This window comes from Coregonus lavaretus (assembly GCF_964263955.1).
Source record: "Coregonus lavaretus genome assembly, chromosome: 23".
Lineage (NCBI taxonomy): Eukaryota > Metazoa > Chordata > Actinopteri > Salmoniformes > Salmonidae > Coregonus > Coregonus lavaretus.
This window is the reverse complement of record NC_140010.1, coordinates 41156610-41228698: the sequence shown is the minus strand read 5'-3', so window position 1 is coordinate 41228698 and position 72089 is coordinate 41156610. Positions and strand designations below refer to the sequence as shown.

The window sequence follows — 72089 nt, the reverse complement described above, 5'->3', positions numbered from 1 at the left end:
ATTGCACTGATAATTCCGGCTGTGAAAATAGCAAAAATGTTTCTGATACACCCCTGGACCTATAGCGCCACCGCCAGCTATTGCACTGATAATTCCGGCTGTGAAAATAGCAAAAATATTTCTGACACACCCCTGGACCTATAGCGCTACCGCCAACGCTTAGATTTACCATTGCGTAAGGTTTGAAAAAATAGAGCCCTCAGTTTAGTTATGTTAACACACAAAAAACATTTCCATTAGGGAAAAGCTAGCTGGATGTGTTTTTTGTATGTATATTTCAAGCTTTACAGATAATGAGAAAAGTAAAACTAAATATTAGTACAATTAACTCAGCGTGAAACTCTCACATGTACAATATTTTACTATAGCTTGGTGAAACAATGATACCCTATTTCCTACATAGAACACTACATTTGACCAGAACCTCAGGTCAAAAATAGTGCACTATGTAGGGAATAGGATGCCATTTGGGATTGTTTTCTGCAAACGAGGAGCCCCTCTCACAAATAATATAAAAAAGGTTATCATAAACATGAAGTGGTCCTTTTTACTTAATGAGCTTCTAGTACATTTTATGAATAATGCATAAAGCACCACTTTCTATTTCTCTTTCTCGCCGAAGGACCCATAGATAATTTAATTACTTTTTGAAGAGACCGGACCCAAATAATGCAATTACAATTCCTAAAGCACCCTGAATACTAAGACTGTCACAGACCCGTAATGCGTCCGCCGATCCAATCTGTAATACCAGGGTCTGTGCTTTGAGTGAATGGTTCAGAGTGTACAGATAGTGAAACACAGCGTAGAGAGTTCCGAAGCTGACCGCGATATTAACGGAATTACAAATAGCCAAATGAGCCCATGTCACCTTATTTTCTATTTATTCCACTACTTTAGTCCTGGACTCAGCCCAGGGGTACCATAATGCCCTCTTAATAGGTTTAAACTGGAAAATTATTATGATTTAACAGCATGCCAAAAAACATGGCCTACTCACCACGGGGGCATGGTTGCTTTAGATTCAAACCTCTCAAACAGCCTACTATTAATTCATAATCTTAGAGTAGGTTTTAACCCCAAGAATGGGATTTCTGCTGCGTACTTGGTAAACATAACATTCTCATTGACTAAAGCAAATGGAACCTTGGCATTGTGTTGTGCCCCTGGGTGACTGTTGCTGTGTGAGTGACCTCTCACCAGTGTCCTACTGTAGGCCTATCTCTACAGTAGCTGAAGGCACAGTTTGTTATATGTACTCACCGCAAATAACAGTGAGTCACATCCGTCTTTGGACTAGCGTATATTTTATCAACGGGCTGTCACCTTAAAGTGACCGTTGTTCGGAATCTATCTTTATCAATGTGTTGTCTGTGTCCCAAATGGCACCCTATTCCATATGCAGTGCACTACTTTTAACCAGAGCCCTAATATGCTGCCATTTGGGACACAGATGCTGTGACAGCCAGGAATAGAGCTGCTCTTACTCCCAACGTGAGGTCATCCTGTGAGTTTTTTTTATTTAATTTTTTTTATTAATAAAGTAGCTTAATATTGCAGATAGATTGTAACTTCCATCAATATAATTGTCTGCATCACTTCCAATCCCCCATGTATGTATGTATGTATATATGTGTGTGTATATATATATATACACACACATATATACATACATACATACATGGGGGATTGGAAGTGATGCAGACAATTATATTGATGGAATATGTATATATGTGTGTATATATATATATATATATATATATATATATATATATATATATATATATATTACACACACACAGTGGGGGAAAAAAGTATTTAGTCAGCCACCAATTGTGCAAGTTCTCCCACTTAAAAAGATGAGAGGCCTGTAATTTTCATCATAGGTACACGTCAACTATGACAGACAAATTGAGATTTTTTTTTCAAGAAAATCACATTGTAGGATTTTTTATGAATTTATTTGCAAATTATGGTGGAAAATAAGTATTTGGTCACCTACAAACAAGCAAGATTTCTGGCTCTCACTGACCTGTAACTTCTTCTTTAAGAGGCTCCTCTGTCCTCCACTCGTTACCTGTATTAATGGCACCTGTTTGAACTTGTTATCAGTATAAAAGACACCTGTCCACAACCTCAAACAGTCACACTCCAAACTTCACTATGGCCAGGACCAAAGAGCTGTCAAAGGACACCGGAAACAAAATTGTAGACCTGCACCAGGCTGGGAAGACTGAATTTGCAATAGGTAAGCAGCTTGGTTTGAAGAAATCAACTGTGGGAGCAATTATTAGGAAATGGAAGACATACAAGACCACTGATAATCTCCCTCGATCTGGGGCTCCACGCAAGATCTCACCCCGTGGGGTCAAAATGATCATAAGAACGGTGAGCAAAAATCCCAGAACCACACGGGGGGACCTAGTAAATGACCTGCAGAGAGCTGGGACCAAAGTAACAAAGCCTACCATCAGTAACACACTACGCCGCCAGGGACTCAAATCCTGCAGTGCCAGACGTGTCCCCCTGCTTAAGCCAGTACATGTCCAGGCCCGTCTGAAGTTTGCTAGAGTGCATTTGGATGATCCAGAAGAGGATTGGGAGAATGTCATATGGTCAGATGAAACCAAAATATAACTTTTTGGTAAAAACTCAACTCGTCGTGTTTGGAGGACAAAGAATGCTGAGTTGCATCCAAAGAACACCATACCTACTGTGAAGCATGGGGGTGGAAACATCATGCTTTGGGGCTGTTTTTCTGCAAAGGGACCAGGACGACTGATCCGTGTAAAGGAAAGAATGAATGGGGCCATGTATCGTGAGATTTTGAGTGAAAACCTCCTTCCATCAGCAAGGGCATTGAAGATGAAACGTGGCTGGGTATTTCAGCATGACAATGATCCCAAACACACCGCCCGGGCAACGAAGGAGTGGCTTCGTAAGAAGCATTTCAAGGTCCTGGAGTGGCCTAGCCAGTCTCCAGATCTCAACCCCATAGAAAATCTTTGAAGGGAGTTGAAAGTCCGTGTTGCCCAGCGACAGCCCCAAAACATCACTGCTCTAGAGGAGATCTGCATGGAGGAATGGGCCAAAATAGCAGCAACAGTGTGTGAAAACCTTGTGAAGACTAGGGTATATAACCAAGTATTGAGAAACTTTTGTTATTGACCAAATACTTATTTTCCACCATAATTTGCAAATAAATTCATAAAAAATCCTACAATGTGATTTTCTTGAAAAAAAAATCTCAATTTGTCTGTCATAGTTGACGTGTACCTATGATTAAAATTACAGGCCTCTCTCATCTTATTAAGTGGGAGAACTTGCACAATTGGTGGCTGACTAAATACTTTTTTCCCCCACTGTATATGCCAATTATATGATGGTCCGATCGCATTCTGTCCCCTATCAACACTTTTTAAACTTTTGGTGCCAACGAGAATGAGATAAGAAAGAAGTCAAGACAGCTAGCTTGATTGAGTCTCCGCCATATATATCTCACTAGATCAGAATATTTAAGCTTCCATATACAGTGGGGAGAACAAGTATTTGATACACTGCCGATTTTGCAGGTTTTCCTACTTACAAAGCATGTAGAGGTCTGTAATTTTTATCATAAGTACACTTCTTCTGTGAGAGACGGAATCTAAAATCACATTTTATGATTTTTAAGTAATTAATTAGAATTTTATTGCATGACATAATTATTTGATCACCTACCAACCAGTAAGAATTCTGGCTCTCACAGACCTGTTAGTTTTTCTTTAAGAAGCCCTCCTGTTCTCCACTCATTACCTGTATTAACTGCACCTGTTTGAACTCATTACCTGTATAAAAGACACCTGTCCACACACTCAATCAAACAGACTCCAACCTCTCCACAATGGCCAAGACCAGAGAGCTGTGTAAGGACATCAGGGATAAAATTGTAGACCTGCACAAGGCTGGGATGGGCTACAGGACAATAGGCAAGCAGCTTGGTGAGAAGGCAACAACTGTTGGTGCAATTATTAGAAAATGGAAGAAGTTCAAGATGACGGTCAATCACCCTCGGTCTGGGGCTCCATGCAAGATCTCACCTCGTGGGGCATCAATGATCATGAGAAAGGTGAGGGATCAGCCCAGAACTACAAGGCAGGACCTGGTCAATGACCTGAAGAGAGCTGGGACCACAGTCTCAAAGAAAACCATTAGTAACACACTACGCCGTCATGGATTAAAATCCTGCAGCGCACGCAAGGTCCCCCTGCTCAAGCCAGCGCATGTCCAGGCCCATCTGAAGTTTGCCAATGACCATCTGGATGATCCAGAGGAGGAACGGGAGAAGGTAATGTGGTCTGATGAGACAAAAATATAGCTTTTTGGTCTAAACTCTACTCGCCGTGTTTGGAGGAAGAAGAAGGATGAGTACAACCCCAAGAACACCATCCCAACCGTGAAGCATGGAGGTGGAAACATCATTCTTTGGGGATGCTTTTCTGCAAAGGGGACAGGACGACTGCACCATATTGAGGGGAGGATGGATGGGGCCATATATCGCAAGATCTTGGCCAACAACCTCCTTCCCTCAGTAAGAGCATTGAAGATGGGTCGTGGCTGGTTCTTCCAGCATGACAACGACCCGAAACACACAGCCAGGGCAACTAAGGAGTGGCTCCATAAGAAGCATCTCAAGAACCTGGAGTGGCCTAGCCAGTCTCCAGACCTGAATCCAATAGAAAATCTTTGGAGGGAGCTGAAAGTCTGTATTGCCCAGCGACAGCCCCAAAACCTGAAGGATCTGGAGAAGGTCTGTATGGAGGAGTGGGCCAAAATCCCTGCTGCAGTGTGTGCAAACCTGGTCAAGACCTATAGGAAACGTATGATCTCTGTAATTGCAAACAAAGGTTTCTGTACCAAATATTAAGTTCTGCTTTTCTGATGTATCAAATACTTATGTCATGCAATAAAATGCAAATTCATTACTTAAAAATCATACAATGTGATTTTCTGGATTTTTGTTTTAGATTCCGTCTCTCACAGTTGAAGTGTACCTATGATAAAAATTACAGACCTCTACATTATTTGTAAGTAGGACAAAATCGGCAGTGTATCAAATACTTGTTCACCCCACTGTAACTACTAGTTCTAATGTATCCATGACATTCACGATTTCCTTAAGAGCATGTGGGTGATTGTTTGTAGTGTGATTTCCTTTACGGTCCATTGAGCTATTTAAAACAGTATTATAATCCTTCACCATAATAATATTGTCTTGAATTGCTTGCAGGGTTGATAATTTCGATCATCATTTTTTGGTCCGTAAAGGTTAATGAGCCATATGTTTATGGTCCAATAACATATTTTAAAATAATCCATCTATCTTGCGTATCTGTTTGGAAAATTTGCACATTCGGATCGAAATTACTATTAATTAATATGATCACCCCTTTTGAGTTTCTTTGCCCATGGGAGAAGTATATTTTAACCCCCATTCCTTTTTCCACGCAACTTCATTTAGAATTGTTGAATGAGTTTCCTGTAAACAATAGATATTATATGCTTTCTCTTTGAGCTATATGAATATTGTTCCCCTTTTGTTATTATCAGCTAAGCCATTACAATTATAACTGGCTATACTTATTTCACCATACACCATAATGAGATACAAGTTTCAAGTCTATTTATCATTATATATGTTTGTAAATTTACCAATAAAAAATACCTTAATGAGTGTCCATATAGCTGTACCGGGATATTTGCATTGCTACTAAGAAACCCTCCAATTGTTCTCCACTAATTCCCCCGCTAAAGCACCTCCCCATCCCAAGTTGAGCCGTCATCCCAGTGATCGGCATCCCACCCACGTCCCTCCGGATCTCTAGGGCCCCGAGAGGCCAGGACCCATCCATCGAAAACAGCACATAGTGCCAACCACAAAACAGAAGCAGATTAACCGCCAAAAGCATTTCCAATGCTGTCACCTCTATATATATATATATATATATATATATATATATATATATACATATATATATATATATATATATATTCAAATATTTTGTATATTTTATTTTACATCATTATCAATTAATATGCGTAATGTCGGCAGTTCATGCGTAGGATTTTAACATATAAACCGGATTGCCATTGTATTACATTTAATTTATTGACAAGCAATTATTATCCTAGCAAACAATTACCGCGGTCCATCCCATACTCCCCCCAACATCCCCACCCCCCCACAACAGATGCGAGACAAACACACATGCACATACTCACATACTCCAACACACTCCACCCCTTTCCTCCACAATCAACCATAAAATCAGATGCTCAACGGTTGTTACATCCCAGAGCCCAACTCAAGAAACGATCTGATTTACGAATGCACATACAGTTACAGCTGATTGAGAAAGCATGCAAGATTGAGTAGAAATTGACAACAATGTGAGATTTGATTAATCTATTTAATCTATGTCAAGTCCTAGGTGATGGAGATCAGAGCCACCCTCTTCACCTGAGACACAAACACTCTGGTCCCCCGTTGTAACCATTTTTTCCCAAGCATCTCCGTGCAGTCAGACCTTGGATTATTTTGTGCCACCTGGGCCACAATGATAAACCCCCTCTCTGATTGTCTGAGTGTGACCCCCTCCCCATGGGTTACTGCAGCCAGTGTTGCCAGCACTGCCACTACCTGGGTGGGGGTACCCCACCGGAATCCTACTATGGATTGTTACCTTTAACAAGGACTGGCAGTAGAAAATCTACATTTTTGGCAAGCAATTATTATTAATTTTATATTACAGCTTATGTTTCCATCCTATACTGTCCTTAACATCATTATCCCATAGCAACGGATGTGGGATGCATACACGCACACACACAGCCACCCACACAAACACCTCTACCGGACCATCAGATAATAGGCATATACATTACTCTTACTGAATTTCAACGTGGGCGAGGATATTGGAAATGTAATCAAAGCCTATTGGATGATAACTTGTTTTTAACTAGGACTGAGGATTTATAACTGAATTTTCCCGACATAACATAGGTACAGCAAATCCCCTTATTGTATGGGACACTTTTAAATGTGCCTTTAGATGCCATGCAATTCAGTACTCATCTCGAAAACAAAAGCAATTTAGGTCAAAAGAGACCATACTAACAAAGGAAATAAAAGGTCTAACAGAACAGATAGATAGCAATAAAAACTGTACCATAGAGGCTCAGAATAAGTTAGAGGAAAAACAAAAATAAATGGAGGAACTTATTCAAGAAAGTTCAAGTGTAATATATTATAAAAAATAAAGCAAACTGGATGGAATATGGGGGAAAATGCACCAAATTCTTTTTTAATCTTCAACATAGAAATGCTACCAAAAATAATTTACTGAAACTGGTTACAAATGACAGTCACCCATGATTCACCAAATTATATTTTGAAGGAGGAAGCAAAGTACTTTAAGCATGTGTTTCATTTCCGTCTCCTCCATCTCCTCTAACTGAAGCTAATTGTATGGATTTTCTTTGTATTGATAATGTAAAATTAACAGCCGTACAGAAAGACTCATGTAAAGGCGAAATTACAGAGGAGGAACTTCCTGATGCAATTAAAGCCTTTAAGTCCGGGAAAACTCCAGGGCTGGATGTCATACCAGTTGAGGTATACCAAACCTTTTTTGATATACTCAGAGGACCGTTATTAACATGTTTAACCACTCCTATGTAAATTGTAGATTATCAGACACTCAACAAGAAGGTCTGATTTCATTATAATATATAATATAATATGCCATTTAGCAGACGCTTTTATCCAAAGCGACTTACAGCCATGTGCGCATACATTTTTACGTATGGGTGGTCCCGGGGATCGAACCAACTACCGTGGCGTTACAAGCGCCATGCTCTACCAATTGAGCTACAGAGGACCACAATTATTACTGAAACAGAATACAAGTGGAAAATATAAAGATCCAGTCCATTAAAAAAATTGGAGGCCTCTTACACTTCAGTGTTGTGATAAAAGAATTCTAGCAAAATGTATAGAGCATCAAATTAAAAAGGTATTGTCTGACATTATTCATCCTAATCAGAGAGGTTTTTTACATGGACAATACATTGGAGATAATATAAGGCAAGTACTGGAAACAATAGAACACTATGAAACATCTGGGAAACCAGGCCTGCTATTCATAGCTGACTTTGAAAAGGCTTTTGATAAAGTACGACTGGAGTTTATATATAAATGCCTGGAACATTTCAATTTTGGAGAATCTCTTATAAAATGGGTTAAAATCATGTATAGTAACCCTAGGTGTAAAATAGTAAATAATGTCTATTTCTCAGAAAGCTTGAAACTGTCAAGAGTAAAACAACGTTGCCACTATTTATTTGGAACGGCAAGCCAGACAAAATTGAACGGGCCTATTTGTATAATGAATATGAATTCAGAGGGCAGAAATTATTAAATATTAAAGCATTAGACCTCACACTAAAGGCTTCAGTCATACAAAAGTTATACTTAAATCCAAACTGGTTTTCTAGCAAATTAGTAAGAATGTATCACCCTATTTTCAAGAATGGCCTTTTCCCCCGTTATTCAGATTACAACCTCACTTTCAGTTATTTGAAAAGGAAATGATCTCCCAAATATCACTATTTCTAAAACAAGCCATAGAAAGTTGGTTGCAATTTCAATTTCATCCACCAGAAATGACAGAACAAATAATACAACAAATATTGTGGTTAAACTCAAATATACAAATTAATAAAAAATATGTTATTTTTTGAATAAAAAAAAAAAGGTATATAATCTTCATGAATGATATCATAGGTAGGACTGGTTGAGTTTTGTCGCACATGCAGCTAACAAAACATATGGAAATGTCTGCTCTACCCAAAATTACAACCAACTGATTGCACCATTACCACAAAAATGGAAGAGAAAAGTGGAAGGGGGAAAAGGAAGGAACTTGTCTGTCGGCCCTGCATTAAAGACCATAATTGGTTAAAGAAAACTGTGATAAATAAAAAAGTATACCAGTTTCATTTAAGGAACAAAAAAAATGACAGCCGTGCCATATAGATTACCAAATAGTTGGGAAGAGATTTTTGATGTACCGATTCCGTGGCACATGGTTTATGAACTGATACACAAAACGACACCGGATTCAAAACTTAGAATTTTTCAATTTAAATTATTATACAAAATTCTTGCAACAAATAGAATGTTATTTACAGTGGGGAAAAAAAGTATTTAGTCAGCCACCGATTGTGCAAGTTCTCCCACTTAAAAAGATGAGAGGCCTGTAATTTTCATCATAGGTACACGTCAACAATGACAGACAAATTGAGAAAAAAAAATCCTGAAAATCACATTGTAGGATTTTTTATGCATTTATTTGCAAATTATGGTGGAAAATAAGTATTTGGTCACCTACAAACAAGCAAGATTTCTGGCTCTCACATACCTGTAACTTCTTCTTTAAGAGGCTCCTCTGTCCTCCACTCGTTACCTGTATTAATGGCACCTGTTTGAACTTGTTATCAGTATAAAAGACACCTGTCCACAACCTCAAACAGTCACACTCCAAACTCTACTATGGCCAAGACCAAAGAGCTGTCAAAGGACACCAGAAACAAAATTGTAGACCTGCACCAGGCTGGGAAGACTGAATCTGCAATAGGTAAGCAGCTTGGTTTGAAGAAATCAACTGTGGGAGCAATTATTAGGAAATGGAAGACATACAAGACCACTGATAATCTCCCTCGATCTGGGGCTCCACGCAAGATCTCACCCCGTGGGGTCAAAATGATCACAAGAACGTTGAGCAAAAATCCCAGAACCACACGGGGGGACCTAGTGAATGACCTGCAGAGAGCTGGGACCAAAGTTACAAAGCCTACCATCAGTAACACACTACGCCGCCAGGGACTCAAATCCTGCAGTGCCAGACGTGTCCCCCTGCTTAAGCCAGTACATGTCCAGGCCCGTCTGAAGTTTGCTAGAGTGCATTTGGATGATCCAGAAGACGATTGGGAGAATGTCATATGGTCAGATGAAACCAAAATAGAACCTTTTGGTAAAAACTCAACTCGTCGTGTTTGGAGGACAAAGAATGCTGAGTTGCATCCAAAGAACACCATACCTACTGTGAAGCATGGGGGTGGAAACATCTTGCTTTGGGGCTGTTTTTCTGCAAAGGGACCAGGACGACTGATCCGTGTAAAGGAAAGAATGAATGGGGCCATGTATTGTGAGATTTTGAGTGAAAACCTCCTTCCATCAGCAAGGGCATTGAAGATGAAACATGGCTGGGTCTTTCAGCATGACAATGATCCCAAACACACCGCCCGGGCAACGAAGGAGTGGCTTCGTAAGAAGCATTTCAAGGTCCTGGAGTGGCCTAGCCAGTCTCCAGATCTCAACCCCATAGAAAATCTTTGGAGGGAGTTGAAAGTCCGTGTTGCCCAGTGACAGCCCCAAAACATCACTGCTCTAGAGGAGATCTGCATGGAGGAATGGGCCAAAATAGCAGCAACAGTGTGTGAAAACCTTGTGAAGACTTACAGAAAATGTTTGACCTGTGTCATTGCCAACAAAGGGTATATAACAAAGTATTGAGAAACTTTTGTTATTGACCAAATAATTATTTTCCACCATAATTTGCAAATAAATTCATTAAAAATCCTACAATGTGATTTTCTGGATTTTTTTTCTTCTCATTTTGTCTGTCATAGTTGACATGTACCTATGATGAAAAATACAGGCCTCTCTCATCTTTTTAAGTGGGAGAACTTGCACAATTGGTGGCTGACTAAATATTTTTTTCCCCCACTGTATATGGGGGATACAACCACCCCAGGTCTGCAGATTTTGCTGTGAAGAGACAATAATCATTAGATCATTTGTTTTGGTACTGTCCATATGTAGCTAGTTTTTGGTCACAGGTCAAGGAATGGCTGAAGAATTGCAATATTTACATGGAGCTAACCCTGCAGATAGCACTACTGGGTGATCTGAAAAGTCATAGTCAATCGATCAATAATATAATAATACTTTTAGCAAAAATGTTTATTTTCAATTTACAATCTGCAGAAACAATGAGAATAGAAAGGTTCAGAACTTTTGTGAAACATCACAGCAGAGTTAAAAAATACAGTGGGGAAAAAAGTATTTAGTCAGCCACCAATTGTGCAAGTTCTCCCACTTAAAAAGATGAGAGAGGCCTATAATATTCATCATAGGTACACGTCAACTATGACAGACAAATTGAGAAAAAATAATCCAGAAAATCACATTGTAGGATTTTTAATGAATTTATTTGCAAATGATGGTGGAAAATAAGTACTTTTGTGAAAGAGCACAGTTTGAAATATATCACAAATAGAAATCAAACCGGATGGACATCAGAAATAGATGGGAGAGGTTGAGGGTAGAGGAAGGACAGGGGTAAAGGCAAAGAAAATATAAATATTGTAAAATATATATATAGTATGCATAAGCTGGAAGTAGAGGCTTAAGCGTTGTTGTTCACTAGTTTTCACGAATTAGGGGAAGGGTGGTAGGATTAGAAAGTAATAAAGGAAAATTGATTTAAAAATAGGAAAATGTATCCGTATGCATGTATGTATGTATGTATGTATGTATTTTTGTTTGTATGTATGTCTGTATGTACAGTTTAGAGAACAAGTATTTGATACTCTGCCGATTTTACAGGTTTTCCTACTTACAAAGCATGTAGAGGTCTGTAATTTTTATCATAGGTACACTTCAACTGTGAGAGACGGAATCTAAAACAAAAATCCAGAAAATCACATTGTATGATTTTTAAGTAATTAATTTGCATTTTATTCCATGACATAAGTATTTGATACATCAGATAAGCAGAACTTAATATTTGGTACAGAAACCTTTGTTTGCAATTACAGAGATCATACGTTTCCTGTAGGTCTTGACCAGGTTTGCACACACTGCAGCAGGGATTTTGGCCCACTCCTCCATACAGACCTTCTCCAGATCCTTCAGGTTTCGGAGCTGTCGCTGGGCAATACGGACTTTCAGCTCCCTCCAAAGATTTTCTATTGGGTTCAGGTCTGGAGACTGGCTAGGCCACTCCAGGTTCTTGAGATGCTTCTTACGGAGCCACTCCTTAGTTGCCCTGGCTGTGTGTTTCGGGTTGTTGTCATGCTGGAAGACCCAGCCACGACCCATCTTCAATGCTCTTACTGAGGGAAGGAGGTTGTTGGCCAAGATCTCGCGATACATGGCCCCATCCATCCTCCCCTCAATACGGTGCAGTCGTCCTGTCCCCTTTGCAGAAAAGCATCCCCAAAGAATGATGTTTCCACCTCCATGCTTCACGGTTGGGATGGTGTTCTTGGGGTTGTACTCATCCTTCTTCTTCCTCCAAACACGTCGAGTAGAGTTTAGACCAAAAAGCTATATTTTTGTCTCATCAGACCACATTACCTTCTCCCATTCCTCCTCTGGATCATCCAGATGGTCATTGGCAAACTTCAGACGGGCCTGGACATGCGCTGGCTTGAGCAGGGGGACCTTGCGTGCGCTGCAGGATTTTAATCCATGACGGCGTAGTGTGTTACTAATGGTTTTCTTTGAGACTGTGGTCCCAGCTCTCTTCAGGTCATTGACCAGGTCCTGCCATGTAGTTCTGGGCTGATCCCTCACCTTCGTCATGATCATTGATGCCCCACGAGCTGAGATCTTGCATGGAGCCCCAGACCGAGTGTGATTGACCGTCATCTTGAACTTCTTCCATTTTCTAATAAATCGCACCAACAGTTGTTGCCTTCTCACCTAGCTGCTTGCCTATTGTCCTGTAGCCCATCCCAGCCTTGTGCAGGTCTACAATTTTATCCCTGATGTCCTTACACAGCTCTCTGGTCTTGGCCATTGTGGAGAGGTTGGAGTCTGTTTGAGTGTGTGGACAGGTGTCTTTTATACAGGTAACGAGTTCAAACAGGTGCAGTTAATACAGGTAATGAGTGGAGAACAGGAGGGCTTCTTAAAGAAAAACTAACAGGTCTGTGAGAGCCGGAATTCTTACTGGTTGGTAGGTGATCAAATACTTATGTCATGCAATAAAATGCAGATTAATTATTTAAAAATCATACAATGTGATTTTCTGGATTTTTGTTTTAGATTCTGTCTCTCACAGTTGAAGTGTACCTATGATAAAAATTACAGACCTCTACATGCTTTGTAAGTAGGAAAACCTGCAAAATTGGCAGTGTATCAAATACTTGTTCTCCCCACTGTATGTATTTATATGTGTATGTATATGTGTGTATGTATGTATATGTACAGTACCAGTCAAAAGTTTGCCTTCATAAAAGTTAATTTGTGGAATTTATTTCTGAATGTGTTTGAGCCAATCAGTTGTGTTGTGACAAAGTAGAGGGGGGTATACAGAAGATTGCCCTATTTGGTAAAAGACCAAGTCCATATTATGGCAAAAACACCTCAAATAAGCAAAGAGAAACGACAGTCAATCATTACTTTAAGACATGAAGGTCAGTCAATACGGAACATTTCAAGAACTTTTAACGTTTCTTCAAGTGCAGTTGCAAAAACCATCAAGCGCTATGATGAAACTTGCTCTCATGAGGACCGCCACAGGAATGGAAGTCCCAGAGTTACCTCTGCTGCAGAGGATACGTTCATTAGAGTTACCAGCCTCCGAAATTGCAGCCCAAAAAAATGCTTCACACAGTTCAAGTAACAGACACATCTCAACATCAACTGTTCAGAGGAGACTGTGTGAATCAGGCCTTCATGGTCGAATTGCTACTAAGAAACCACTACTAAAGGAGACCAATAAGAAGAAGAGACTTGCTTGGGCCAAGAAACACAAGCAATGGACATTAGACCGGTGGAAATGTGTCCTTTGGTCTGGAGTCCAAATTTGAGATTTTTGGTTCCAACTACAGTGTCTTTGTGAGACGCGGTGTGGGTGAACGGATGATCTCCGCATGTGTATTCCCCACCATAAAGCTTGGAGGAGGAGGTGTTATGGTGTTGGGGTGCTTTGCTGGTGATACTGTCTGTGATTTATTTAGAATTCAAGGCACACTTAACCAGCATGGCTACCACAGCATTATGCAGCGATATGCCATCCCATCTGGTTTGGGCTTAGTGGGACTATCTTTTGTTTTTCAACAGGACAATGACCCATCACACATCCAGCATGTGTAAGGGCTATTTTACCAAGAAGGAGAGTGATGGAGTGCTGCATCAGATGACCTGGCCTCCACAATCCCCCGACCTCAACCAAATTGAGATTGTTTGGGATGAATCTGACTGCAGAGTGAAGGAAAAGCAGCAAACAGGTGCTCAGCATATGTGGAAACTCCTTCAAGACTGTTGGAAAAGCATTCCAGGTGAAGCTGGTTGAGAGAATGCCAAGAGTGTGCAAAACTGTCATCAAGGCAAAAGGGGGCTATTTGAAGAATCTCAAATATAAAATATATTTTGATTTGTTTAACTTTTTTGATTACTATATGGTTCCATATGTGTTATTTCATAGTTTTGATGTCTTCACTATTATTCTACAATGTAGAAAATAGTAAGAATTAAGAAAAAACGTTGAATGAGTAGGTGTTCTAAAACCTTTGACCGGTAGTGTATATATAAGAAAATAACTCTCTCCCCTTCCATCCATAGTCTGACCTCACACCCACAGACACACACGCACACACACATACATACACATACGCACACATGAAAATATGCACACATACACACTCACACCCAACCACCAGCAGTTGTTCCTCAGTTGTTCTATCCCCGAGCCCAACTCAAGAGTAAACTTGATATGTGAATATGCAAACCGTTGTAGCTGTTTGAGAAGGCATGCCAAATTGAGCAGGAATGGGAAGATTTGATTAACCAATGTCTAGTCCTTTCTGATGAGCTCGGAAACCACCCCTCCCCCAACATACGTTTTAGTTTCTTTCTCCAGTGTCGCTGCTTTCTTGTCACTCATCTCAAGGCTAGCCTTCAACTCTTGTATATCTGCATGGACTAATTCAAGTACACCCAATTTGTCATTTATCGATTTTAGCAGTTCGGTTTACACGCTTACCGTATCGGGAGCTGAAAAGCATAGGTAAGCTGTATATGTCGAGGAGTCTCGTAGTTTTCTTTTGGAGTTTGGTTCTCCATGCTTTCTGTGGTTACTCTCCGACATGTTTTGGCTTTGACTGTGTTGGTAGTATTTGTCTATAAATGTTTCTAGCCTTATAAGTTGTTTTGTGTTGTTATCCAGCTTGGATGCTATTGCCCACGAGTGAGCGGGTCAGCGTTGGAGAAAAGTACTGCTATTTAATTGGTTTTAGCGACATTGATTCAAACGTTTTTTTCACAAGGCATTCAGCGCAGCCATCTTCGGTCCGCAATCTTACCTAGTTCAGTGTTGTCATTGTGGGTGGGGAGTACTTAGTAGGGTCTGTAGAATCTATATATGGTGTTATGTCATGGGGGACAGAGGTCTATATACCCAGCAACACTTTATACTCCACCCATTCCATTGGTCCAATGCAATACACTGTAGATCTATACATTTCATATTGGCTTATATAGAAAGAAACTATTCAATGTGCAGAGGTAAATGTGTGGTTGGGAGTATTCAGTTTGGTCTGTAGAAACCCCCTTCAAATGACGCAGTGCTAACCATGGTCCTGAAGTCAATGGCTATATCCACAATAAACTATCAACACTCAAAAAACAAACACATAAGGCAAACTTTTTAGTCAAAATGAAAATCTCATTTATTTACAATTTAAACTTAATGAATATAAACCATGCTATAGGTACACAATCACTACAGTCTCCAATTTGATAAAATGTCTGTTAGAATTCATGGTCAAACACACTCTAGGATACATTCATTCATTTCAGTCCCCCATTTAATAAAATGTTTTGGCTAAAAATTAATGGTTAAACACACTTTATGATACATTCATTCGTTGGAATCCCTCATCGAATAAATCCATAAAATTAGTGATTGGCACCGATATGGAAAATCTATATCGATATCAGTTGCATTTGTCAATTCAATATTGACGGTTCGTAGACAATACATTGCAACTTCGTGAATTTTCACTTTTCTGTGAGGTCCAGACAACTGCTAGGTAACCTAACCAGTTTTATTAGAATGGGAAGACTCCCGAGTGGCGCAGTGGTCTAAGGCACTGCATCGCAGTGCTAGCTGTGCCACTAGAGATCCTATTTTGAATCCAGGCTCTGTCGTAGCCGGCCGCGACCGGGAGACCCATGGGGCGGTGCACAATTGGCCCAGGGTAGTGGAGGGAATGGCCGGCAGGGATGTAGCTCAGTTGGTAGAGCATGGTGTTTGCAATGCCAGGGTTGTGGGTTTGATTCCCACTGGGGGCCAGTATGATTTTTTTAAAATAATAATAATAATAAGTAATGTATGCACTCACTAACTGTAAGTCGCTCTGGATAAGAGCGTCTGCTAAATGACTAAAATGTAAATGTAAGACCATCCAAAATTGATGTATGCCTGCAATTAAGTATGCCTGTTTTAGTATTAATTTTTAAAAGTATGCTAAGCAGCCTGTTAGAATGTCTGTGAGAGGGCTTTGTGCATACAGGAACAGTCAAGTATGTTTTTTTCAGAATAGTGTATGTTAACAAGAAGAATAAACCAATATCACAATATGCCTTGCTCATATCGATATCATATAACATTTTCGATATTGGTGCCCACCACTATATGAAATAAACAACACATTTATACTTAAATATAATTTAATTATTAAGAATATAGCTTAATTTCATCAGTCTGCTGTATCATTCAAGTTTAAAATCGTAACGTCTTTCAACTAAGTAATTTCCTCTCCGATAACTAATGTAAAACATAGTCTTGCATTGCCATTGTGAAAAAGTTTATTCACATTGCCCTCTCATAAGACTGCTTTAGAGAACAAGCACACAAACACCACAACTGCTACTGTTTTTTAAAAGGCAGAGGCTGCGGAGCCGACTTTTCTGGACCCCGCTTCTCGGCGGTGTAAATAGGCCTTCCCACATTTTGCATATTAAGTTGGCAGTCTGAGGGTCTTCCCTGAGCAGTTGACGTTCCCTTTTTTAAACTCTCCACAGGTAATAGGTTTTGTACCTGAGCCCCATTTTACATTCTCTGTTAGTGCCCTTTTGTTTAATTTCACCTTGTTGTCACTAGCAATAGAATGTATAAATGTTACCTCTATTCTTGTCCCACATATTCCTACGATTTTTTGACACTACGTTTAGTGACATGATTGGGATATCCATTGCAGTGTGCAATGCAGTGTAGCCTAGGTTCATTTACACCATCCCTGCAGCGGAAAAACTCGGGAAGGAAGTTAATGTAAAACTTTCCTTTTGATTCTATTCCCCCCCATATAAAGTCTGTTATGACCGAGTATACTTTTTTAAAGAATGTCTTCAGTGGTGTAATTGGTATTACCAAAAATAAATACAAAAACTTTGGGAGCCATGCCATTCTAAAGAGGTTTATTCTGCCTGGAAGATTTAAGGGAAGATAATTCCATTTAATTAGATCTGCTTTCATATAGTTGATTAATGGAATAAAGTTATTTATATATTTGTTGTTTGTTGTCACTTATTAAGCATCCTAAGTATTTAATATTTTTTTGTGGACCACTTAAAGGATTGCTGTAGATTGGGAGTTATTCTTTTTATTTTTCCTATTTCCATTATTTAGTTTTTTCCCACGTTCTTTTTATATCCTGATATCTTTTAGTATTCTGAAAATATTTGTATCAAAAGGGGCATTGAGTTTTCATTATTAGTCAGGTACAGTGGGGAAAAAAAGTATTTAGTCAGCCACCAATTGTGCAAGTTCTCCCACTTAAAAAGATGAGAGAGGCCTGTGATTTTCATCATAGGTACACGTCAACTATGACAGACAAATTGAGAAAGAAAATTCCAGAAAATCACATTGTAGGATTTTTTATTAATTTATTTGCAAATTATGGTGGAAAATAAGTATTTGGTCAATAACAAAAGTTTCTCAATACTTTGTTATATACCCTTTGTTGGCAATGACACAGGTCAAACATTTTCTGTAAGTCTTCACAAGGTTTTCACACACTGTTGCTGCTATTTTGGCCCATTCCTCCATGCAGATCTCCTCTAGAGCAGTGGTGTTTTGGGGCTGTCGCTGGGCAACACAGACTTTCAACTCCCTCCAAAGATTTTCTATGGGGTTGAGATCTGGAGACTGGCTAGGCCACTCCAGGACCTTGAAATGCTTCTTACGAAGCCACTCCTTCGTTGCCCGGGCAGTGTGTTTGGGATCATTGTCATGCTGAAAGACCCAGCCACGTTTCATCTTCAATGCCCTTGCTGATGGAAGGAGGTTTTCACTTAAAATCTCACGATACATGGCCCCATTCATTCTTTCCTTTACACGGATCAGTCGTCCTGGTCCCTTTACAGAAAAACAGCCAAAAAGCATGATGTTTCCACCCCCATGCTTCACAGTAGGTATGGTGTTCTTTGGATGCAACTCAGCATTCTTTGTCCTCCAAACACGACGAGTTGAGTTTTTACCAAAAAGTTATATTTTGGTTTCATCTGACCATATGACATTCTCCCAATCCTCTTCTGGATCATCCAAATGCACTCTAGCAAACTTCAGACGGGCCTGGACATGTACTGGCTTAAGCAGGGGGACACGTCTGGCACTGCAGGATTTGAGTTCCTGGCGGCGTAGTGTGTTACTGATGGTAGGCTTTGTTACTTTGGTCCCAGCTCTCTGCAGGTCATTCACTAAGTCCCCCCGTGTGGTTCTGGGATTTTTGCTCACCGTTCTTGTGATCATTTTGACCCCACGGGGTGAGATCTTGCGTGGAGCCCCAGATCGAGGGAGATTATCAGTGGTCTTGTATGTATTCCATTTCCTAATAATTGCTCCCACAGTTGATTTCTTCAAACCAAGCTGCTTACCTATTGCAGATTCAGTCTTCCCAGCCTGGTGCAGGTCTACAATTTTGTTTCTGGTGTCCTTTGATAGCTCTTTGGTCTTGGCCATAGTGGAGTTTGGAGTGTGACTGTTTGAGGTTGTGGACAGGTGTCTTTTATACTGATAACAAGTTCAAACAGGTGCTATTAATACAGGTAACGAGTGGAGGACAGATGAGCCTTTTAAATAAGAAGTTACAGGTCTGTGAGAGCCAGAAATCTTGCTTGTTTGTAGGTGACCAAATACTTATTTTCCACCATAATTTGCAAATAAATTCATTAAAAATCCTACAATGTGATTTTCTGGATTTTCTTTTCTCAATTTGTCTGTCATAGTTGACGTGTACCTATGATGAAAATTACAGGCCTCTCTCATCTTTTTAAGTGGGAGAACTTGCACAATTGGTGGCTGACTAAATACTTTTTTTCCCCACTGTATATCAGGAGATCATCTGCGAATAAGTTTAGTTTATATTCATGTTTACTAATACTGATACCTGTTACGTTTGGGTCCTATCTAATTATTTCTGCAAGCGGTGAGAGGGGACATCCCTGTCTTGTGCCCCTTTCTAAAGCAATTTCATCAGATAAAGTATTATTTGTGTATATTTTTTGCTTTAGAACATGTATGCAACATTTTTTATTACATTTATTATTTCAGTTGGAAAGTTAAAAGCTTCCAAAGTTTTGAATGGAAAAGGCCATTCAAGACGGACTAAAGCCTTTTCGGCATCAATAGCCATTATTGATACATCTATATCTGTTTTTTGGTGAATTGTATTAAACTGAAACATGTTCTTGTATTTGTTTGTAAGTGTCTATTTTTAATAAACCCTGTTTGATTGATATGTATCAAGTCTGGTAAGACTTATGCCATTCTGTTGCTTATAATCTTTGTTATTATTTTATTGTACAATATATTAAACTTATGGGTCTATAATCAGCAGGGGACTCCAGATTTTCCTGGTTTTAATATAACCGAAACAACTGTTTGATACATGGAACTAGGAAGTAATGAATTGAGTGATGTGTGTTGAAATGTTTGAAAATAGGGGGGCTACTTTGTCCCAAAAAGTTGACTAGAATTCTATGGGAAAGCCATCCATTCCTGGTGCTTTTCTCTGTGTGAATGTTTTAACAGTATCTAATATTTATCCTTGGGTGATCTTAGTGTGTATTTTTTGTCTGCTGATAATTGCTTCAGTTGTTGAGTCTAAGAAGGCTATAGGATCTGTCCAACTGTTGTTTAATTCTGATTTATATAAACGTTAATAGAAGCGTTGTTGTTTCTAATTACCGCTTTTCTATCTTAATCTTTTAAAATTATGACTGGTTTAGCATGTATTCATTTTGTGAGAGCTACGATATATTTACCAGATTTATTTGCCATTAAGTATTATGCTTTATTTGAGTTTAACCTGTAGTTGTTGGCTCTCTTCAAAAGTAAAAGATCGTATTCCTGCTTAAGTTCCGACATTTCATTTTATTCTTTGACATTTTTCTTTTTCTAAGATAGTGATTATTTTTTCTTGAATTTTAATTTCTAAATCAGCTGTAACTTTTGACGAGTATGAGATTATCATCGGCCAAGTAAAGCCCCCCCGGCCAAACCCTCCCCTAACCAGGACGACGCTGGGCCAATTGTGGGCGTCCTATGGGACTCCCGGCCACGACCAGTTGTGACACAGCCCAGGAATGAACCCGGGTCTGTAGTAATGGCTCTAGCACTGCGATGTAGTGCCTTACTGTGATGTAGTGCCTTAGACCGCTGCACCACTCGGGAGGCCTTTACAGCTGTCAATCTTATCGAAAGTATAATTTAGGTCAACTGCTAAAATAATAGTTCCTGTCTGGATTTGATCTAATATAGCTTGAATTCTAGATAAAAACACAGGATTTGCCCCTGGTGCGATATACAATGAAATCAATGTGTATTTTTCACGATGTAAGGTACAATTCAACATTAGAAAATGGCCTTCTTGGTCCATGTGCTGGGATATAAGGGAAAATTGTGTATTCTTATTTATCAGGATGCCTACATCTCTGCTGTTACTACAGTGGGTAGCAGCATAGGCCTTTCCAACCAAGCTCCTCTTTAAATGTTCAATTACTAATTTTGTTTAAATATACAGAGCATTCAGAAAGTATTCAGACCCCTTGACTTTTTCCACATTTTGTTACATTACAGCCTTATTCTAAAATTGATTAAATTGTTTCCCCACCCCTCATCAATATGCATACAATAGCCCATAATGACAAAGCAAAAACAGGTTTTTAGAATTTTTTGCAAGTGTATTAAAAATAAAAAACGGAAACAACACATTTACATAAGTATTCTGACCCTTTACTCAGTACTTGGTTGAAGCATCCTTGAGTCTTTTGCGGTACCTGTTTCCTCCAGCATCTTCACAAGGTCCTTTGCTGTTGTTGAAGGTAGGCCTTGAAATACATCCACAGGTACACCTCCAATTGACTTAAATGATGTCAATTAGCCTATCAGAAGCTTCTAAAGCCATGACATCATTTTCTGGAATTTTCCAAGCTGTTTAAAGGCACAGTCAACTTAGTGTATGTAAACGTCTGACATACTGGAATTGTGATACAGTGAATTATAAGTGAAATAATCTGTCTGTAAACAATTGTTGGAAAAATTACTTGTGTCATACACAAAGTAGATGTCCTAACCGACTTGCCAAAACTATAGTTTGTTAACAAGAAATTTGTGGAGGGGTTGAAAAACTAGTTTTAATGTCCAGGTCCTGAGGCAGTAAAGCATCCCCAAACCATCACACCACCACCACCATGCTTGACCTTTGGTATGATGTTCTTACTGTGGAATGCAGTGTTTGGTTTTAGCCAGGCATAATGGGACCCATCTCGTCCAAAAAGTTGACTCAAGTTTGCCAAAAAGCACCTGGATGATCATCAAGACTCTTGGAAGAACGCTCTATGGACAGATGATTCAAAAGTATAACTTTTTGGACAACATGGTTCCAGTAATGCCTGGCGAACACCAAACTCTGCATTCCACAGTAAGAACATCATACCAAAGGTCAAGCATGGTGGTGGTGGTGTGATGGTTTGGGGATGCTTTACTGCCTCAGGACCTGGACGACTTGCCTTAATAGAAGGAACCATGAATTCTGCTCTGTATCAGAGAATTCTACAGGAGAATGTCAGACCATCCGTCTGTGAGCTGAAACTGAAGCGCAGCTGGGTCATGCAGCAAGACAATGATCCAAAACACACAATCAAGTCTACATGAAAATTGCTAAAAAGCAACAAATTGGAAGTTTTGGAATGGCCTAGTCAAAGTCCAGACCTAATCCCAATTGAGATGTTGTGACAGGACTTGAAACGAGCAGTTCATGCTTGAAAACCCATACGTCACTGAGTTAAAGCAGTTCTGCATGGAAGAGTGGGCCAAAATTCCTCCACAACGACGTGAGAGGCTGATCAACAACTACAGGAAGCATTTGGTTGGAATCATTGCAGCTAAAGGTGGTACAACCATTTTATTGAGTGTAAGGGGGCAATTACTTTTTCACACAGGGGAATTGGGTGTTGCATAACTTTGTTTATGAAATAAATACGTAATTGTTGTGTTATTTTTTCACTTATGTTCCCTTTATCTAATATTAGGTTTTGTTTGAAGATCTGATAACATTCAGTATCACAAATATGCAAAAGTAGAGAAAATTAGAAAGGGGGCAAATACTTTTTCATAGCACTGTGTGTATATATATATATATATATATATATATATGGTAGTATAATTCAGTCCTTCCTTCTCTCACTCCCAAACCAAATCCATCCCTCTCCACCACCCCCTCCCTGTTCTCCCCCAAGCCAAGCTTATCCCCACCTCCCTTCCTTACTCCTCCTTGTCCCTACAAGCCAAGCTTATCACCACCTCCCCTCCTTGCCCTCCCTTACCCACCCAGGCCAAGTTTATCCCAACCTCCATCTCCCCCCCCTCCCTTCTTCTCAAACACATTTACACCCCTCTAAACATGTACTTACTCATCCATTCTCCTTCATTCACACACAACATACATTGAGTGTACAAAGCATTAGGAACACCTGCTCTTTCCATTACATACTGTAGACTGACCAGGTTAAATCCACTTCAATCAGTGTAGATGAAGGGGAGGAGACAGGTTAAAGAAGGATTTTTAAGCCTTGAGACAATTGAGACATGGATTGTGTATGTGTGCCAATCAGAGTGTGAATGGGCAAGACAAAATATTTAAGTGCCTTTGAACAGGGTATGGTAGTAGGTGCCAGGTGCATCGGTTTGAGTGTGTCAAGAACTGCAATGCTGCTGGGTTTTTCAGGCTCAACAGTTTCCCATGTGTATCAAGAATGATCCACCACCCAAAGGACATCCAGCCAACTTGTCACAACTGTGGGAAGCATTGGAGTCAACATGGGCCAGCATCCTTGTGGAACGCTTTCGACTCCTTGTAGAGTCCATGCCCTGACGAAATTGAGGCTGTTCTGAGGGAAAAAGTGTATGTAGCCAGCTAACTAGCTAGCAACTTATTTATTATTGTATAAAATAGTTATAAGTTAGATCGACGTGTTGATTGTCTCCTATGAACTAATAGCTCCAGCACCTTACTCTGTTAGCTACCAGACTAACAAGCTAGCTAGCAAGTTGTGTGGTCATTTAGCTAGTTAGCTGCAGTGCAACAAAACTAAAGCCATTTACAACAAGCATAAAGTTGTGTGTATTTGTCAACATTTTAAGGGATGAGTAGATGGACATAATCTTCAGAAATCATTCTGGTCGAACACAATAAAATACCTTTTTTCTGCCACACAGTGTGTGTGTGAGAGAGAGAGAGAGAGAGAGAGGGAGAAGGACCCCTTTGGCCTTTACAGTCTTTGAGTTTTTCCTTGGTGAGACAATCTTTAGAAATACTGCTGGTTGTCATTTCTGCCAGTGTGCATCTCATCAGGGTATCAGGAGATAGGAAGCCCACCTGCCTGCTCTGCCCCTCCAGCACTGTAACACCATATTTTCTTTAACAGTAAAGCTGTTACTTGACTCAATACTGTCAAAGCTGCTAGCCATCGGTATAGGCAGCCAATGTCGAATGGAAATTGAGAGGCATAATAGCCGATATCAGTGCTTAATTATTTAATTGATTTGTCATGCCAATGCCATAGCAACCAGTCTGCACAATTAACAAATTAATTTATTAGTGACCTGTGATAGAGACAGTGTCCTACAGATAACACAGTTATTCTTGTCCTTAGAATCATTGGTGTTCAAGAAACATGTTACAATTTACACAGTGTTCAACTAGGTTTCCTTGATAATGGTTTTCAACATACGATTGGCTGAACTTCACTGAAAAGCAATAACATTTTTTGTATTGTAATTCTATTTGTAGAATACCTTATTAAACATGTGTCTAGTTTCTGGTAACTGTCACTAGACGGCTACCACCCGGTACCATACCCTGCACCTTAGAGACTGCTGCCATATGTACATAGTCATTAAACACTGTTCACTTTAATCATGTTTATATACTGTTTTACACACTTCATATGTATAGTATATAGCCACGGAATTAGCTGCTAGCTTATTAGCTAACGTTAGCTTGCAGCACCTTGCCCAATCTGTCTCCCCTTATCCCACGATGTGCTTGCACGTGTTGACTGGTCGTAACAACAGTAACTATGGGGCGCGATGGTCAGTCAAATTCAGTAGGAAGTCAGATCTGGCACTGACAACGGGACACTAATGTTGCTAGCATGACGATAATGCTAACAGCTGAGAACTGCTAGCTAACTGACAAGACAGACCCCTAGAAATCGGCTGATCGCCCTCTAGTGGCAAAAGTAAGAACTGCCGAAAATGCACAGCCAATGAGGAGAATAGTTATTCTGTCAAGGATTTTTATTTGTATTTTTTTTTATGCCGGCATGCTAAGACAAAAGAAACATGACACAGTGTGTAAAGGATAACACATTGGTGCAGGACATGAAGAAATGTATTAAAATGCAGGAAATTAATGCTGGGATTAAACAATTAACTATGCAAATGACCAAAGGGAAGACCTAAAAAGAGAGAGGAGGGGAAGATGGAAAGTAAAATAAGGAGGGTAGAGAGAAGGAGAGGCAGTGATAGGAGAGGTAGCAAGGGACAAGGGGAGTGGGGTATGAGAAAACACACAAGATAAAAAAAAATATCTGAAAGTAGTAGTATCTTTGGGATCCCCAATTAGCCCCTGCCAAGGCAGCAGCTATTCTTCCTGGGCCCAAACAGGAGAAGAAAAAACACAATAAATAAAATACATACATAATATAATAACATAATATACATAACACTACATAATACTACATAATCTCCTGCCTCTGCCTCATGCTTCAGAAACAGGAGATGGCTCCTGCCCTTTGAGCCGTTCCGGCTCACACAAGTCCATGATTCGTGCAAGGCCACCCACCTACATAATACAATACATAACACAGTGCAAATTACAATACAAAATATATAAAAATTGCTGTGTCTCTTCACAGTCCCCGTTGTGCAGTTATTTTATCTGTGTTTATTGCTAGCTTGAGTTACCTGGGGTGGCAGAGAGTTCCATGTAGTCGTGGCTCTATTTAATACTGTGTGTTTCCCAGCCTCTGTTCTGGACCTGGGGACTGTGAAGAGACCTCTGATTGCATGTCTTGAGTTGTACCAATGAACAGACAGTTCGGTACTGTGAAAGAGGGAGGGAGAGACAGCATGGACATAAGATAACAAATAAGAGAACAGGTCTGAAGGAGAGAAAGAAGGATGGGGAGAATAAAAGAGTGTGTGTGTGAGAGAGAGACATTTGATCTGATTTATTAGGATCCCCATTAGCCGACGCCAATGGTGACAGCTAGTCTTACTGGGGTCCGACACATAACGAAAAATACATTACAGACAAAAGACTTTACAATTTATGTACATTTAAAAACACTAACATGTAGTGTGTATGTGTGTGTGCATCTATCAGTTACAAATACATTTCAGTACATACACTCAACAAGTAGGTCACATGGGGGAGAGGCGTTGTGCCGTGAGGTGTTGCTTTATTTGTTTTTTGAAACCAGGTTTGCTGTTCACTTGCGCTATATAAGATGGAAGGGAGCTCCATGCCCTCATGGCTCTGTATAATAATGTAAGTTTCCTTGAATTTGTTCTGGACCAGGGGACTGTGAAAAGACCCCTGGTGGCATGTCTGGTGGGGTAAGTGTGTGTGTCAGTACTGTGTGTAAATTAACTATGCAAACAATTTGGAATTGACGCAGTCAGTCTTTCCTCAACTCTTACCCAAGAGAGACTGGCATGCATAGTATTAATATTAACCCTCTGATTATAATGAAGAGCAAGACGTGCCACTCTGTTCTGGTCCAGCTGCAGCTTAACTAGGTCTTTCTTTGCAGCACTTGACCACATGACTGGACAATAATTAAGATAAGATAAAACTAGAGCCTGCAGGACTTGCTTTGTGTGTGGTGTCAAAAAAGCAGAGCATCTCTTTATTACGGACAGACCTCTCCCCATCTTTACAACCATTTAATCTATATGTTTTGACTAAGAGAGAGAGAGAGAGAATAAAAGAACAAGGCTGAAGGGGGAGAGAAAAATAAATGGTTAGAAGGAGAAGGAGAAGGAGGGAAAGAAGGACAGAAGAATGAAAGAAAGCAAGAGAAAAAGAAGGAGAATGGGATGGCGTTAACGATGGCCTGTGGTTCTTTCCTTTTTACTTAATTGTCTTGCATGAAATTCAGTCGGATAATATAATAAGTAGGTTTTGATGTTACCAATGGCAACTGTATGGACCTCTGGCATTATAGTTCAGAGATGTAAGGCTTTGACATGGGTCGTAGTCGCACAATGGCAGAAAGGATATTATGGTTTCTCTAACGAAAGGTGTAATTTCTTTAATAAATCTATGTCACAAAGGGACTGAGCTTTTTCTGGTCTGTGTGAGTGTGTGCATGCGTGTTCGCTATAGAAAAGCCATGCGAAATTATCATCTTGTCTTTTCACATGTAAATTAATATTTTCACATGTGAAATGTCAAAAGACCACATGTTGCCACAAGCTGCTACCGAAAGTAATGACTAAGTATCAAGACATGCCTTGCATTTTAATAATCCAATTGCCTCTTTTACTCTATCCCTGGAGGTTTAGAAGATGTATCCACCAACTTAAACATAATGACATATCATTTGTTTCTGTCCCCATTGATCTATATGATCTATTATTTTCCACGGGCCACTCATGTTGGGAGTCATAGACACAGAGACAACCTTTGTTCATAGGCGCATGTATAAGCAACAATATAACACTTATAACAGTCATAACAGTTAGTGATAATGTATAATAGGACTCTCTATTTTCCCACTGCATAAGATTATTAGCATTGTTCTAAGTCGCTCTGGATAAAAGCATCTGCTAAATGACTAAAATGTAAATGTAATAAGTGTATAACATTTAGAAGCAACAATATTATTAGTGACCTTATACAACACCTAGCTACCTCACTAAGAGATGTGAGGCTCTTGGTGTAATGTTCTTACCAAAGCACAGCCTTCAATCAAAGTTTATTTAAAAATTCACTAGATATCAATCAACTCAGGGACATCTTAGGGACTGATATTCCCAGGAATTGAGCTCGAAAAGAAGTAGTAATCAACACTGATAAAATACTTCCTACTTTTCATGTACATTTTATGAAGATGGGGATTTTGGATCTATTGTACTGTTTTCTCCCATTTTCGCACCACGAGTTCAAATTCATGTACAGTTTCACCTCCTTTTTTCCCTTAGCCCCACAAGGTGTTAATCCTGACAAGCAGGTAATTGAAGTTGGTTTGGGGTGAATTACATTTGAGTCTCTGGGGGTCAGTGCTGTTGTGATTATCGGGTGAGAGGTAAGCCATGTCCTGAGGACCAGATTTGGGTGTAGGGAACGGATACAGGGAGGGACGGATAACCCCCTTTTCAAATGTGAATGTGGTAGGGGGAAATGCGCAGACAGAGGCAGGCCACATAGAGGGCAATTGTCTTCCTAATAACTGTGTGCAGTGTTCTTGAGTAATACTTAGTAGAGTCCCATTTGTGAAAACCCCTTAGATTGAGGTTGTGTTCAATCTCCCCCTTGTTCGACAGTTTAGTGTGTTGGGTTAGGGTTAGACTTGACTACATTACCTAGAGGACACCAGAAGTGTAAAAAATTCAGCTAATGATCAGAATGTTTGAATATGGTGACAAGACGTGGGTAGTAGGTCAATGTCACAGGGTGGTAACAGTTGTATTCCACCATATTCATTAAAGCAAGTGCCGTTCAAGAATTTCATCTTTAAATATTAATTATGCTGTATGAAACCAATATGATTCCAGTTCCAGGTCCCATTTTCGCTAGACTTAACCAGTTAATCTGAATATCCCATTTAACTGGTTTGAAATTAAGTGAGCCCAATATAAATGTTTCTCTATCAAATCTCTCAAATCTGCAAGTGGACAGAAATCACATAAGCATAGATAGGAGTGTGTGAGAGACAGAGAGAGAATCTCTATCTAGACGCCAGGACGTTACCCTTATCCACAGAATGGGATTGATTCTGTAAAATGGAGTATGGATCTGTCTTCATCCACTGCCGTTTGTGTAAGTTATACAGACACTTTTGATGGATCTGTCCTCTGGGAAAGAAACAGTGGGAAAGTGATGGGCAGAACATGATTTTTGTGTAGTTTGGGAAGGGGGGATAACCATAATGTAGTCTGATGTAGTATACTTGTCACAGTAAATGATCAAATACATTTTATGGAATTCTTAATTGAATCCATGTCTGGCGTGAATACACTAGAATAGGGATCATCAACTAGATTCAGCCGCGGGCCGATTTTTTTCTTGAGCGGATGGTGGGGTGGTCGGAACATAATTACAAATAATTTGTAGACTGCAAATTGGCCACAAGAATATTTTACTAAAACAATCATTTCAAACCTTGCTTACGTTTGTATATGATCACATGTCTCTCTATTATGCGTGGGAATACTTGGGAACAGATTTCCAAAATTAAAATAACTTGGAGCTGATTTCCTGGTGTTTTTAGTCTTTTACAGTGCATTTGGAAAGTATTCAGACCCCTTGACTTTTTCCACATTTTGTTACGTTACAGCCTTATTATAAAATGGATTAAAAATATATATATATATCGTCAGTCTACACACAATACCCCATAATGACAAAGCAAAAAAAGGTTTTTAGAAATGTTAGCAAATTTATTACAAATAAAAAACAGAAATACCTTATTTGCATAAGTATTCAGACCCTTTGCTATGAGACTCGAAATTGAGCTCAGGTGCATCCTGTTTCCATTGATCATCCTTGAGATGTTTCTACAACTTGTTTGGAGTCCACCTGTGGTAAATTCAATTGATTAGACATGATTTGGAAAGGCACACACCTGTCTATATAAGGTCCCACAGTTGACAGTGCATGTCAAAGCAGAAACCAAGCCATTAGGTCGAAGGAATTGTCCGTAGAGCTCCGAGACAGGATTGTGTCGAGGCACAGATCTGGGGAAGGGTACCAAAACATTTCTGCAGCATTGAAGGTCCCCAAGAACACAATGGCCTCCATCATTCTTAAATGGAAAAAGTTTGGAAGCACCATGACTCTTCCTAGAGCTGTCCGCCCGGCAAAACTGAGCATTCGGGGGAGAAGGGCCTTGGTCAGGGAGGTGACCAAGAACCCGATGGTCACTCTGACAGAGCTCTGACAATCTGCCAGGATTGTGCAAAGCTGTCATCAAGGCAAAGGTTGGCTATTTGAAGAATCTCAAATATAAAACATATTTTTATTTGTTTAACACTTTTTTGGTTACTACATGATTCCATATGTGTTATTACATAGTTTTGATGTCTTCACTACTATTCTACAATGTAAAAAATTGTAGAAATAAAGAAAAACCCTTGAATGAGTAGGTGTGTCCAAACTTTGCTGGCAAACACGTGCAGCGCTCAACAGGTAGTGGACTATGTCTTTACTTCTCCCAACTGCCTCGTGCTACAAGTTACTGAGGCTTTACCATGGAAAGACATATACACTGCTTTAATTAGCTGCTATCCTAAGTTTAATGCTGCATATTTCACCTTTAATTGCATTCCGAATTTGAAGAAAGAAGCAGGGGTTGATACTGTAGCTGCATTATGCATTTATGTGGTCCTCTGTAGCTCAGTTGGTAGAGCATGGCGCTTGAAACGCCAGGGTAGTGGGTTCGGTCCCCGGGACCACCCATACGTAAAGATGTATGCACGCATGACTGTAAGTCGCTTTGGATAAAAGCGTCTGCTAAATGGCATATTATTATTATTATTATTATTATATAGTTCCACAGAGCTACCTGCACTCAAGCTGTGAGCCTCAGCCTACACCTTTGAGAAAGACGTCTAAAACATCTTACCAATACAATCCAACTCAAACTACAAAGGTATCCCTTTCTGAAAAGTATTTATGTTCAATTCTTTTTAAAGTCACATTATTATTATTATTATTATCCCCTTTTGAATTGTTGTGATATCATTGATTGAAGCAACGTACTGTACAAATAGTACTGCAATTGTATTGTCTTCAATTGGTGAATTGGTCTGCACCAGTGGAGGCTCCTCAGAGGAGGAAGGGGAGGACCATCCTCCTCAGTGAATTCCATAAAAATGTCAATTGTAAAACATTAAAAAGTTATCCTTTTTAGATAAAACTATACTAAATATAATCATGTCACCAAATAATTGATTAAAACACACTATTTTGCAAAGAAGGTCTACAGTAGCCTCAACAGCACTCTGTAGGGTAGCACCATGGTGTGGCCGGACAGCTAGCTTCCGTCCTCCTCTGGGTACATTGACTTCAATACAAAACCTAGGAGGCTCATGGTTCTCATCCCCTTTCATAGACTTGCACAGTAATTATGATGACTTCCGGAGGACGTCCTCCAGCCTATCAGAGCTCTTGCAGCATGAACTGACATGTTGTCCACCAAATCAAAGGATCAGAGAATTAATCTATTACTGAAAACATAAGCTACAGCTAGCTAGCACCGCAGTGTATAAACTGTGGTGAGTAGTTGACTCAAAGAGAGAGAAAGACAATAGCTGAACAGTTCTGAACAAATAAATGTATTCCAAAATGATGGAGAAGCAAGAGAGAAATAGAGAGAGAGAGAGAATTCGTCATTTTTTTTTCACTTTCAGTTTCAATTACTTAGCTAGCAAATGCAGCTAGCTAGTTTAGCCTACTGAAACACTCTGCTCAAACAGAGGGATGCTATGTTAGCTAGCTGGCTATGACTTTCCAACACAACACTGGAACTCATCCAAGTCAAGGTAAGATTTTGGTATTACTAATTTATTGCCACCGGGGCCCACCGGTGTAACTGCTTACTGACTGTACACTGTAACGTTACTGCATGATTGTAGCCGGTTTACTAACGCGTTAGTTCTATTAGCTATGCTGACTATGACGTTACTTTAGCTAATATGATGACAACGATGTAGGCTGTGTGTAGCAGTTTGGCTTGGAAAGGTTTTTTCGCCTGGTCACATACAGCTGATGTGTTGTGCATTGAAGTCCACAAGTGAAGGGAAGAGGTGAGAGGAAAATTTTTAGGGGGGGGGCTCACGACGTCGGGGCAGCAGGAGGCCGCGATAGAGCGGAGCCAGAACCGCCGCCGAGGAGGAGTGCCCACCCAGCCCTCCCCTATTTTTCTCTGGTTGAGGCGCGGTCGCAGTCCGCGCCTTTAGGGGGGGGTACTGTCACACCCTGGCTCTGGGACTCTATATGTTGAGCCAGGGTGTGTTCATTCTATGTGGTTTATTTCTATGTTGGGGGTTCTGGTTTGTTGTTTTCTATGTTTGCCTTAGTGACTCCCAATCAGAGGCAACGAGTGTCAGCTGTTGGCTGGTTGTCTCTGATTGGGAGCCATATTTAACTGTCTGTTTTTCACTTTGTGTTTGTGGGTTTTTGTTCCGTGTTGGTCATTGTTACCAAGGACGTTACGAGTCGTTTGTTGTTTTGTTTCGTGCCTTAATTAAATAAAGTAACATGTTCGTTCATCACGCTGCGCATTGGTCTACTTCTCTCCCTGACGATCGTGACACTATATCCATAGTAAAACGAGTCCTATATCGACATAACCTGAAAGGCCGCTCAGCAAGGAAGAAGCAACTGCTCAAAAACCGCCATAAAAAAAACAGACTACGGTTTGCATCTGCACATGGGAACAAAGATCGTACTTTTCTGAGAAATGTCCTCTGGTCTGATGAAACAAAAACATAACTGTTTGGCCATAATGACCATCGTTATGTTTGGAGGAAAAAGGGGATACCTTGCAAGCCGAAGAACACCATCCCAACCGTGAAGCACGGAGGTGGCAGCATCATGCTGTGGGGGTGCTTTGCTGCAGGAGGGACTGGTGCACTTCACAAAATAGATGGCATCATGAGGAAGGAAAATTATGTGGATATATTGAAGCAACAAATGGGTCTTCCAAATGGACAATGACCTCAAGCATACTTCCAAAGTTGTGGCAAAATGGCTTAAGGACAACAAAGTCAAGGTATTGGAGTGGCCATCACAAAGCCCTGACCACAATCCTATAGAACATTTGTGGGCAGAACTGAAAAAATGTGTCCGAGCAAGGAGGCCTACAAACCTGACTCAGTTACACCAGCTCTGTCAGGAGGAATGGGCCAAAATTCACCCAAACTTATTGGGGGAAGCTTGTGGAAGGCTACCCGAAACATTTGACCGAAGTTAAACAATTTAAAGGCAATGCTACCAAATACTAATTGAATGTATGTAAACTTCTGACCCACTGGGAATGTGATGAAAGAAATAAAAGCTGAAATAAATCATTCTCTCTACTATTATAATGACATTTCACATTCTTAAAATAAAGTGGTGATCCTATCTGACCTAAGACAGGGATTTTTTACTAGGATTAAATGTCAGGAATTGTGAAAAACTGAGTTTAAATGTATTTGGGTAAGGTGTATGTAAACTTCCGACTTCAACTGTTTCAAGAATGGTCCACCACCCAAAGGACATCCAGCCAACTTGACACAACTGTGGGAAGCATTGGAGACAACATGGGCCAGCATCCTGTGAAACGCTTTTGACATCTTGTAGAGTCCATACCCTGATGAATTGAGGCTGTTCTGAGGGTGCAGCTCTATTAGGAAGGTGTTTCTAAGGTTTTTGGTACACTCAGTGTATATGACCACATTTCCACTACTTCTCATAAATTGTCAGTATTTATTAATTATATATAGCTGAGCATCAGTCCATCGTCTTCTTGAAATGCACTTTGAAGTAAATATATATTAGATGTTTTTTATATACCTACAGGGGTCCTAAAATTCAAAATCAAATGACTAAATTATCCATTTTATGACCCTCTTAAAACAATTCTGTGTGTTAGCTTAGTAGATATTGCGATCTAAGGGCGTAAACCTACAGGGGTTAACTGAAAACTGACACAGACATGGTGGCGTAGCAGAAAGATCTGAATGCCGTGAACCAAGAGGTTGTGAGTTAAAATCCCAGGTGACCCCAGGACATGTTGAATAATAATTACTGTATACATACACAATGCAATCATGTATGTCAAAGTCTGTCAAATATGTATGGTGAAAAGTGTGTGTCCCTAACCTCGCCAACAGAAAGAGCTGTGAATGGATCAGTGGTTCACCAATCAGGGCCTTAATGGGCTCAGCAACAATAACACGGCGTGAAATCATTTTTGGGGTGGGAGAACGTTTCATTGGAACCATTAGGTGATGTCCTGACAAATATACAGAAATGTTCCTGCAACGTTCCCATGAAACGTGTCTAGAACATTAATATCTTATATTCTGAGAACAGTCATGGCAAACATGTTCTGTGCATGTGTGGTGGGACGTTGATGGAATATTGTCCTAACTCTCCGAAAACTGGACACAGTAACGTTCCAATGAAATGTGTCTAGAACTTTAAAGGGCAATTCCACCACTTTCAACCTCATATTCATTATCTCCAGCACCATACCAGTGTCTACTGAAAACTGTGGATTTCTATGATCAGGGTAGGATTAAAAGTAAGAAAAACTGTGGTTTTCAAAACTTGCAACGAGTTTCTAGCCAGGGCAGGGTATTTTCGTGCTCCCCATGTCACCGCGAATCTCATAGTGTTTGAAAATCACTGTTTGATGATATGATCGGGTAGAACTTGTTAACTTTTCCACATATGTAGACGCTGGTATTGTGCTAGAGATAATGAAAATTAGCTTGCAAAGTGGTGAAATTGCCCATTAATATAGGATATTCTGAGAACATGGCATCACATTCTGGGTCTATTCTGTTTGATATTTAATCTGTAAAGCCAAAACATGCTAAATAGGTTCTCGGGAATTTTTGATAACATACATAGAATGTTCCCATAACTAACAGAAAACTGGACACAAACATCACGGGAACATTACAGGTAACAATACAAAAACGTTCTCTCTCTCTAGAATTGTTAGTTCGGTTTATTGATGGTGCTAAAAAACTGACACCACAGTGGAACAAAATAGAACATTTTCACTGTAAATGTCTGCTGTAACCCACTGTGAGGACATTTCCGGTTTATATAGGCCCTACTAATTGTCTTTTACAACATTGAATTGATATGAATTCATTAATAAAACGTTTAAAATCAAATCTATATGATCAAAATTCCAAATCAAATAAATAAAATAGTTTGTAGAGATGCAACAAAACCCCAATAATTTCTTAGAAAATGATTCATGATGTAGAAATTCAAGTATCGCTGAACATACTCAGGCTAACCACTCACCCTGAATCGCAAATTGACCCCTAGCACCTCCTCCATTGGGTACGTTGAAGCAATATGGCGAAAACACCACCCAGCCTATAGGAAGGCAATTAAAGTTATTGCCATATTGCTTAAACCTATCACATTTTCTCATATCTACAAGAGGCGCTACGGGGTAGGGGTTTATTTTTGTTCATTTTTTATTTAACCTTTATTTATCCAGGAAGTCCCATTGAGGTCAGAATACATATTTTATGAGGGAGACATGGCCAAGAGGGCAGCTCAATAAAAAAAAGGAATTCAGGGTCAGAAGTGGCAGCCGTCTACCCGTTTCATATTTAATCGGCCTTCTTCTCTGCCGGATTCTTCTCTTTCGTCTCAGTCTTCTTGTCTTCCCCAGGACCTTTGAGCTGCTTTGGCTCCACCCTCTCCCCAGTGATTGGTTCCTCGTCCTCTGTGTTTCTCATTGAGCGCCAGACCATGCATAGGCCGTAACACATGGCGCTTCCGACGCCGCCAGAAACAACGATGAGGAAGGCGCCCAAAAGGGGCGCTTCGGTAAATATAGTCTGAGGAAGAGAGGGGAGAGAGAAGGATAGAGAGAAAGAGAAGAGAGAGAGAGAGAGAGAGAGAGAGAGAGAGGGAGGGAGGGAGGAGGGTGTAGATTGATATTGTGGTCAGGGCACAGAGGCTAAGGCAAAGCCGTACTTTGAGATACAAAATAATTATCCATTATACAACGGCACTGATAAAAATGTAATTATGTCAAAGTGAAAAGCCTCGTGCCAATGTTCTGTGACTTACTGTAACAGTCGTTTTGGTGTTGAACACAATCCTTATAAAGCATTGATAGTATCCATTCCCTCCCTGGGACTGATTGAAACAAGATTATTAATGTTGGCTATTTTCAAGCAAGACATGGCATATACAAATGTTATTGGGTAATATACAATGTTTCGCTAGACACTACGTATTGCATCAAATGTATCATATTTGAACATGGTTCTCTGTATTTGACAGGGTTTACACTTTGGGACTATTCTAATGTTTATATTGTACTGGGCAAGCTTAATCAAGCACAGGTAAAGATTTCAAATACAATTTGATCCCAGGTCAGACTTAGGTTTAGTCAGACTGACCTTAATCCGGCCCTTCGACACACCATCGATGAACTTCACCAGCTGTTCCTTTGTCTCCACTTTGTTGGGCGGCAGGAAATATCCATCGTTAGACACGTTGAGCACAATAATAGAGGGCATGGCCACTTCCCTGGCAACACACACACATAGGGTTTAGGTTTAGTTGTCAACACACTGTGTCAGTGGCAATTTTAGCATGTAAATCTTGGTGGGGGCAACTCAACCAATTTTTTTTAGATGCACGTCAGCAACGCCACTACACAACACAACAATTAACAATTCATTAAATGCACTATAAAGGTTAGGGCCTACATAAAGCTGACAGCAGAGCCCAACAGCAGAGCTTTCTTTTCAGCACCATGGAGTGAATCCTTACCACCACTACACCTGGCAATCAGCGGAGCCTTGTCTGGCAGCGAAACAGTTCATTCAGCCTCATTACTGCCTTTTTAAAAACCATAGCTGATATGGCTGACTTGCTTAAATAATTATGGTTTCTACTGACTCCTTGTGGATTTGTGTAACTCGATAAGAACCGCATTCTCCCTCAATAACGACAAATGCCGACACGAGTTTTGACTTTTGAACCATACACCAACATTATTACATTTATGTTCAGTAAATTCATAATGTTTGTTCTTATGTCATTAACACAAGTAGCTCTAACCATAAGCAAGTGCAAGCAAATGAGCTGCGACGAGGTAGGACTATTTGTTCAGCACCTTCGAAATGGACAGCGACAGAAATTCAGATAGATGTTAGTTCAGATAAAATCAGCAAGATGTTGAGACCTTAACTTTTCTCTTCTTTAAGTGACCACAGAGAGAGCGAGAGAGAGCGAGTGAGACACGGACTCAGCAGTTAGCCTACCATTTGAAGTATTTTATTATGTGGTCTGAAAAGGAAGTAAAATAAAATTACGAGGATCCACTTGTATTGACAATATACTGACGCACAAACGCATTGGGCAAACAAAACAACCCTCGCAATATGAACTGGAATTACATGGGTACATTCCTGAACTTTTTGTTGAACAAAAAATGTTGAATTGGAAGAGACTATCACTGGCAAATAAATAACAATTATCATCAATCTACACACAATACCATATAATGACAAAGCGAAAACAGGTTTTTAGACATTTTTGCAAATGTACTAAAAATAAAAAACAGAAATACGTTATTTACATAAGTATTCAGACCCTTTGCTATGAGACTTGAAATTGAGCTCATGTGCATCCTGTTTCCATTAATCATCCTAGAGATGTTTCTACAACTTGATTGGAGTCCACCTGTGGTAAATTCAATTGATTGGACATGATTTGGAAAGGCACACACCTGTCTATATAAGGAGCCCACTGTTGGCAATGCATGTCAGAGCAAAAACCAAGCCATGAGGTCGAAGGAATTGTCCGTAGAGCTCCGAGACAGGATTGTGTTCAGGCACAGATTTGGGGAAGGGTACCAAAACATTTCTGCAGCATTGAAGGTCCCCAAGAACACAATGGCCTCCATCATTCTTAAATGGAAAAAGTTTGGAAGCACCATGACTCTTCCTACCAAAAAATGTCTGCAGCATTGAAGGTGTTAAGTTCATGTTTTAACTATCCATATATTTCTGTTTTTACGTTGCTATCACTCTGTTATTGGAACACCTGTGCAGAAGTCTCACTGGAGATTGACCTGGCCTGAGTGTGATGGCGACTATGTACTGTGGTAATATGGTGAAGTAAACGTTGTTAAACTGGAACCTAGTCGTTGTGTCATTTTGAGTTAACATTGGTAGCAGAGGATGGCTAATAACTACAATGTGCCACCTCGCTTCGACGAGAAGAGGTCGTATGAAGGTTGGCAAAATGAACTTGGAATCTGGACACGGGTTACTAATATGTACGAGAAAAAGCAAGCACTCGCGGTGGTATTATCGCTCAAGGGGAGAGCGAGAGATACAGTACTGGAAATATCCATGGAGGATTTGAACAAGGATGACGGTATGAGAACTTTGATCAGAGCACTGGATTCTGTGTTTCTTAAAGAAGAGAAAGATCGTGCCTACGAGGCGTATTCAAACTTTGACAGTGTTACTAGAGACATTTCAGTTGCAATGACAGACTACATAATTGATTTTGAACAGAAGTACAATAGGATGCGCAAGTGTTAGCTTTCAAGTTGCTAGATACTGCCTGTCTGGATGGTAGGGAGAATCAGTTGGCTTTGACTGCTTGTACTGTGCTGACTTTTGCGTCAATGAAGTCGGAACTAAAAATGATTTTTGGTGAAAAGACGTCTGTCCCGCCAATAACAGATGGAATGCAAGTGAGTGACGTGGCATATGAGGCCCGTGTAGCTCAGTTGGTAGAGCATGGCGCTTGCAAAACCAGGGTTGTGGGTTCGTTTCCCACGGGGGGCCGGTATGAAAATGTATGCACTCACTAACTGTAAGTCGCTCTGGATAAGAGCATCTGCTAAATGACTAAAATGTAAATATTACACTGAGCAGCAGAGAAAAGGTGCCAACAAGTCACGTTCTCAAGACAACCAGACGAGGGCGCCATTGACCAGCACGAATCCACAGGACAGATGTGGAAGGAGATCAAAATCTGCTATTTGTCAAAGCACTTACCATTGGGTTAAAGACTGTCCTCATAAAGATAAACAAGTTAAACTAATAGAGGAAACTGTAAACACAGAGATGGAGCAGTGTAACATTACACAGTTTTCAAACTAATCTGCTTCTGAGATCTTTATAGTTGAATCCTTAGGATCTGCTGTGATTGTTACTTCATGTATACACACAGTGTGTGGTGCAAAATGGCTTGATAGCTATGTCAGTGAACTAAATATGAAAGAAGTACAAAATATGATTGACACCAAGCAACAGTGATTTCAAATTTGGAGATGGGAGAGTCGTCTATTCTACCAAGAGAGTCAAGATACCAGCAAAAATTGGTCAGACTAAGTGTCACATTGAAACAGATATGGTCCCTGCAGATATCCCCTTACTATTTACATTTTACATTTCAGTCATTTAGCAGACGCTCTTATCCAGAGCGACTTACAGTTAGTGAGTGCATACATTTTCATACTGGCCCCCCGTGGGAAACGAACCCACAACCCTGGCGTTGCAAGCGCCATGCCCTACCAACTGAGCTACAGGGGAGCAAAGCTTCCCTCAAGAAGGCAGGGGCTGCACTAGACATAAAAAATGACAAGGCAGTGATGTTTAAACAACCAGTGACCCTTGAACTTACTACCTCAGGCCACTATTGTGTAAACATTTTAGACAAAGACATCACACAGAGTCCATGTACAAATTAGATTCTGACGAACACAGAGCACATGGAGATTCTGACAGTCACAGAGAACATGACCTCAGAGGAAAAACACAAAGTAGTGTTAAAACTTCACAAACAGTTTGGACATGCTACAGTTGACAGACTTCAGAAATGACTCAGCAGTTCTGGGAATAATGATGATGAGAGTATTTCCATTCTACAGCAGATAGTTAACAGTTGTGAGACATGCCAGAAATACAGCAAACCTAACCTAACCTACAAAGAAACCCAGTGAAATCGTCAAGCACTTCATTCATTCCTGGATAAGTGTGCATGGCCCGCCCCAGAAATTGGAGGAGAAATAAGAGAAATGGCTGGGAAATTCAACATGGAAGTAAAGACAATGGACTTCTGGAGAGACATAATCAAACACTCACAGAGATTATGCTGAAAGTGAAACAAGACAATGGATGTGACGGGAAAACAGCTCTAGATTGGGCTTTGATGGCAAAAAACTCAATGCACAATGTTCATGGTTACAGCCCATACCAACTAGAGTTCGCCAGAACCCTAATCTTCCCTCTGTACTGGTTGACAAGCCACCAGCACTAGAATGGACCAGTGTGAGTGCACAGGTGGGACAGCACCTTTCAGCACTACATGCAGCGATTAAAGCGTTCACTGAAGCAGAGTGTTCAGAGAGAATTCGCAGGGCTCTGCGTAAACAGCTTCAACCCACCGATGAGAAGTATGAGACTGGAAACAAAGTGTACTACAAACGAGTTGACTGTCAAGAGTGGAAAGGACCGGGAGTAGTCATTGGCCAAGATGGTGTGGTGATATTTGTGAGGCACGGAGGCACCATTGTCAGGGTGCATCACTCAAGATTGGGGAAAGTAAATGATCAACAAGATGTAGGAGCTGTTGCTGAGAATCAGCCTCCTACTGCAAATGACAAAAAGGACACATTAACAGACACACACCTACCAGATGTCGCATCCAATGATATGGACACTGAAACTGACACAGGAAATAGAGCAGAGACCTTCAACCATGACACAGGTAATACTGTTGAGGGTTCAAATGAGGAAAATGTTCAACAACAGCCACATGTGTTAAGACAACATGGTTGCTCCAATCTGAAAACTGGACAAACTGTTAAATACATGAACAGAGAAAGTGGTTTTCCACACACAGCAACAGTCATTGGACGAGCAGGAAAAGCCAAAGGAAAACACCAGAACTGGTACAACTTGCAGTACTCTGAACCAGCTACACTTTCTGGTACAACAGGGTTAGCTGACCTGTCACTTGTAGATAATCTCAGAATTGAACCAATATAAAAACAGAATGACATTCAAAATGATGATGTACTTGAAAATAAGGACGTGTCATTTGACTCAGCTAAACTAGATGAGCTCAGTAATTGCCGGAAAAATGTTTGAGGAAGTCTAAGACATCGGCCAAAAATGTGTCTCAACAAGGTGGGTGTGTACCCTTAAAGAATCCTTAACTGGAATAGTGCCAAAAGCATGTCTTGTGGCTAGAGGTTTTGAGGAGCTGACTGCTAATGAACTTCCAAATGACTCACCGATATGCGCCTCAGAGTCACTCAGATTGTTGCTTACAGTGATCTGACAGAAAAAATGGAAACTTAATTCCATAGACATCAAATCTGCATTTTTGCAGGGAACAAAGCTGTCAAGGGACATTCACGTCCGACCTCCGCCTGAAGCTAAGAGCAGATGCATCACTCTACTGGTACAATAAAGTCAATGCTGAGTACAGGTGGAAAAATGTCACAAGTGGATCCTGCAGTCTTCTGTTGGCTTGATCAATACTACAATGTGACTGGAGGACTTGCCTGTCATGTTAATGACTTCATCTGGGGTGGCTCACAGACCTTTGCTACAACTGTGATTCCACACCTCAAAGCGGTTTTCCTGGTCGGCCACAAAGGAACAACTTGCTGACTGTCTGACTAAAAAGGGAGCATCCGGTCTTGTGCTCCTAAAGGCACTCATTAATGGAAAGTGGCAGCTTGAATAATAAAAATAAAAACTTTGTCACACAACCCATTTGTAATTATTTTGTTGATGTTTTATTTGTCTTTAAAGAAAAGTGGGAGATTGTTAAGTTCATGTTTTAAGTATCTCTATATTTCTGTTTTTACGTTTCTATCACTCTGTTATTAGTATGCCTGTGCAGTAGGCTCACTGGAGATGGACCTGGCCTGAGTGTGATGGGCTCCCGAGTGGCGCAGCGGTCTAAGGTACTGCATCTCAGTGCTTGAGGCGTCACTACATTTACATTACATTTACGTCATTTAGCAGACGCTCTTATCCAGAGCGACTTACAAATTGGTGCATTCACCTTATAGCCAGTTGGATATCCACTTTACAATGTGTTTTATGTTTTTATATTTTGTCATTTTATTTTCAATGTTTTTTTTGGGGGGGGGGGGGGTAGAAGGATTACTTTATCCTTTCCCAGGTATTCTACAGACCCCCTGTTTGATTCCAGGCTGTATCACAACCGGCCGTGATTGGGAGTCCCATAGGGCGGCGCACAATTGGCCCAGCGTCGTCCGGGTTTGGCCGGTGTAGGCCGTCATTGTAAATAAGAATTTGTTCTTAACTGACTTGCCTAGTTAAATAAAGGTTAAATAAATAAAAAATTAAATGGTGACTACGTACTGTGGTAATATAGTGAAGTAAACGTTGTTAAACTGGAACCTAGTCATTTTGAGTTAACAAAAGGTCCCCAAGAACACAGTGGCCTCCATCATTCTTCAATGGAAGAAGTTTGAAACCACCAAGACTCTTCCTAGAGCTGGCAGCCTGGCAAAACTGAGCAATCGGGGAAGAATGGCCTGGGTCAGGGAGGTGACCAAGAACCCGATGGTCACTCTGACAGAGCTCCAGAGTTCCTCTGTGGAGATGGGAGAACCTTCCAGAAGGACAACCATCTCTGCAGCACTCCACCGATCAGGCCTTTATGGTAGAGTGGCCAGACAGAAGCCCCTCCTCAGTAAAAGTCACATGACAGTACGCTCAGAGTTTGCCAAAGGGCACCAAAAGGCTCTCAGACCATGAGAAACAAGATTCTCTGGTCTGATGAAATCAAGATTGAACTCTTTGGCCTGAATGCCAAGCGTCACGTCTGGAGGAAACCTGGCACCATCCCTACGGTGAAGCATGGTGGTGGCAGCATCATGCTGTGGGGATGTTTTTCAGTGGCAGGGACTGGGAGATTAGTCAGGATCGAGAGAAAGATTAACAGAGCAAAGTGCAGAGAGATCCTTGATGAAAACCTATCAAGAGCGCTCAGGACCTTAGACTGGGGCGAAGGTTCACCTAAGCACACAGCCAAGACAACGCAAGAGTGGCTTCGGGACAAGTTTCTGAATGTCCTGGAGTGGCCCAGCCAGAGCCCGGACTTGAACCCGATCTAACATCTCTGGAGAGACCTGAAAATAACTGTGCAGCGACACTCCCCAGCCAACCTGACAGAGCTTGAGAGGATCTGCAGAGAAGAATGGGAGAAACTCCCCAAATACAGGTGTGCCAAGCTTGTAGCATCATACCCAATAAAACTCGCGGCTGTAATCGCTGCCAAAGGTGCTTCAACAAAGTACTGAGTAAAGGGTCTGAATACTTATGTAAATGTAATATTTCAGTTTTTTATTTTTATACATTTGCAAAAAAATCTAAAAACCTGTTTTTGCTTTGTCATTATGGGGTATTGTGTGTAGATTTATGAGGGGGGGGACCATTTAATCCATTTTAGAATAAGGCTGTAACGTAACAAAATGTGGAAAAAGTCAAGGGGTCTGAATTCTTTCCGAATGCACTGCTATATGCCTATTCCTTCAGCCACATAATTTAATGCATGCCATAATTCTGGCAAGCACGTATTTATTCTCCTCCGTTTGTTGGTTGTGAAGGTCGATTACTCGTCTATATGCGGTGTCTAGCCACAATGTTTGGTTTCCCCAGCAATCCCAGTTTAACAGTGTTGTCTACATGTGATGAACAATTCTCATGTTTTGAGACCCTATCAGACAGATGTTTTAAATCCTTAAACCCAGACATGTACCACCCACCCTCTCCACTGAATAGCAGGCAGGGGAAGCAAAATAGTGATTGCTTTGCGACGCTTGCAGTTAGCCACTGCTTCCTTCCAAACCACTCATTGTTGAATTTGCGATTTCCAACCTGTTTTGTAATGTTTATGTCCAATGGCCAATGAGCACCGAGATTGTTTTATCTCTAATTTCTCTTTATATGACAAAGATTGAAAAGGATTTGCCAGTAGATTGTCAACGTGATTCATGATTACGACTGCTTTTCTAGCTAGCTACAGTGAGGGATTTGATCCCCTGCTGATTTTGTACGTTTGCCCACTGACAAAGAAATGATCAGTCTATAATTTTAATGGTAGGTTTATTTGAACAGTGAGAGACAGAATAACAAACAAAAAAATCCAGAAAAACGCATGTCAAAAATGTTATAAATTGATTTGCATTTTAATGAGGGAAATAAGTATTTGACCCCTCTGCAAAACATGACTTAGTACTTGGTGGCAAAAGCCTTGTTGGCAATCACAGAGGTCAGATGTTTCTTGTAGTTGGCCACCAGGTTTGCACACATCTCAGGAGGGATTTTGTCCCACTCCTCTTTGCAGATCTTCTCCAAGTCATTAAGGTTTTGAGGCTGACGTTTGGCAACTCGAACCTTCAGCTCCCTCCACAGATTTTCTATGGGATTAAGGTCTGGAGACTTGCTAGGCCACTCCAGGACCTTAATGTGCTTCTTCTTGAGCCACTCCTTTGTTGCCTTGGCCGTGTGTTTTGTGTCATTGTCATGCTGGAATACCCATCCACGACCCATTTTCAATGCCCTGGCTGAGGAAAGGAGGTTCTCACCCAAGATTTGACGGCCCTTTGATGCGGTGAAGTTGTCCTGTCCCCTTAGCAGAAAAACACCCCCAAAGCATAATGTTTCCACCTCCATGTTTGACGGTGGGGATGGTGTTCTTGGGGTCATAGGCAGCATTCCTCCTCCAAAGAGCGAGTTGAGTTGATGCCAAAGAGCTCGATTTTGGTCTCATCTGACCACAACACTTTCACCCAGTTCTCCTCTGAATCATTCAGATGTTCATTGGCAAACTTCAGACGGGCATGTATATGTGCTTTCTTGAGCTGGGGGACCTTGCGGGCGCTGCAGGATTTCAGTCCTTCACGGCGTAGTGTGTTACCAATTGTTTTCTTGGTGACTATGGTCCCAGCTGCCTTGAGATCATTGACAAGTTCCTCCCGTGTAGTTCTGGGCTGATTCCTCATCGTTCTCATGATTATTGCAACTCCACGAGGTGAGATCTTGCATGGAGCCCCAGGCCGAGGGAGATTGACAGTTATTTTGTGTTTCTTCCATTTGCGAATAATCGCACAAACTGTTGTCACCTTCTCACCAAGCTGCTTGGCGATGGTCTTGTAGCCCATTCCAGCCGTGTGTAGGGCTACAATCTTGCCCCTGACATCATTGGAGAGCTCTTTGGTCTTGGCGATGGTGGAGAGTTTGGAATCTGATTGATTGATTGCTTCTGTGGACAGGTGTCTTTTTTACAGGTAACAAGCTGAGATTAGGAGCACTCCCTTTAAGAGTGTGCTCCTAATCTCAGCTTGTTACCTGTATAAAAGACACCTGGGAGCCAGAAATCATTCTGATTGAGAGGGGGTCAAATACTTATTTCCCTCATTAAAATGCAAATCAATTTATAACATTTTTGACATGTGTTTTTCTGGATTTTTTTGTTGTTATTCTGTCTCTCACTGTTCAAATAAACCTACCATTAAAATTATAGACTGATAATTTCTTTGTCAGTGGGCAAACGTACAAAATCAGCAGGGGATCAAATACTTTTTTCCCTCACTGTAGCTAAGATTTTAAAAGTCTGATGTTGACACGATCAGTCCAATCAAAGCTTCAGGAGAAATAACCTGATTTGACATAATTTTATCTGTGGCCAATGACCTTGAGCCTTCTTGGATGGGCACTTCTACTGTAAATCTATGGCTCTGCCCCACCTGTACTGAACGACGGGTTGCCACTGTGCTGTGTACTGAAGGCACTACTAGGCAGGCCTGGTCCTGGAGAACCATCATTGTCCGAAACAAAGATTCTAACCACACTTAACTCGCGTATATATATATTATGCATTGTTGTCAATCGCGGATTTGTGCAAAAACTCAGGCTACTTCTGACATTTATAGAAGGGCAGAAAAGAGAAATGACTCACTCCATGATGAGGCCATTGATGTACTCGTTTCCGTCCATGTGACCAAACTGGAATTCTCTGAGAAGACACCAGGATCAAGTTCATTACGGTACAAGACTTATTGCAAAATAAAACAAAAACAAGAATTTCTTATTGGACAAGTTCAGATAGTACCTCCCCGTTTCGCTCTGTTTCAAACAAACTCACTTGCTATAGAGGTCCTTGTATTCAGTGGCCACTCTTTCCACCATGGTCTTATAACTGAGTAGGGAGGAATATTTGATTAATAAGAATAGGATGTTAATATGTTTTGAGGGCAATATTGATCTCATGAACAACAGTTGATTTGTAAGGATGAACTAATGGAAACTTGAGATCTATATGTGTAACTTGAATTGTAGCACAGATATGAGGTAAATGTGTAATTCAGGTGAACCACCCCTTACATTATAATGGGATAAAAGAGATACTCATACCGGATGCTCTCCTCAGTAGGGTTTCTCTCATCCACTATAGCCAGAGCCACCAGTTTGCCTATGGTGAAGAACATACATAATACACCAAAACATTTCCAAACACGGGAAGAAAAAAACACATTTACCTTCACTTCATAACCATCATTCACAGAGGCTTTTATTTCTGCTTGACTCATTAAAGCCACGGTGAAGAACACATAAAACACCAAAACATTTCCAAACACGGGAAAAAAAAACACATTTACCTTCACTTCATAACCTTCAATCACAGAGGCTTTTATTTCTGCTTGAATCATTAAAGCCACACTGTACGAATTAATAACAATGTAATGCACTAGTTTGTACACTCACTGCTTTCCCCCTTGTGACACACAGAGACATCTATTCTATTGAATACTTCTAATTCAAAGTTATTTACTGGTAAAGCACATCCTCTACCATGTTTGCAGTGTGTGTGTGTGTGTGTGTGTGTGTGTGTGTGTGTGTGTGTGTGTGTGTGTGTGTGTGTGTGTGTGTGTGCGTGCCTACGTACCTGGGTGTGTGTGTGTGTGTATTTGTGTGTGCATGAGAGAGTGTAACATACCTGTATCTCCCATTGCATACAAGGTGTAGCTGTCAATCGGGAGGTAATTAAGGAACCGTTCTCTATTGATCCAGGATGCGAGGTCCTCATCCTGTTGTTCTAAGAGACAAGGGAAAGAATATATAACATACGAGTTTCTAGTTGGAGAATACTAATGTTAACCAGAGGCTGTTGAGAGTGATTAAACAACCCGAAAATGCACTTAAAGACTTTCTCGATCGATCAACAACAGCCTAGGTAGGAAACAGTATAATGAACCACTTTTAGCAAATGATCCCTTCCAAGACATTTCAGCTGACTATGTTCTAGGGCTGCGGTCCGATTCTCTACCCTTCTCCCGAAGTGTGCACTCACACACTTCCCTTTATGGATTTAAAAGGAATGGACTGAGGTAAGGAATATGGTGGAAACTCCCTCCGGACATGGTTGCACCAATCCAATGCTTTTAACTGTGTGAAAGGGAGTGAATGAGTGGACACTTCTGGGTGAAGGGAAAATAATTGGAATGCAACCATAGCCGTGGGAAGTTGTTTTGAGTGCTGATCGAAAGAAAAATGTTTTTAGGGAGATCTATGCAGACTAACAATAAAATACAATTCCCAATGTGATGAGTAGCCTAAGCATACCATTAGATTCAAATCAAATCAAATTGTATTTGTCACATACACGTGTTTAGCAGATGTTATAGTGGGTGTAGCGAAATGCTTGTGCTTCTAGCTCCGACAGTGCAGTAATATCTAACAATTTCACAACATATACCCAATACACACAAAACTAGTAAGGAATGGGATTTAAGAATATATACATATATGGACAAGCAATGACAGAGCGGCATGGACTAAGATACAGAAGAATATTATAGAATAGAATGCAGTATATACATATGAGATGAGTAGTGCAAGATATGTAAACATTATTAAAGTGACTAATGTTCAATTTCTTAAAGTGGCCAGTGATTTCAATAGGCAGCAGCAGCCTCTAATGTGCTAGTGATGGCTATTTAACAGTCTGATGGCCTTGAGATAGAAGCTGTTTTTCATTCTCTCGGTCCCAGCTTTGATGCACCTGTACTGACCTCGCCTTCTGGATGATAGTGTGGTGAACAGGCAGTGGCTCGGGTGGTTGATGTCCTTGATGATATTTTTGGCCTTCCTGTGACATCGGGTGCTGTATGTGTCTTTGAGGGCGGGTAGTTTGCCCCCGGTAATGCGTTCGGCAGACCGCACCACCCTCTGGAGAGCCCTGCGGTTGTGGGTGGTGCAGTTGCCGTACCAGGCGGTGATACAGCCCGACAGGATGCTCTCAATTGTGCATCTGTAAAAGTTTGTGAGGGTTTTAGGTGATAAGCCAAATTTCTTCAGCCTCCTGAGTTTGAAGAGGCTCTGTTGCGCCTTCTTCACCACACTGTCTGCGTGGGTGGACCATTTCAGTTTGTCAGTGATGTGTACGCCAAGGAACTTGAAGCTTTCTACCTTCTCCACTGCGGTCCCGTCGATGTGGATAGGGGGGGGGTGCACCCTCTGCTGTTTCCTGAAGTCCACGATCATCTCCTTTGTTTTGTTGATGTTGAGTGAGGGGTTATTTTCCTGGCACCACACTCCCAGAGCCCTCACCTCCTCCCTGTAGGCGGTCTCGTCATTGTTGGTAATCAAGCCTACTACTGTTGTGTCGTCTGCAAACTTGATGATTGAGTTGGAGGCGTGCTTGGCCACGCAGTCATGGGTGAACAGGGAGTACAGGAGGGGGCTGAGCATGCACCCTTGTGGGGCCCCAGTGATGAGGATCAGCGAAGTGGAGATGTTGTTTCCTACCTTCACCACCTGGGGGCGGCCCGTCAGGAAGTCCAGGACCCAGTTGCACAGGGCGAGGTTCAGACCCAGGGTCTAAAGCTTAATGATGAGCTTGGAGGGTACTATGGTGTTGATGCTGAGCTATAGTCAATGAACAGCATTCTTACATAGGTATTCCTCTTGTCCAGATGGGATAGGGCAGTGTGCAGTGTGATGGCAATTGCATCGTCTGTGGATCTATTGGGGCGGTAAGCATATTGAAGTGGGTCTGGGGTGACAGGTAAGGTAGAGGTGATATGATCCTTGACTGGTCTCTCAAAGCACTTCATGATGACAGAGGTGAGTGCTACAGGGCGATAGTCATTTAGTTCAGTTACCTTTGCTTTCTTGGGTACAGGAACAATGGTGGCCATCTTGAAGCATGTGGGAACAACAGACTGGGAAAAGGAGAGATTGAATATGTCCATGAACACACCAGCCAGCTGGTCTGCGCATGCTCTGAGGACGCGGCTAGGGATGCCGTCTGGGCCGGCAGCCTTGCGGGGGTTATCATGCTTAAATGTCTTAATCACGTCGGCCATGGAGAAGGAGAGGCCACAGTCCTTGGTAGCGGGCCTCGTCAGTGGCACTGTGTTATCCTCAAAGCGGGCGAAGAAGGTGTTTAGCTTGTCTGGAAGCGAGACGTCGGTGTCGGCGACGTGGCTGGTTATCTTTTTTGTAGTCTGTGATTGTCTGTAGACCCTGCTACATTTTACATTTACATTTTAGTCATTTAGCAGACGCTCTTATCCAGAGCGACTTACAGTTAGTGAATACATATTTTTTTATACTGGCCCCCCGTGGGAATCGAACCCACAACCCTGGCATTGCAAACGCCATGCTCTATCAACTGAGCTACATCCCTGCCGGCCATTCCCTCCCCTACCCTGGACGACGCTTGGCCAATTGTGCGCCGCCCATGAGTCTCCCGGTCGCGGCCGGCTGCGACAGAGCCTGGATTCGAACCAGGATCTCTAGTGGCACAGTTAGCACTGCGATGCAGTGCCTTAGACCACTGCGCCACTCAGGAGTAGTCTCGTGTCTGAGCCGTTGAATTGCGACTCCACTTTGTCTCTATACTGATGTTTTGCCAGTTTAATTGCCTTGCGGAGTGAGGCATGGCTGTTTGCAAAAAAGCCTGTTGTAAACAGCGCTCACATTTCTTTGTACAGCATAATTACAAGGGGTGTGTGTCAGATAGAGAGAAAATGAGGGGTGTTGTAAATAAATTAGGTTGTTTTCACATATAGTCCTCTTTAAAATAACCGATCTCAGTCCTCTTTAAAGTGAACTTTGGGGTAAAAAACAATAGAACTCTTTGTATTCACACTGCCCTTGCCTTTGAATGAGGACTCAACTCTTTTGCCAGTTCACTTCCCCTGTTTTGTGGTTCGAGTCCTTTTTGCATTCACATTGCTATGTTTAGAAAGGAACCAAGATCTTTTTCCAACATTCACTCAATGCACTCCGGGTTTTTACAAAGTGCCAGATAAGCCATTCCATCAGTTCATGTTATCGGCCAGCTAGATATACCGACTTAAATTTTGGAAGCTAATAGATTGCATTTAGTTAAAAGATGAGACATTATAATTATAATCAGAAGATATTAACATGTAAATATTATTGGTAACAGAATAAATAGCATAAGAATACTGCAGATTAAATAATGCTGTAATTGAACATTCTACACCCAAAGCAGGCTACTGCCCCTTTAAGAGCTAGCATTGATTTTGTGGTTAGAGCTATCCAGAATCCTTGCGACATCCCTACCCTAAATCCTAACCTTAACCCTAACCTTAACCCTTACCTTAACCCTTACCTTAACCATTTTAAATGTCAACGTCAATGGGGTAACGTCAGGGTTGGGACGTCCCAAGGATCCCGGAAAGCAACGACCTTGGTTTTGTAACCTATGTTGTGATTCTCACAAAATAAGTTGTCTTCTCACATTATTCAAACCCCGCAATCGAATAAACAGCTTACAAAGCGCTCTTAGCCTATTGCAAACAAATGATCTGAACATCGTGTCAGTCCAAAACTCCACACATATTTTACAATTTCTGTGCATCCTTGACAATCACTAATCAATATCCAAAAACAGCACACCGGACCGCGAAATTCAAGCGAACCAAACTCAGACCACCTCTTGAGATGGTTTCAGTTCGGTTCGCTTCGGGGGCTCATTTGAGGGGTCTGAGTTCCTTTGGAGTGTTCAGACTGCACAACAAATTAAGCGAACCGCACTGAGTTCACAAAACAATTCTGAAAGAGACCAAGTGTGAAAACACCCTTAGTAAACACAAGATCGTGCCTAATAAAACTGAGCACAAAAATGAACGGTTTCAGGACCATGGACAGCTATGCGAGCCATCACGTAGAAAAGCGCTCACCTCAATCCAGGACCGGCGGGGCCGCGCTTTGTGTTGCTTGCTAGTGGGCTACTAAGCTTACGTGTAAAAAAACTAGCATGAAATTTAAATTAACAAATCCCCCCTGTTGTTTTACAAGATATAAACCTCAGTAACAGTGAAACATTTAATTGGGGAGGTATTTCATCTGTAACGTGTCAAGTCTCAAAATAAGACAAACAAATGCTATTGGCATATAATTAGGCATGCCTCTCCATTCTTTTGTATGAAATCGTGTAAATTCCAAACATTTCGCATTGCATGTCGGAATTGCACTTGCTCTGAAGCATGCAGCCTTGCTGGCTCAGTCGAAGTGGCTATCTGATGGTCTAATTAGCCCTTACACCCGATAATTTCAACTCTCTCAGCTTTTGGACCCTTGTGCAAATGGCGGTATACTGTACCGTCTATGGTACAGCAGAGCGTGTCTGACTCCAAACCCCATAAATCATGAGTGCACTGCTTACAAAACAGAGCTGAGAGCTCTCCATGCAGAATCGGGCCAGTGCCACCTAACTAAATCCAGCAAAGTGGACTCACTTATCACCAGAACCTCCCACCAAAGCACACAATCCTTGGAAATAATTGCACAACAAACAGAACAGAACAGAACACAACACAACAACTGCATTCAATAAGAGAAAAAGCACAGTTGACTAATTTCATTAGCCAACACCATACTATCCACAAGCTATTGCACATGGCACACAAGAGAACACATAAAGGGAAACTTCACTGCTAGACACTATTTGGGGTGTTTTTCCAGTCTCCCCACATAATTATGTAATGAAATGTGTTTCAGACATAATTATGCACCATAGTGGTATTTTTTCATTTTCGCACCGATAGAGTTCATCCAATAAACGTCATTGGTTGATTGAGCCTGCTGTCTGATATTAAAATGAATGGAGTCATGTTTTGTAGCAATTATTGTGTGTCACGGTTTCGGCCGAGGCTGCTCCTCCTCCTTGTTCGGGCAGGCTTCGGCGGTCGTCGTCCCCGGAGTACTAGCTACCACCGTTCGATGTTTCATGTTTGTTTGGTTTTGTCTGTTTGTACACCTGTCCCTTGTTAGTGTTTGATTTTGTTTCCTATTTAGTTATCGTGTGTTGGGTCAGGTGTTATGTGTGATTGTTATGTCAGCTGTTGCTGTTGATGGGTTTTCTCTCTCGTGTTGTTTGTGTCGAGAGTCCGCACTGCGTGCGCCTTTTCTTGTTCTTACGCACTGTTGTGTGTGTGCGTAATTTGTTCATGCCTCCCGGTTGGGTTGGCTATTCACCTGTTTGGAGTTACTATTTTGGATTACTAAAGTCTGTTGACGAACACCCTTGTTCCTGCGCTTGATTCCCTGCACCACATCCACACTCAGCGTTCTGACATTGTGGCCTTTGTGTTTCGCCGATTGCACGATCACGCTAGCAGCGAGTAGATATGGTTGTCCTTGTTCAATAGAACCATTGGACTTTTCTCAATGATGTTCCTATTTGCCACGACATGGCAGGATATCTAGGTTGACTCATTTTCCCTGGCTTTGTAAAGACTACAGCCTGACGGGAGCCATACTTCCTTGTCCAATTTTGCTCCCACCCTCAAAGGCAAGCTTTTCAAAACAGGGGCTGTACTAGTTTATACAGGTTCACAGGAACTATGTTACTGTGCACTCTATCCGAGATTGCTGAATAATTACAATGGCTGCTTCTGATGATTCCATTTTTGATGTTCTTTTACATAGAGACATACAGCCCTATTAATTTGAGCCGGAATACACTGAAAACTTTCCGCGGCTATGAATGCAACACTGGTCTCTTACCATTATAAAGGAAGTAAGTGCCATCCTTGAACACTGCCACAGCCGGGTATTCCTGGAGAGTAACTGCCTGAGAATGACCAGAAAAGAGAAACAATACCTCAGTCACAAAATATGATTGGAGCTCAATGTCAAGGCCTCTGGAGGCAGAAGTTCAATCCCCCGTTCCATCTCTCACTTTCTGCGCTGTATTCTTCTGATTTATCTCCCCGTCTCCTCCTATACCTGTCAATAAAACATCAAAATACCCTCCACATTCTTTTTATAGATATATATACCTATTTTCTAAACCGTACCTTGGGTAAAACGTTCCTTGCAGCAGAGAAGAAGTAAGTATGCACAATCAGTTCCTTGGCCACGGATATGTACTTCTCCTTGGGGGACAAAAGAGAAAAGGGGGAAACCTCAGACACAGGCTATGGCACAGATACCACAATAATAATTTGTTTTTTGTGTCCCATGTGCGTGTGCGTGCGTTCGTGCGTGTGCCTGTGTGTGTGCTTGCGTGTTTAATGCGCGGGTGTACTCATACCTTCAAGTCGGACGGCCCACCAACGTAGACAAAGAGAACGTCATATCTACTCATTACATTCTGAAATAACTGCTGACTTGGCAGTGCTCTCACCACAGGTCTAAAACAAAGGAGGGATGGGAGAGAGAGATGGAGAGAGCGTATATGGGACTGATGGAGGGAGTGAGAGACAAATGGGCAGAGATGGAGAGAGTACATCTTAAAGTAACTGTCCAATGAAAATCTTATTTTTAAAAGCTCATAATCTGTCAACTAATACCGAAATCATGTTTACACACTTTTGGCCAGATTTACAAATGATCAAGGATAAGACCACACTGTAAAAAGTGGGACGGTGCTATTGTTAATCTGAAGTGCTTTTACTAATTGGTATACGTTTTGGTTCGTTTAACCTATTCTATTCAATGTATCTAAAATAAATCAGTGAATTTGAAAGATCAATGTTTTTTTTTTAATTGAAAGAAAGTTTCTAAATTGCTTTCAATATCTCATGCACATTCGCTTTTCATAGCGGTGAGGGCAGTGTAGCGGCGGCAGCCTATTAGAAGAGGAGGCGTGGCTTATTTGGGGCGTGGCTTTCAGTTATTTGAAGTCACCCGTCAAGTTAATCGGTTCTGTTGTATTCACCATGCAGAGTTTTGCATCTACACTGCCAGCACGGCATCTAATAATACTTGCATAAGGGCATGTGATACTTAGAAGCAGTGGCTAAATGCTAATCCTGGATGTTGTGTATCGCGTTCAGCCAATCAGGTTGCAGCAGTCTGTTTTTTCACCCTTAACCTAACGCAGCGCTGTATCACATTAGTGGAAACCAACACTGTTCTCAGGGTAGGTCTGTCAGTTTTGACTAGCAGAAGTGACTTTTCGTAGCAGGTTAGGAGAATTTACGCAGCAGGTTAGGAGAATTAACGTGGTAGATTAGGAGAATTAGGTTAAGATTAGGAAAAGGGTTAGGATTAGAATGGTAAAATGCTAAAATTGTCCCCGACGTGAGTCGAACATATCTAGCTACAACCAGGTCTGCCCTTAGAACAGTCTTGGTTTCCACTAATGCGATGCTGCTAACGCAGCAGCCGTAAAATAAATGCAACCCCTGGTCTGATAGTTTTAACCTGATTGGCTGTACGCGATACACAACATCCGGGATGAGCATTTAGCCACTCTAGCATGGTGGTGGAAAATTGTGTTTAATAAAGAAAGTACGCATATTTTCCCAGTTTTTTTCCGCCTTCTCATCAATAAATAAAGTTAAGGAGGATATCGAAGCCTATGTAGCCTGAATGGAGAATATTTTAGCAACAAACAGGTCCACGAGGGATACTAATGTTTTACTGGCTGCATACAATGTGTTTGGACGGTAAGATTAAACAACTCAATATCGCCATCTGAAGGCCTTTGGGCTCAAAGACAATTTCATGGTGAACCTACCTTTGTTATTCTAATATTTATTTCATCCTCTAAATAATAGGGGCAAACTTTGGACATGCTTAGTAAATCTGGCCCTTACTGTTCATGCATATTCTTGTTAAAGCCCCACTCCTTAATTAGAAAATCAATAAAGCAGCCCGCCACTGGGTTTGCCATAAAGTTGAGGGATGGAGCTTGAGAAATGTAACCAAATATAACCAAATATCACAAAGTGGGCCTTTAGAAGTACAATAACAGATTTTTACAGACAATGAGCAACAATTGAACTGCCATCCTCAGTCTTACCCAGATACTCTGTCTGCAAACTCTATGATGCCAGCTTTGGTTCTAGGACCTCTGTAGTTGTATTTCAAGTCATCCTTCAACCTATCCAACAGAGAATGGTAAGTTAGAATAACAAGAGATGGGTTGTGTATTCAGTATGCGCACATCTCAGTTCCACATCCACATGTACCAACAATGAAAATACAGCTGAAAGGTACACAACTCACAACTTTATAGCGGGATAGCCTCCAACTCGAAACTCTTTTGCCAAATCTGAAACACAAATGTAAATAAGTAAGTCAATAATATCAATAATGATTTCTGCTGTCAATTTCAGCACTACTGAATGAGTTAATGTAATCATGTTGATATCCTCTATTATAATATCACATAAACTCCCCTTTGTATTAATTTGGACAGTGAAGCTAAAAATGTTTTATTTGTCTCGATACTCCAGCATTTTGGATTTGAGATTTAAATGTTTTATATGAGGCGACAGTACAGAATGTCACCTTTTATTTGAGGGTATTTTCATACATACAGTGCCTTCAGAAAGTATTCATACCCCTTAACTTATTCCATATTTTGTTGTGTTACAGCCTGAATTCAAAATTGATTAAAGAGCTTTTTTTTCTCACACAATTACACACAATACCACACACTGACAAAGGGAAAACATGTTGTGGTTTTTTTTGTGCAAATGTATTGAAAATGAAATAAAGAAATATCTCATTTACATAAGTAGCCAATACTTTGTAGAAGCATCTTTGGCAGCGATTAGAGATGTGAGTCATTCTGGGAAAGTATCTTAGAGATTTCCACACATGGATTGTGCAACATTTGCCCATTATTCTTTTCAAGATTCTTCAAGCTCTGTCAAATTGGTTGTTGATCATTGCTAGACAACCATTTTCAGGTCTTGCCATAGATTGTAAAGTAGATTTAAGGCAAAACTGTAACTTGGCCACTCAGGAACATTCACTGTCTTCTTGGTTAGCAACTCCAGTGTAGATTAGCCTTGTGTTTTAGGTTATTGTCCTGCTGAAACAGGAATTCATCTCCCAGTGTCTGGTGGAAAGCAGACTGAACCAGGTCTTCCTCTAGAATTTGCCTGTGCTTAGCTCCATTCTGTATCGTTTTTATCCTGAAAAACTCCCCAGTCCTTAACGATTAAAAGCATACCCATAACATGATGTAGCCACTACTATGTTTGAAAATATGGAGAGTGGTACTCTGTAATGTGTTGTATTGGATTTGCCCCAAACATAACACATTATACACATTTTTTGCAGTATTACTTTAGTGCTTTTATTATGTACAGGCTTCCTTCCTCTTCTAGGTTAGTTTTGTGGAGTAACTACAATGTTTTTGAGCCATCCTCAGTTTTCTCCTATCACAGCCATTAACCTCTTAAGGATCGGACCCTTTCTTGAGATAATAACACATTAGGTCTGGTAAAAGATCATAAAAAATAAAACAAGTTTTCATTTTTTTCTTTTTGAAATGAAAGAGAAAGGCCAACATATAATATTGCAGTTTAGGTGCAATTTAAATGTTGGCCACTAGATGGCAGCAGTGTGTGTGCAAAGTTTCAGATTGATCCAGTGAAGCGTTACAATACTGGACTATTTTGTATAAAGTCTGTCCAAATGTGCCGAATTGGTCAATTGATACATTTTCAAGTACATAACTATAGAGAACATACAAACATGATATGGTAATACAAAATGTATGTTTACACACTCCCGGGAATGTCATACATGATGGATCATTAGCTTATGCACTAACTTTCACACATCTAGATGGCCGGGCGGGGTGGGTGTGGAGCCAGAGACCGCAAGGGTTCAAACTGTAGAACCCGGTTCCTACATTTGAATATAAAAATTGATTTTATCAAACAAGCTGTAGCTCAGTTGGTAGAGCATGGCGTTTTCAACGCCAGGGTTGTGGGTTCGTATTGCACGGGGGACCAGTATGAAAAAAAAAATGTATGCACTCATTAACTGTAAGTCGCTCTGGATAAGAGCGTCTGCTAAATGACTAAAATGTAAAACTATGCTACATTTTATCTCTGAGACCCTCAGAATGACAAATCAGAGCAAGATTACTGAATTTAAGTACATTATTTACCTTCAGAGGTGAATGTTTCAAACCAGTTGCCATGATACGTTTTTTGTTGTTGTGCACGCTCCTCAAACAATAGCATGGTATTTTTTCACTGTAATAGCTACTGTAAATTGGACAGTGCAGTTAGATTAACAATAATTTAAGCTTTCTGCCCATATAAGACATGTCTATGTCCTGGAAAGTTTGCTGTTACTTACAACAGTCATGCTAATCACAGTAGCGCATGTTAGCTCAACCGTCTCGTATACAGGACACCGATCCCGTAGAGGTTAACCTCTGTAACTATTTTAAAGTCACCATTGGCCTCATGGTGAAATCCCTGAGCGGTTTCCTTCCTCTCCGGCAACTGAGTTAGGAAGGTTGTCTGTATCTTTGTAGTGACTGTGTGTATTGATACACCATCTAAAGTGTAATTAATAACTTCACCATGCTCAAAGGGATATTCAATGTATACTTTTTTTTTACTGATCAGCCAATAGGTGCCCTTCTTTGCGAGGCATTGGAAAACCTCCTTGGTATTTGTGGTTGAATCTGTGTTTGAAATTCACTGCTGGACTGAGGGACCTTACAGATAATTGTATGTGTGGGGTACAGAGATTAGGTATTAAAAAATCCTGTTAAACACTATTATTGCACACAGAGTGAGCCCAGGCAACTTATTATGAGACTTGTTAAGCAAATGTTTACTCCTGAATGTATTTAGGTTTGCCATAACAAAGGGGTTGAATACTTATTGACTCAAAACTGTAGCTCAGTTGGTAGAGCATGGCGCTTGCAACGGCAGGGTTGTGGGTTCGATTCCCACGGGGGGCCAGTATGAAAAAAAAAAAAAATATGCACTCAAGGTGTGCCTTCTGGCTCATGTAAGTCGCTCTGGATAAGAACATCTGCTAAATGACTAAAATGTAAATGTAAGACATTTCAGCTTTTCATTTTTTATTAATTTGTAAAAATTTCAGAAAACATTCCTCTTTGACATTATGGTATATTGTGTGTAGGCCAGTGACCAAAAAATCTCAATTTAATCCATTTTAAATTCAGGCTCTAACACTACAAAATGTGGAAAAAGTCAAGGAGTATGAATACTTTCTGAAGGCACTGTATCTGTTTTACCATTTAGAAATTAAAACACTTTATGTATCTAGTATTTGGACAAATTCACTTATAGTGTATTGAAGTATTAAAAAGTTTAGTATTTGGTCCCAATCACTAGATTCACAGGAAATACATTACATAGGATGAAGAAGCAATATTCCTTTATCCTATGTAATATATTCCCTGTGAATCTGCCGTAGCTTCATACTACTTGTCTCAGACGTAGAGAACTGATACTGTATACTGGTTGTTGGGGTGGAATTGGCGTGGGGTTTGGGGGGTCTGTGGGTGGCTTTTGACTATTTTATTGGATTCCTCATGTCTTACTCAATGGTAGGAAGAAGTGTGATCCAAATCAGATGTTGGGTACTATATTTCTTTAATATTATGTGAATCCTAAACTTTAAAGGGCCAATTTGGGTCAATTACAGTCAATTACATTTCTATAAAATGTTGCAGGAATGCTCATCTGTTTCTAACTACAGAAACGATTTCAGAACAATCTGAGAGGGTCGGTGTCATGGCTTGCTGAAATGACATGGAACGACTCCAAATAAATACGGAAAGGAGTGTACAGTATGTAAATATGAATTACCTGTTCATCTTCATAAAGCCAGGGTTCTAGTACAGTTATAGTTTTATATGACTAAATCACTCAAACATTTTGATATACACTACCAGTCAAAAGTTTTAGAACACCTACTCATTCAAGGGTTTTTCTTTACTTTTACTATTTTCTACATTGTAGAATAATAATGAAGACATCAAAACTGGTTGGTCAATATACATCTTCTGTATACCCCCCTACCTTGTCACAACACAACACAACTGATTGGCTCAAACGCATTAAGGAAAGAAATTCCACAAATTAACTTTTAAGAAGGCACACCTTGTCACGTTCGTTGAATGACGGGTCAGACCAAGGCGCAGCGTGATATACGTACATGTTTATTTACACTGAATAAACACACGACAAAACAACAAACAAACGAAACGTGAAGTCCTAAGGTTGTACAAACAACGAACCTTACCCGGAACAAGATCCCACAACTAGACAGTGCCAATAGGCTGCTTAAGTATGGTCCCCAAACAGAGACAACGAGCGACAGCTGCCTCTGATTGGGAACCACACCGGCCAACATAGAACTACACATACTAGATCCTCATACATAGAACAAGCACAACAAGGAATATACACACCCTGACTCAACATATAAGCGTCCCCTGAGTCAGGGCGTGACAGTACCCCCCCCCCCCCCCCCAAAGGTGCGGACTCCGACCGCACAACATAAACATAACAGGGTAGGGGCCGGGAGGGCATTCTGCCTCGGAGGCAAATCCGGCTCGGGGCGTGACGACCTCTCACTCTCCGCCTCCCTGTTGCGCCCCTGGTCTGGTCTAGAACTCGGCGTGTTGCTTCCCCTCTCCTTCCTCCCACGATACACCTGGCCCTGTCTGGACCCTGGTGTGGGAGACCCCGAACCTGGAGAGGGGCTGACGTCATGGTCTGGACTGGAGCCACTGACCGGAGCCGGACTAGGCACCGGTGGAGCGGACTGCTCTGGCTCCGGAGTGGAGCCGCTGACTGGAACTGGATCAGGCACCGGTGGAGCGGACTGCTCTGGCTCCGGAGTGGAGCAGCTGTGCCGGACTGGACAAACGCACCACTGGTCTGGTGCGAGGAGCAGGCACAGGCCGGACCGGACTAGGAATACGCACCACTGGCTTGGTGCGAGGAGCAGGAACGGGCCGGGCTGGACTGGCGACGCGCACCACTGGCTTGGTAAGAGGAGCAGGAACGGGCCAGCCGGACTGGCGACGCGCACCACTGGCTTGGTGCGAGGAGCAGGAACGGGCCGGGCCGGACTGGCGACGCGCACCACTGGCTTGGTGCGAGGAGCAGGAACAGACCGGGCCGGACTGGCAACGCCCACCACTGAATTGGTGCGAGGAGCAGGAACAGGCCGGGCCAGACTGGCGACGCGCACCACTGGCTTGGTGCGAGGGGCAGGAACTGTCCGGGCCGGGCTGGCGACACGCACCACTGGCTTGGTGCGAGGAGCAGGAACAGGCCGGGCCGGGCTGGCGACGCACACCACTGGCTTGGTGCGAGGAGCAGGAACAGGCCGCGCCGGGCTGGTGACGCGCACCACTGGCTTGGTGCGAGGAGCAGGAACAGGCCAGGCCGGACTGGCGACGCGCACCACTGGCTTGGTGCGAGGAGCAGGAACGGGCCGGACCGGACTGTGAAGGCGGACTGGAGGTCTGGAGCGGAGAGCTGGCACAACCCGTCCTGGCTGGCTGCCCACTTTCGCACTACACGTGCGGGGCGCTGGCACGGGATGCACTGGGCTGTGCACGCGCACTGGCGATACAGTTCGTAGAACTGGCGCAGGATATGCGGGACCGAGGAGGCGTACTGGAGACCAGGAGCATTGAGCCGGCACACCCCGTCCTGGCTGGATGCCCATCTTCGCACGGCACGTGCGTGGTGCAAGCACAGGACGTACAGGACTGTGCCGGCGCACTGGCGACACAGTACGTAGCTCCGCATAACACGGAGCTTGCCCAGTCATACGCCTCTTCGCGTGAGTACAGGGAGTTGGCTCTGCTCTAATCCTAGGCTCCGCCAACCACCCTGTGTGCCCCCCCAAAAAAAAAATTATTGGGGCTGCTTCTCGGGCTTCCTCCTCGACCGGCCTCCTCCCTGTTGCCGTTGCTCCTCTCCTGCCTGGGGATCTAACTTAGCCCATGGTCCTTTCCCCGCAAATATCTCCTCCCATGACCACAAATTGGCCACCTGTGACATGGCCATCTGCTCCGCCTGGGCACGCTGCTTGGTCCTCGTTTGGTGGGATCTTCTGTCACGTTCGTTGAATGACGGGTCAGACCAAGGCGCAGCGTGATATACGTACATGTTTATTTACACTGAATAAACACACGACAAAACAACAAACAAACGAAACGTGAAGTCCTAAGGTTGTACAAACAACAAACCTTACCCGGAACAAGATCCCACAACTAGACAGTGCCAATAGGCTGCTTAAGTATTGTCCCCAATCAGAGACATCGAGCGACAGCTGCCTCTGATTGGGAACCACAACGGCCAACATAGAACTAGACATACTAGATCATCATACATAGAACAAGCACAACTAGGAATATACACACCCTGACTCAACATATAAGCGTCCCCTGAGTCAGGGCGTGTCACACCTGTTAAATGAAATGCATTCCAGGTGACTACCTCATGAAGCTGGTTGAGAGAATGCCAAGAGTGTGCAAAGCTGTCATCAAGGCAAAGGATGGCTATTTGAAGAATCTGAAATATAAAATATATTTTGATTTGTTTAACACTTTTTTGGTTACTACATGATTCCATGTGTGTTATTTCATAGTGTTGATATCTTCACTATTATTCTACAATGTAAAAAATGAAAAAATAAAGAAAAACCCTGCTACTTAAAAAAAGGTTCACAGAGAGAGAGAGAGAGAGAGAGAGAGAGAGAGAGAGAGAGAGAGAGAGAGAGAGAGAGAGAGAGAGAGAGAGAGAGAGAGAGAGAGAGAGAGAGAGAGAGAGAGAGAGAGAGAGAGAGAGAGAGAGAGAGAGAGAGAGAGAGAGAGAGAGAGAGAGAGAGAGAGAGAGAGAGAGAGAGAATAACTACCATGGGATATGCGTCAACAGCAACCTTGGGAAAATCCTCTGCATTATCATTAACAGCAGACTAGTTCACTTCCTCAGTGAAAACAATGTACTGAGCAAATGTCAAATTGGCTTTTTACCAAATTACCGTACGACAGACCACGTATTCACCCTGCACACCCTAATTGACAAACAAACAAACCAAAACAAAGGCAAAGTCTTCTCATGCTTTGTTGATTTCAAAAAAGCTTTTTACTCAATTTGACATGGTCTGCTTTACAAGTTGATGGAAAGTGGGGTTGGGGGAAAAACATACGACATTATAAAATCCATATACACAAACAACAAGTGTGCGGTTAAAATTGGCAAAAAACACACACATTTCTTTCCACAGGGCCTTGGGGTGAGACAAGGATGCAGTTTAAGCCCCACCCTCTTCAACATAAATATATCAACGAATTGGCGAGGGCACTAGAACAGTCTGCAGCACCCGACCTCACTCTACTAGAATCTGAAGTCAAATGTCTTCTGTTTGCTGATGATCTGGTGCTTCTGTCACCAACCAAGGAGGGCCTACAGCAGCACCTATATCTTCTGCACAGATTCTGTCAGACCTGGGCCCTGACAGTAAATCTCAGTAAATCAAAAATAATGGTGTTCCAAAAAAGGTCCAGTTGCCAGGACCACAAATATAAATTCCATCTAGACACCGTTGCCCTAGAGCACACAAAAAACTATACATACCTCGGCCTAAACATCAGCGCCACAGGTAACTTCCACAAAGCTGTGAACGATCTGAGAGACAAGGCAAGAAGGGCCTTCTATGCCATCAAAATGAACATAAAATTTGACATACCAATTAGGATCTGGCTAAAAATACTTGAATCAGTTATAGAACCCATTGCCCTTTATGGTTGTGAGGTCTGGGGTCCGCTCACCAACCAAGAATTCACAAAATGGGACAAACACCAAATTGAGTCTCTGCATGCAGAATTCTGCAAAAACATCCTCAGTGTACAATGTAAAACACCAAATAATGCATGCAGAGCAGAATTAGGCCAATACCCACTAATTATCAAAATCCAGAAAAGAGCCGTTAAATTCTATAACCACTTAAAAGGAAGCGATTCCCAAACCTTCCATAACAAAGCCATCACCTACAGAGAGATGAACTTGGAGAAGAGTCCCCTAAGTAAGCTGGTCCTGGGGCTCTGTTCACAAACACAAACAGACCCCACACAGCCCCAGGACAACAACAACAACAACAACCCAATTAGACCCAACCAAATCATGAGAAAACAAAAAGAGAATTACTTGACACATTGGAAAGAACAAACAAAAAAACAGAGCAAACTAGAATACTATTTGGCCCTAAACAGAGAATACACAGTGGCAGAATACCTGACCACTGTGACTGACCCAAACTTAAGGAAAGCTTTGACTATGTACAGACTCAGTGAGCATAGCCTTGCTATTGAGAAAGGCCGCCGTAGGCAGACCTGGCTCTCAAGAGAAGACAGGCTATGTGCACACTGCCCACAAAATGAGGTGGAAACTGAGCTGCACTTCCTAACGTCTAAATGTATGACCATATTAGAGACACATATTTCCCTCAGATTACAGCGATCCACAAAGAATTCGAAAACAAACCCAATTTTGATAAACTCCCTTATCTACTGGGTGAAAACCACAGTATGCCATGACAGCTGCAAGATTTGTGACCTGTTGCCACAAGAAAAGGGCAACCAGTGAAGAACAAACACCATTGTAAATACAACCCATATTTATCTTTATTTATTTTCCCATTTGTACTTTAACTATTTGCACATTGTTACAACACTGTATATATACAGTGAGGAGAACAAGTATTTGATACACTGCCAATTTTGCAGGTTTTCCTACTTACAAAGCATGTAGAGGTCTGTAATTTGTATCATAGGTACACTTCAACTGTGAGAGACGGAATCTAAAACAAAAATCCAGAAAATCACATTGTATGATTTTTAAGTAATTAATTTGCATTTTATTGCATGACATAAGTATTTGATACATCAGAAAAGCAGAACTTAATATTTGGTACAGAAACCTTTGTTTGCAATTACAAAGATCATACGTTTCCTGTAGGTCTTGACCAGGTTTGCACACACTGCAGCAGGGATTTTGGCCCACTCCTCCATACAGACCTTCTCCAGATCCTTCAGGTTTCGGGGCTGTCGCTGGGCAATACGGACTTTCAGCTCCCTCCAAAGATTTTCTATTGGGTTCAGGTCTGGAGACTGGCTAGGCCAATCCAGGACCTTGAGATGCTTCTTAGGGAGCCACTCCTTAGTGTGTTTCGGGTCGTTGTCATGCTGGAAGACCCAGCCACGACCCATCTTCAATGCTCTTACTGAGGGAAGGAGGTTGTTGGCCAAGATCTTGCGATACATGGCCCCATCCATCCTCCCCTCAATACGGTGCAGTCGTCCTGTCCCCTTTGCAGAAAAGCATCCCCAAAGAATGATGTTTCCACCTCTATGCTTCACGGTTGGGATGGTGTTCTTAGGGTTGTACTCATCATTCCTCTTCCTCCAAACACGGCGAGTGGAGTTTAGACCAAAAAGCTCTATTTTTGTCTCATCAGACCACATGACCTTCTCCCATTCCTCCTCTGGATCATCCAGATGGTCATTGGCAAACTTCAGACAGGCCTGGACATGCGCTGGCTTGAGCAGGGGGACCTTGCGTGCGCTGCAGGATTTTAGTCCATGACGGCGTAGTGTGTTACTAATGGTTTTCTTTGAGACTGTGGTCCCAGCTCTCTTCAGGTCATTGACCAGGTCCTGCCGTGTAGTTCTGGGCTGATCCCTCACCTTCCTCATGATCATTGATGCCCCACGAGGTGAGATCTTGCATGGAGCCCCAGACCGAGGATGATTGACCGTCATCTTGAACTTCTTCCATTTTCTAATAATTGTGCCAACAGTTGTTGCCTTCTCACCAAGCTGTTTGCCTATTGTCCTGTAGCCCATCCCAGCCTTGTGCAGGTCTACAATTTTATCCCTGATGTCCTTACACAGCTCTCTGGTCTTGGCCATTGTGGAGAGGTTGGAGTCTGTTTGATTGAGTGTGTGGACAGGTGTCTTTTATACAGGTAACGAGTTCAAACAGGTGCAGTTAATACAGGTAATGAGTGGAGAACAGGAGGGCTTCTTAAAGAAAAACTAACAGGTCTGTGAGAGCCGGAATTCTTACTGGTTGGTAGGTGATTAAATACTTATGTCATGCAATAAAATGCAAATGAATTACTTAAAAACCATGCAATGTGATTTTCTGGATTTTTGTTTTAGATTCCGTCTCTCACAGTTGAAGTGTACCTATGATAACAATTGCAGACCTCTACATGCTTTGTAAGTAGGAAAACCTGCAAAATTGGCAGTGTATCAAATACTTGTTCTCCCCACTGTACATAATATGTAGGGGTGTAACGATTCGTTTTAACAACGATTCGATTTGTATCACGATTCGTGGTTGTCGATACGATTCAAGGACGATATTGGTTCATTTAGAACGATACGATCCGAAACGATTCAGTGACTTGAAATCGATTCAGTAACCTTTTAGCCAAAAATTCAACCAGTGTGACTGAAATAAATACCTGGATACTGGACAGTGCAGGTGAAGTTTCCTAGATTCCTGTTTCTTGTAAGGACCGCAATGGTGGCTTGATAATTTCTCGCTCGTCGGCTTCTCCTCTGTCGTCCGCCATGCTATGTTTTGTTGTCTTGGCGCCTTTGCGCTGCTGCTGGCGCGATGACGTCACGGATAGGCAGACTGAATCGAGTAATGTTTAAAGCCTTTATCATTAAAAGTGCTAAGAAAAAACATCCATATAAAGTCTGACGTGCTTAAATCCAATGGGTTATTTCCTAGTATCGATACAATCGATTTATTACATTTTAAAACGATGTTAGATCGATATATGTTGTCCAAAACGCCAACTCGCCGAGCACAGATCGATGTAGTTGGATCATAGGAATATAAATCGATACATCGATGTAGTAGATGGATCGTTACACCCCTAATAATATGACATTTGAAATGTATTTATTCTTTTGAAACTTCTGAGTGTAATGTTTACTGTTAATATTTATTATTTATTTCACTTTTGTTTACTATCTACTTCACTTGCTTTGGCAATGTTAACATACGTTTCCCATGCCAACAAAGCCCTTAAATTGAATTGAACTGAATTGAGAGAGAGAGAGAGAGAGAGAGAGAGAGAGACAATAGCTAACCTACTCCACTCTCTCATACAGGAGCAGATAATAGGGGATTTGAAGGTTTAATAAGGCCGAACAGCACTGAAAATGCTCACTACGCTGTTAGCCCATCTGGTTTGCATGGCTTATCATATGTTGCACAAAACACACGTACGTACACACAAACACACACACACACACACACACACACACACACACAGTTGGAATGGCTTTTAAAGCTTCACTAAGCCTATTAGTGTGAACAGACTGGCTTAATCCTGGCCCTGTGGTCCTAAATATGACAGGGCACTGTGACTGGTTGGCTTATTGCACAATTAGGTAAACCCTTACTCTATGGTGAACATAAGAAGAAAACTATTTCAGAGACCCTTTATATAATGATGTATTGTATTGCATGGATCAAGTGGCGATAAGCGACAACGATGTAGGATAGTGGTTATTTAGAAAATATTGAGTCAATAGCAGCTGACAAGACTGTATTTCAGCATAGTTTCGGTAGGCTACGCCTTCGGAATAACTACAGAGCCTATAAAAAGTGTACTATACAGATTATTATACTATTACAATATTTTTTTAAAGATTGTAAAAACTATGCTGATATTCTGTAACTATTGTATATTGACCAACCAGTAGATGTCAGTGCTGCCTGAGAGTGATTAAAACCTTCCTTGGTTTTGTTTTGGGATGCATTTTGCTCCAGTAACTTTCCAGCAATTAAGAAACTATTTGGATCAATTCACACTCTCTATCCCAGTCCTTATGATCTAAACAGTAAAAGCAGGAGTACTTGTTGTAGTATAATGCACTACAGTACCCATAATGCCCTGTACAAGATATCCAATTTCAACTTTTAAAATATGTTCCTGAAGCTATGTCCCGTCTCCTTACCAATACATGGTGTCAAAGTGACATCTGAACAGAGAGAACCAAAATATATGTATTTTCTTAAAGCATGCTCTAATAGAAGAAAATGAAATACTAATGGCTGATTAAGTGTTAGATATTTCTCTCTTTTTCAATACATTTTTCCTCTTTTATCCTCTTCCTCTTTTCCAGTATCTTTCTCATCAGTATAATACTTATTCCACCAGGCAATCCGTTTTGTATTCTGGTAGTCACATTATATTGCTGTCATATTTTTTATTTTTTATTTTTTAACTGTTATGTACTGTTGTTATGCCGTATGTCTTGTCTTTTTGTTCTGTCTTTTAACTTAATGTGCAAATCAGATAATTCGACTCACTGGTGTGGACTGTGGCGTCAACCTTGCCCACGTTGACTGGAGACCCCATGCTTTTTAGCTCTGCCCCGATTTCATACCACACTGGGTCCAGTTGCTTGCAATAGGTACACCAGGGAGCGTAGAACTGACACAAAACAAATGGAGCACAATCACCATCATTTAAAATGCATTTATATTTCTGCTCTCAAATAAAACATATTTCCAAAAAAAGCCTGACACACACACACAACATACATGATAAAACAATGCACCAAGCTATGTGTGTGCGTGCGTATTTCAATTTCATTTTCATGCGTGCGTATTTCAATGTCCCCTCTTGCATTCTCTTGATGTTGGCCTAAAGTACACAATGCTTCTCCACACAATCATTATTTGAGGTTTTCTTTTATGTAAAATTGCATTCATACTTACTTGAATAAGCCATATCTCATCAGGCATTATTGTGTCTTTAAACCTGCAAATTAGTAAGAGAAATCAACAACCATTGGTAAATCTATACAATGGAAATGTATTTTATGATTAACTTTTCACAATCATTTCTAGGTACTGGTATGTCGCCTTTACGTTTTTAGGACCATGGAAAGAGGATGACCAGGGTGCCTTGTCAGGTGGTGTGGGTAACAGCAATCTACTTTGAAATTCCGTTATTTGGTGGATTTTGTTTTTGTTATGGCATTCACAGACCAAAACGTATAGTCTATCATTTCCGCATTATTATCAAAGCAATAACTATCTAATTAATATAAATAACTTACGTGTCATCGAGCTCTTCAACGAAGGCTGATACCGTTGCTATACTCAACAAAACTGTCAAAGAAACTAGAGGCATACAGAGGAAATAATACAATAAGGACACAACTGACACAAACCAACTGGACAAATGAAAACAATCTATTATTGCTCGTTAAGAACATTAAACAATTAACCGGACCATCATGAGAAAATCAAAATACTCGGTCGCTTAATCAACATCGCAAGTTTGTATTGACATTATTTAATAGCCTACCTGTACACACGACGACTAACTTTTTATTTTCCATAATTTTCCCGCAATGATTTATCCAATAAATAATCAATCAGCAAATTCACGAGTGAAGGACTGATCCGGATCCCTTTATCCGCTGCCGTTTGTCTGCAGCGCTTAGAATGTTGAGCAACAAGGCCACAAGTCCTGGAACTGTCTGTCAAGGTAAAAGCCTCTTTAAAACGTAATGTTCTTGGATGGGCAACTTGGTCTCATAGCATTTCGTATTATTCTGTATGTAAATCAGCTATGATTCATTTTAGTATGATATGTTGTGTTTCGTATGGTATGTATTAATTTGTGGATGTCCATCACCCATATCATATGATCTGTTACAAATTACAATTCGTATTATATGTTATGAATTTGCAAAACGTACTATATGTTACAGATTTGCAAAAACCGTATGATATCTTACGAATTCTAGCAAGGTGGCTAGGTGGCAGCTAGCTAATGTTAGATAGGCTAGGGGTTAGGGGTTAGGGTTAAGGTTAGGGTTAGGTTAACGAGTTAGGTTGAATAATTAGGTTAGGGAAAGGGTTAGCTAAAAGGGTTAAGGTTAGGGTTAGGAAAAGGGTTAGCTAAAAGGGTTAATTTTAGGGTTAGGGGAAGGGTTAGCTGACATGCTAAGTAGTCTCAAAAGTAGTAAGTAGTTGAAAAGTTGCTAAATAGCTCAAATAGTCCGTGATGAGATTCAAACTCGCAACCTTTGGGTTGCTGGACATTCGCGTTAAGTAACCATCTCTCTAATGTACCCATAGTACCCAGACCAAACGTAACATATCATACACATTTGAGGGTAACTTATTTACTTTTACTATGTTACGTCTAGTCTATGAGACCAGGCTGGAATGGGAGAACGCACTCGGATGTAGGCCACTTTGAAAGACCGTGTATCGGATATGACATTGCATAGGCTGCAATGTAATTTTTCGCTACACTTGTGTTGGTGGGTCCACTCATGGTAAACTTTACAGAGTGGAATTGTTTTAATTATAGCTAGGACTTTTAATGATGTGATATAAGTGGGAGCAATAAGCTAAGTGTTACACAATCTTGCCACCCCGCATTTGGATATGGAGATGTGATAAGTGGTTAATTAAAAACGTTGGCCTACCTTGATTCACACAGAATGAATGAAAGAATACAAATAATGTTGTTTTCTCTCTTTATTCAAAATGTAGGTCTAGTAATTTATTTGAAATATCTATCTGCAAACTATCATCAAAATAAAAATAGGCCTATAAAAACATTGAGAAAGAAAATGCAAACACTCACAGAAATGTTCAAGAAATATCCATACAGAATAAAATTGTATAGCAAACTAATAAAGAGATTATGACAATTTTCACAATACAATTACAGTAAAAAATTGGAAATGTAGGCTTTTAGCGTTTATTTATTATAATTGTTTTGCCTGTTTTGCATGTTATTTTGGCATTAAGACGTGTCACATGTCAGTTTGCAAACAATGTAAAAAGTAAATAATTGAGTTAATAAAGCCACATACAAACATGGTCTCTTTTTTGCTTTCTTGAGTAAGGTAGCTCCAAAATGCAGTTCTTTCAGCCTAGCTCAGTGCTTTCTGTGGTGGTGGGGCAGCCAGCAGAAAATACAGAGCGTAGGGGTTGGTAATGTTCTCTATTTGCACCGTGATTGGCTCAGTGTTCTGTCACTCATGGGGACACTAGGTCACCACCAGTGGCGGTCAGTGTCGTTTAAGATGAGGGAGGAAGATTATTTTTCATGAGCATGGCCTTATTTCTATTACAGCATATTGGATGACTCTCATTCATGTTCCATTCACCCAGTTCAATGTGACAGCGATAGGTTTAGGCTACTACATGATACTCTAATTTTCCCTATACGCATCATGCGGTTCATACAACTTAGCCTATGAATGAAAGTTTACAATGTAGGTGCACACAGGTTGAGAGACAAATTTGAGGTGACAGACAGTGGCATTCAATACCGCCTTGCACACTATATAGGGTGTAATCATTAGTCCAACAGTTGCAAACAAGAGTTTCTATTGGACAAATTCAGGTATGTTTATCCCCGTTTTTTTCCGTTTGCTTCCGTTTAAGAAACTTTTTTCTACAGAATCGGCAGAATGAATACACCCCTGATCACTCGTAAACAGAGTTCACTTTCATAGCAGCCACGTTGTATTCCTTCTCTTCCCTTCGCTTGTGGACTTCAATGCACAACACAGCCTACATCGTTGTCACCATATTAGCTAAAGTAACGTCATAGTCAGCATAGCTAATAGAACTAACGTTAACACTTTAGCAGTGGTGTATAGTACTTAAGTAAAAATACTTTAAAGTACTACTTTAAAGTACTACTTTTTGGGGTATCTGTACTTCACTTTACTATTTATATTTTTGACAACTTTACTTTACTACATTCCTAAAGAAAATATTGTATAATTGTACTTTTACTCCATACATTTTCCCTGACAACCCAAAGTACTCGTTACATTTTGAATGATTAGCAGGACAGGAAAATGGTGAAATTCATGCACTTATGAAGAGAACACGTGGTCATCCCTACTGGCAATGGTCTGGCGGACTCATTAAACACAAATGCATATTTTGTAAATAATGTCTGAGTGTTGGAGTGTGCCCCTGGCTATCCGTACATAAAACAAGAAAATGGTGCCGTCTGCTTTGCTTAATATAAGGAATTTGAAATGATTTATACTTTTACTTCTACTTTTGATACTTAAGTATATTTTTGCAATTACATTTACTTTTGATACTTAAGTATATTTAAAACAAAATACTTTTAGACTTTTACTCAAGTAGTATTTTACTGGGTGACTTTCACAGGTATCTATACTTTTACTAAAGTATCACAATTGGGTACTTTTTCCACCACTGCACTTTAGTAAACCCGCTACAATCATGCAATAACGTTAGTGTACAGTCAGTAAGCAGTTACACCGGTGGGCCCTGGGGTCAATAAATTAGTAATACCAAAAGCTTACCTTAACTTGGAAGAGTTCCAGTGTTGTGTTGGAAAGTCATAGCCAGTTAGCTAACATAGCATCCCTCTGTTTGAGCAGGTTGTTTCAGTAGGTTAAACTAGCTAGCTGCATTTGCTAGCTAAGTAAGTGAAACTGAAAGTGAAAAAGAATGACAATCTCTCTCTCTCTCTCTATTTCTCTCTTGCTTCTCCTTCATTTTGGAATAAATTAATTTGTTCAAAAATGTTCAACTATTGTCTTTCTCTCGCTTTGAGTCAACTACTCACCACATTTTATACACTGTAGTAGATTAATTCTCTGATCTTTTGATTGGGCGGACAACATGTCAGTTCATGCTGCAAGAGCTCTGATAGGCTGGAGGACGTCCTCCAGAAGTTGTCATAATTAATGTGTAAGTCTATGGAAATGGGTGAGAACCATGATTCTCCAAAATGTTGTATTGAAATCAATGTACCCAGAGGTGATGACAAAGTTTGATGACAAAATGTGCCCACGAAGGACCACCGTGCCACCTTCCTGTTCAAGTGAGCACAGCACAACAAGGTGAGTCCAAAAATGTATTGTATGCTGCTGCATAAATTATGTAATATGCCAGGGAGATATTTTTACTGTGGCTAAGAAAGTAATACTAAGTGTATGTTGTGTAGTAAGCTGTTAGTAGCCCATGTGCCTCACCCTAAAAATGTTGTCTATTTTCCCCTCTTAATTTCGCCTACTGTTCTGACTTGGTTGTGCACATGTAGCCTATAGCCTGTTTTAGAGAAATGTAATCATTGAATATTGTAAGAGCTTTCAATGTCTGCGTATATGCCCCCTTTATT

The 72089-nt window shown here is 41.1% G+C and overlaps 1 protein-coding gene across 1 annotated transcript; it reads right to left on the bottom strand.

Annotated features, from left to right (window-relative positions):
- Positions 1 to 35198: 35198 nt before the first annotated feature.
- tmx3a (thioredoxin related transmembrane protein 3a) lies at positions 35199 to 68292 on the bottom strand (the record flags this gene model as incomplete). The annotated part of the gene is made up of 16 exons (XM_084139608.1): positions 35199 to 35429; positions 35665 to 35733; positions 36000 to 36129; positions 45574 to 45630; positions 45760 to 45813; positions 46029 to 46086; positions 46612 to 46710; positions 52659 to 52725; positions 52952 to 53029; positions 53188 to 53287; positions 54904 to 54984; positions 55110 to 55155; positions 67253 to 67376; positions 67664 to 67706; positions 68008 to 68071; positions 68259 to 68292. The coding sequence occupies 16 exons, from the start codon at positions 68290 to 68292 to the stop codon at positions 35199 to 35201; spliced, it is 1335 nt and encodes a 444-aa protein (XP_083995734.1).
- Between the last annotated feature and the right edge of the window lie 3797 nt (positions 68293 to 72089).